This window comes from Aegilops tauschii, chromosome 6, assembly GCF_002575655.3.
Source record: "Aegilops tauschii subsp. strangulata cultivar AL8/78 chromosome 6, Aet v6.0, whole genome shotgun sequence".
NCBI lineage: Eukaryota > Viridiplantae > Streptophyta > Magnoliopsida > Poales > Poaceae > Aegilops > Aegilops tauschii.
This window is the reverse complement of record NC_053040.3, coordinates 21,022,079-21,094,167: the sequence shown is the minus strand read 5'-3', so window position 1 is coordinate 21,094,167 and position 72,089 is coordinate 21,022,079. Positions and strand designations below refer to the sequence as shown.

At 44.9% G+C, this 72,089-nt stretch overlaps 1 protein-coding gene across 1 annotated transcript; it reads right to left on the bottom strand.

Annotated features, from left to right (window-relative positions):
* Window positions 1-58,681: 58,681 nt before the first annotated feature.
* Window positions 58,682-62,732, bottom strand: LOC109763045 (uncharacterized). The gene is made up of 2 exons (XM_040393282.3): window positions 61,357-62,732; window positions 58,682-59,037 (listed from the first exon to the last, which is right to left on the bottom strand). Exons 1-2 carry the CDS (start codon window positions 62,618-62,620, stop codon window positions 59,000-59,002), a joined length of 1,302 nt encoding a protein of 433 aa, XP_040249216.1. The 5' UTR covers window positions 62,621-62,732; the 3' UTR covers window positions 58,682-58,999.
* Between the last annotated feature and the right edge of the window lie 9,357 nt (window positions 62,733-72,089).

Here is a 72,089-nt window from a genome sequence, read left to right as displayed (position 1 = left end):
TATATTCTTGATTTATGAATATCTCAAATTGTTGAACCCGTATTATTTTTGGAAATTGAAATGTTTTCCTAATTTTCCAAAAAACTTATAATTGAGCTGCCATGTAAGTCATCCCGCTAGTTCATCATCCATCAAACTACTTAGAGTTGCTAAGAGGCCAATGTTATCCGGATTTAGATGTCGAGAGGTATGATTTAGGCCCTGTTTGGTTCAACTTTTATCGACGGATTCCGCTGCCACGCAGCAGAATCTGAACCAAAGGGCGAACCCAGCAGAATCCGATTCCAGAAATCCGCTGCCAAAATCGGAACCAAAAGCGGAAGCAGCCCAGGATGTGCTTTCCAAAATCTGATTCCGCTGCGGGCCAAAATCTGAAAAAGCTGTATCAGCTGGTTTGCCAAATGACCTACATCTTTTTCACATCAGATTTTCCACAACTGTTTTTCCACAGCAGATTTTTCACAGCTGCTTTTAGAAATCCACAGCCGAACTAAACAGGGTCTTAGAGTTTAGATGACAAAATTAGAAGGCCAATAGTCGAGAGATCAAGAACAATTTTTTTCCATTAATGCAATAAACAACAAACATAACTACTAACGCAAGAAGAAGTTGGCATTTGCATTAAATAGCCAACGTGGCATCACCCGTATACTGGGGTGATGTCAGACTTCAGTGCTTCACTGATCATCTGATGTGTTATTTATCATGGGAAAGGAAATTTCCTAACTTTAAGTACCAAAACACAGTTCAAAGTATTGTGGTTGGACTTCTTTACTCTGTTGGAGGCAGAGTATAATACCACGCAAGTTCAAAATTGTTTTTTTTAAGATATAAGAGTGTGAGGGATTAATTTGAATGGAACAAAAAGGGAGAACTCATGACTGGAATCTGAATGGCTATTTTGAAATTTTACTCTGCCGGATCAGATTAACTTCATAACTTTTATTTGAATGGTAACGTGGATCTTAATTCAGATTCAGAAGAAACAGAGGGCGTGGCTGGTGCATGCCGTCTGACCGCCCGGCGCCACCTGACGCCCTAATCTGTAATGGGTCACAACTTCATTTATTAATCAATAGAAAATTCACTATTGCCATTGGCTCAAGTGGTTTTGTCTGAATTGTAATGTGGAGTTCCATTCAGAATCAGAAGGAAACAGAGAGCGTGTTTAACTCTGAAGCATCCTGCCAAGCTACAGATATTTGCTGTTTGTAGCAAAGCATTCAGCTGAACCTTGAGAATGTACGTCTCCTTTCCTATGTTCAGACAACGCGATCAGGCAGAATTTTGGTGGGAAACTCTGTCGCAAACCTCCAAGCTGAGTGCCTGACGAACACATCACAGAGAAGTGAAAGAGAGAGCGAAGTGGTTCGCAGTTTGGCATCCGCTACTCACTGCACTAGTATTTAAGTTCGGCTGATGTTTGTCCGCTGCAGCTGGTCTTTTGCTAGCCCGCGAGACGAGCTGAATTAATGTCAGCAATGTGGAGCTTATTGAACTGTTGTGACGGTTGCCAGTTGCTCTACAGAAATACAGTAGTCAAGAAGTAGGTACACAACAAGATCACAATTGCTTTTTTTTTTGGAAATGGAGGTATACCCCGGCCTCTGCATCATAATGATGCATGCGGCCCTTTTATTAAAATTTCAGAAAGTATCACCACAAAGGTCTTACAGCTCGCAAACGGAGCAAAGCAAAGCACATAAAACTGAAAAATACAATCGGACAAAGACAACCGGTATGCTGATAATGAGGACAAGCTCTCTAGACTCCTATCCTGTTATGTGAACACCATCCGAACCGGTTGAATATAGCCCGAGCCACCATCTCCCATTGGTTGCACCCAGTAACCAAAGGCTCCCTGAAGTCCATAGGAGTGAGTAAGGACCACGTACGGATCCAAGCTGTAGCTCTGAAGATAACCTGTAAAAAAGTTAAGTTGTGTTGTCTGGTAAATATCATATCATTTATGCAGTTCCATATAGCCCATAATAACGCACATATTCCAATCCGAATACGAGCTGCCGTGAACTGTTCAACCCCAGCTAACCACGTCCCAAACAAAGACGCAATATCTACGGGGGGATTGATATTAAAAGCTATATGAATCGTTCTCCAAAGTAACTTGGCAAGTGGGCATTCGATAAATAAATGTTGTATTGTCTCATCTTGAGCACAAAAACAACACCGCGAGTTACCTACCCATCGCCTCTTAAGTAAGTTGTCCTTTGTGAGTATTACTTGCTTGTGGACAAACCACATGAAAATTTTAATCCTCAAAGGAACCTTAATCTTCCATATATGAAGTGACCTTGAGATGGGGCCAGAATTAATCAGATCCGTATAAAATGATTTCACCGTAAATATCCCATTTTTAGTTAACTTCCATTGTGTGGAGTCCGGCACGTCGGAGAGTCGAACTTCAATCAATCTCCGAACCAAGTGCATCCAGGCTGTCCATCTCTCACCCACTAACGTACGTCTGAACTGGATGTTCAAGGGAATATTTTGAAGGACGATACCTACGTAATCTTCCTTACGTTGCACAATATTGTAAAGGGTAGGATATTGTAAGGCCAGAGGTGTCTCTCCTAGCCACGTATCCTCCCAAAATCTTGTTGACATCCCGTTGCCAATCAAGAATTTGACCCTACGAAAGAACATATCCTTCGTTCTCATAAGTCCCTTCCAGAACGGTGAATCAGTCGGTCTGATGGTAACCTGGGCTAGCGTTTTCGAGTGCAAATACTTATTGCGCAGGATTTGAGACCACATGCCCTCCGGCTCTGTCTCTAACCTGTACAACCATTTGCTCATAAGGCATTTATTCTTAATCTCCAAGTTCTCAATACCGAGGCCCCCTTGGTCTTTAGGTCGACAAAGGATATCCCATCGCGCGAGACGGTACTTCCTCTTGGCCTCATCAGACTGCCAAAAGAAACGAGATCTAAAGAAATCAAGTCGCTTTCGGACCCCTTTCGGAATTTCGAAGAACGAAAGTAAAAACATTGGCATGCTAGTCAATACGGAGTTAATCATAACTAGTCGACCTCCATATGACATCAGCTTGCCCTTCCAGCAGCTGAGTTTTTTTTCAATTCGTTCTTCAATACATTTCCATTCCTTATTGGATAGTTTTGTTGGGGAACGTAGCGGAAATTCAAAATTTTCTACGCATCACCAAGATCAATCTATGGAGTAATCTAGCAACGAGGGGAAGGGGAGTGCATCTACATACCATTGTAGACCGCTAAGCGGAAGCGTTGCAAGAACGCGGATGAAGGAGTCGTACTCGTAGCGATTCAGATCGCAGTTGGTTCCTATCTAAGCGCCGAACCACGGCGCCTCCGCGTTCAACACACGTGCAGCCCGGTGATGTCTCCCACTCCTTGATCCAGCAAGGAGAGAGGGAGAGGTTGGGGAAGACTCCGTCCAGCAGCAGCACAACGGCATAGTGGTGATGGAGGAGTGTGGCACTCCAGCAGGGCTTCGCCAAGCACTGCGAGAGACGAGAAGGGAGAGGGGTAGGGCTGCGCCAAGAGAGAGATGTTCTCATCTATATGGCAGCCCCAAAACCACCACTATATATAGGGAAGGGGGAGGGGCTGCGCCCCCATCTAGGGTTCCCCCCCAAGGGGTGCGGCCAGCCCTAGATGGGACTTGGGGGGGCGGCCAAGGGGGGAGAGAGGGGGGCACACCACTAGGTGGGCCTTAGGCCCATCTGAGCCTAGGGTTTCCCCCTTCCCCCCCTTCCTGCGCCCTGGGCCCCTTGTGGGAGGCGCACCAGCCCACCTAGGGGCTGGTCCCTTCCCACACTTGGCCCACTCAGCCCTCTGGGGCCGGTGGCCCCACCTGGTGGACCCCCGGGACCCTTCCGGTGGTCCCGGTACGTTACCGATAGCACCCGAAACTTTTTCGGTGACCAAAACAGGACTTCCCATATATAAATCTTTACCTCTGGACCATTCCGGAACTCCTCGTGACGTCCGGGATCTCATTCGGGACTCCGAACAACATTCGGTAACCATGTATATCTATTCCCTATAACCCTAGCGTCATCAAACCTTAAGTGTGTAGACCCTACGGGTTCGGGAACCCTGCAGACATGACCGAGACGTTCTCCGGCCAATAACCAACAGCGGGATCTGGATACCCATGTTGGCTCCCACATGTTCCACGATGATCTCATCGGATGAACCACGATGTCGGGGATTCAATCAATCCGATATACAATTCCCTTTGTCAATCGGTATGTTACTTGCCCGAGATTCGATCGTCGGTATCCCGATACCTTGTTCAATCTCGTTACCAAGTCTCTTTACTCGTTCCGTAACACATCATCCCGTGATCAACTCCTTGGTCACATTGTGCACATTATGATGATGTCCTACCGAGTGGGCCCAGAGATACCTCTCCGTTTACACAGAGTGACAAATCCCAGTCTCGATTCGTGCCAACCCAACAGACACTTTCGGAGATACCTGTAGTGCACCTTTATAGCCACCCAGTTACGTTGTGACGTTTGGTACACCCAAAGCATTCCTACGGTATACGGGAGTTGCACAATCTCATGGTCTAAGGAAATGATACTTGACATTAGAAAAGCTCTTAGCAAACGAACTACACGATCTTGTGCTAGGCTTAGGATTGGGTCTTGTCCATCACATCATTCTCCTAATGATGTGATCCCGTTATCAACGACATCCAATGTCCATGGTCAGGAAACCGTAACCATCTATTGATCAACGAGCTAGTCAACTAGAGGCTTACTAGGGACATGGTGTTGTCTATGTATCCACACATGTATCTGAGTTTCCTATCAATACAAGTCTAGCATGGATAATAAAGGATTATCATGAATAAGGAAATATAATAATAACCAATTTATTATTGCCTAGGGCATATTTCCAACAGTCTCCCACTTGCACTAGAGTCAATAATCTAGTTCACATCACCATGTGATTAACACTCACAGGTCACATCACCATGTGACCAACATCCAAAGAGTTTACTAGAGTCAACAATCTAGTTTACGTCACTATGTGATCAACACTCAATGAGTTCTGGTTTGATCATGGTATGCTTGTGAGAGAGGTTATTAGTCAACGGGTCTGAACCTTTCAGATCCGTGTGTGCTTTACGAATATCTATGTCATCTTGTGGATGCTACCACGCGCTACTTGGAGCCATTTCAAATAACTGCTCTACTATACAAATCCGGTTTACTACTCAGAGTCATTCGGATTAGTGTCAAAGTTTGCATCAACGTAACCCTTTACGACGAACTCCTTTTCACCTCCATAATCGAGAAAATTCCTTAGTCCACTAGATACTAAGGATAAGTTCGACCGCTGTCATGTGATCCATTTCCGGATCACTATTGTACCGCTTGACCAACTCATGGCAAGGCACACTTCATGTGCGGTACACAGCATAGCATACTGTAGAGCCTACGTCTAAAGCATAGGGGACGATCTTTGTCCTTTCTCTCTCTTCTGCCGTGGTCAGGTCTTGAGTCTCACTCAATACTCACACATTGTAACACAGCCAAGAACTCCTTCTTTGCTGATCTATTTTGAACTCCTTCAAAAACTTGTCACGGTATGTATTCATTTGAAAGTACTATTAAGCGTTTTTGATCTATCCTTATAGATCTTGATGCTCAATGTTCAAGTAGCTTAATCCAGGTTTTCCATTGGAAAACACTTTTTAAATAACCCTATATGCTTTCCAGAAATTCTACATCATTTCGGATCAACAATATGTCATTCACATATACTTATCAGAAATGTTGTAGCGCTCCCACTCACTTTATTGTAAATACAAGTTTCTAACAAACTTTGTATAAACCCAAAAACTTTGATCACTCCATCAAAGCGTATATTCTGACTCCGAGATGCTTGCTCTAGTCCATGGAAGGATCGCTGGAGCTAGCATACCTTTTAGCATCCTTAGGATCGACAAAACCTTTCTGATTGTATCACATACAACCTTTCCTTACGAAAACTGGTAAGGAAACTTGTTTTGACATCCATCTGCCAGATTTCATAAATGCAGCAAATGCTAACATGATTTTGACAGACTTAAGCATCGCTACGGATGAGAAAATCTCATCGTAGTCAACTCCTTGAACTTGTGAAAATACTCTTTGCCACAAGTCGAGCTTCATAGACGGTAACATTACCGTCCACGTCCGTCTTCTTCTTAAAGATCCATTTATCTCAATGGTTTGCCGATTATCGGGCAAGTTCACCAAAGTCCATGCTTTGTTCTGATACATGGATCCTATCTCGGATTTCATGGCTTCTAACCATTTGTCGAAATATGGGCCCACCATCGCTTCTCCATATCTCGTAGGTTCAGTATTGTCTAACAACATGATATCTAAGACAGGATTACCGTACCACTCAGGAGTAGTACATGTCCTTGTCTACCTACGAGGTTTGGTAGTGACTTGATCCGAAGTTTCATGATCACTATCATAAGCTTCCACTTCAATTGGTGTAGGTGCCACAGGAACAACTTCCTATGCCCTGCTATACACTAGTTGAAGTGACGGTTCAATAACCTAATCAAGTCTCCACCATCCTCCCACTCAATTCTTTCGAGAGAAACTTTTCCTCGAGAAAGGACCCGTTTCTAGAAGCAATTACTTTTACTTCCAGATCTGAAATAGGAGGTATACCCAATTGTTTTGGGTATTCTATGAAGATGCATTTATCCGCTTTGGGTTCGAGCTTATCAGCCTGAAACCTTTTCACATAAGCATCGCAGCCCCAAACTTTTAAGAAACAACAACTTAGGTTTCTCTAAATGGTGTCATCTCAACGGAATTGCGTGGTGCCCTATTTTAAAGTGAATGCAGTTGTCTCTAATGCCTAACCCATAAACGATGGTGGTAAAGAGACATCATAGTATGCACCATATCCAATAGGGTGCAGTTATGATGTTCGGAGACACCATCACATTGTGGTGTTCCAGGTGGTATTAATTGTGAAACACTTTCCATAATGTCTTAATTGTGTGCCAAACTCGCAACTTAGATATCTCTATGATCATATCATAGACATTTTATCCTCTTGTCACGACGATCTTCAACTTCACTCTGAAATTACTTGAACCTTTCAATAATTCAGACTTGTGTTTCATCAAGTAAATATTCTCAGCATCTACTTAAATCATCTGTGAAGTAAGAACATATCGATATCCACTGCGTGCCTCAGCACTCATTGGACTGCACACATCAAATGTATTACTTCCAACAAGTTGCTCTCTTGTTCCATCTTACTGAAAACGAGGCCTTTCAGTCATCTTGCCCATGTGGTATGATTTGCATGTCTCAAGTGATTCAAAATCAAGTGAGTCCAAACAATCCATCTGCATGGAGTTTCTTCATGCATATATACCAATAGACATGGTTCGCATGTCTCAATCTTTTCAAAAACGAGTGAGTCCAAAGATCCATCTACATGGAGCTAGATCGGATGTTCCACGATTTGAATCGCCGCGAGTACGACTCCATCAACCGCGTTCTTGTAACGCTTCCGCTTAGCGATCTTCAAGGGTATGAAGATGCACTCCCTCTCTCTCGTTGCTAGTATCTCCTAGATTGATCTTGGTGACACGTAGGAAAATTTTGAATTATTGCTATGTTACCCAACAGTGGTATCAGAGCTAGGTCTATGCGTAGATTGTATGCACGAGTAGAACACAAAGTAGTTGTAGGCGATGATTTGTTCAATTTTCTTGCCGTTACTAGTCTTATCTTGATTCGGCGGCATTGTGGGATGAAGCGGCCCGGACCGACCTTACACGTACACTTACGTGAGACAGGTTCCACCAACTGACATGCACTTGATGCATAAGGTGGCTAGCGGGTGTCTGTCTCTCCCACTTTAGTCGGATCGGATTCGATGAAGAGGGTCCTTATGAAGGGTAAATAGCAATTGGCATATCACCGTTGTGGCTTTTGCGTAGGTAAGAAATGTTCTTGCTAGAAACTCATAGCAGCCACGTAAAACATGCAACAAGAATTAGAGGACGTCTAACTTGTTTTTGCAGGGTATGCTATGTGATGTATGAGATTGATCATGTTCTTGTAATAGGAATCACGACTTGCATGTCAATGAGTATGACAACCGGCAGGAGCCATAGGAGTTGTCTTAATTTATTGTATGACCTGCGTGTCAATGAAAAATGCCATGTAATTACTTTACTTTATTGCTAAACGTTAGCCATAGTAGTACAAGTAATAGTTGGCGAGACAACTTCATGAAGACACGATGATGGAGATCATGATGACGGAGATCATGGTGTCATGCCGGTGACGAAGGTGATCATGCCGCGCCTCGAAGATGGAGATCAAAAGGCGCAAGATGATACTGGCCATATCATGTCACTTTATGATTTGCATGTGATGTTTGTCATGTTTACATCTTATTTGCTTAGAACGACGGTAGCATAAATAAGATGATCCCTCACTAAAATTTCAAGAGATGTGTTCCCCCTAACTGTGCACCGTTGCGAAGGTTCGTTGTTTCGAAGCACCACGTGATGATCGGGTGTGATAGATTCTAACGTTTGCATACAACGGGTGTAAGCCAGATTTACACATGCGAAACACTTAGGTTGACTTGACGAGCCTAGCATGTACAGACATGGCCTCGGAACACAAGAGACCGAAAGGTCAAACATGAGTCGTATAGTAGATACGATCAACATGGAGATGTTCACCGTTGATGACTAGTCCGTCTCATGTGATGATCGGACACGGTCTAGTCGATTCGGATCATGTAACACTTAGATGACTAGAGGGATGTCTATCTAAGTGGGAGTTCATTAAATAATCAGATGAACTTAATTATCATGAACATAGTCAAAAGGTCTTTGCAAATTATGTCATAGCTTACGCTTTGGTTCTAACGTTTAAGGTATGTTCCTAGAGAAACTTTAGTTGAAAGTTGATAGTAGAAATTATGCGGACTGGGTCCGTAAACTGAGGATTATCCTCATTGCTGCGCAGAAGGCTTATGCCCTTAATGCACCGCACGGTGTGCTGAACCTCGAGCGTCGTTTGTGGATGTTGCGAACATCTGACATACACATTTTGATGACTACGTGATAGTTCAGTGCGTAATGCTAATGGTTTAGAATTGAGGCGCCAAAGACGTTTTTGAAACATCGCAGAACATATGAGATGTTCCAAAGACTGAAATTGGGATTTCAGACTAGTGCCCACGTCAAGAGGTATGAGACCTCTGACAAGTTTCTTAAGCCTGCAAACTAAGGGAGAAAAGCTCAATCGTTGAGCATGTGCTCAGATTGTCTGAGTACTACAATCACTTGAATCAAGTGGGAGTTAATCTTCCAGATGAGATAGTGATGGTTCTCCATAGTCACTGCCATCAAGCTCTTAGAACTTCGTGATGAACTATAACATATCAGGGATAGACATGATGATCCTTGAGCAACTCGCGATGTTTGACACCGCGAAAGTAGAAATCAAGTAGGAGCATCAATTGTTCATGGTTAGTAAAACCACTAGTTTCAAGAAGGGCAAGGGAAAGAAGGGATACTTCATGAAACGGCAAATCAGTTGCTGCTCTAGTGAATAAACCCAAGGTTGAACCCAAACCCGAGACTAAGTGCTTCTGTAATGAGGGGAACGGTCACTGAAGCAGAACTACCCTAGACACTTGGTAGATGAGAAGGCTGGCAAGGTCAACAAAAGTATATTTGATATATGTGTTATTGATGTGTACCTTACTAGTACTCCTAGTAGCACATGGGTATTAGATACCGGTTCAGTTGCTAACATTGGTAACTCAAAATAAAAGGCTACGGAATAAACGGAGACTAGCTAAAGGTGAGATGACGATATGTGTTGGAAGTGTTTCCAAGGTTGATGTAATCAAACATCGTACGATCCCTCTACCATCGGGATTGGTATTAAACCTAAATAATTGTTATTTGGTGTTTGCGTTGAGCATAGACATGATTGGATTATGTTTATCGCAATACGGTTATTCATTTCAGGAGAATAATGGTTACTCTGTTTATTTGAATAATACCTTCAATGGTCTTGCACCTAAAATGAATGGTTTATTGAATCTCGATCGTAGTGATACACATGTTCATGCCAAAATATAAGATAGTAATGATAGTACCACATACTTGTGGCACTGCCATTTGAGTCATATTGGTATAAAACGCATGAAGAAGCTCCATGTTGATGGATCTTTGGACTCACTCGTTTTTGAAAAGATTGAGACATGCGAACCATGTCTATTGGTATATATGCATGAAGAAACTCCATACAGATGGATCGTTTGGACTCACTTGATTTGAATCACTTGAGACATGCAAATCATACCACATGGGCAAGATGACTGAAAGGCCTCGTTTTCAGTAAGATGGAACAAGAAAGCAACTTGTTGGAAGTAATACATTTGATGTGTGCAGTCCAATGAGTGCCGAGGTACGCAGTGGATATCGTTATGTTCTTACTTCATAGATGATTTGAGTAGATGCTAAGTATATTTACTTGATGAAACACAAGTCTGAATTATTGAAAGGTTTAAGTAATTTCAGAGTGAAGTTGAAGATCGTCATGACAAGAGGATAAAATGTCTATGATATGATCATAGAGATGAATATATGAGTTACGAGATTCGCACACAATTAAGACATTGTGGAAATTGTTTCACAACTAATACCGCCTGGAACACCATAGTGTGATGGTGTGTCCGAACATCATAACTGCACCCTATTGGATATGGTGCATACCATGATGTCTCTTATCGAATTACCACTATCGTTTATGGGTTAGGCATTAGAGACAACCGCATTCACTTTAAATAGGGCACCACGCAATTCCGTTGAGATGACACCGTATGAACTATGGTTTAGAGAAACCTAAGCTGTCGTTTCTTAAAAGTTTGGGGCTGCGACGCTTATGTGAAAAAGTTTCGGGCTGATAAGCTCGGGCCCAAAGCGGATAGATGCATTTTCATAGGACACTCAAAAACAGTTGGGTATACTGTAGGAGATATGCCCTAGAGGCAATAATAAATGATATTATTTATCTCCGAGTTCATAATTATGTTTATGTTCCATGCTATAACTGCTATGGTTCTCGAGTCTGCAATAACCACGAGGCTCGGAGGAAGACTCATATGCACGTGTGGAATAATAAACGGTAAAATGTATTTCTAGTCTGGCCTCTAAGACTAGCTCAAGTGTTGCATGATGGTTATGTTTTCCTGATCATGGGCATGTCTATGTCAGCAACCTTGAGGGCACAATGTTAAGAGAACATTTGTGTTGAATCGACCCGGCATGATGTTATGCTATGAGATTCATTCGTCACAAGTTTATTGGTACATAACACAGAGATGGTTAACGTTTGCATGATTCCTTAGACCATGAGAGTATCGAGTTTCTTCATGCTTGCTTCATGAACTTTGGGGTTTGTTAAACGTCATCCGTAAATGGGTGGCTATTACGGCGGCTTACGGGTTCATGGAAAAGTGTGTCAAGTAACTTGATAGCTCAAGATTGGGATTTGCTCCTCCGACGATGGAGAGATATCTCTGGGACCTCTCGGTGTTACGGTATCCATCATCGTCTGGCCAGACACTTTGTGATTTGATCACGGGGATGCCGGAATACGATAACGAGAAAAGAGAACAATACCGGTAACGAGGTAACTAGCATAGTGGACAAGTTGTTGATCCACGGGAATGCCAACATGTCTCACCTCGGGTATTTGTAACATATCGCGAAGCAACAGGAATAGCACACGGCAACTGGAGGTTCACTCGAATATTTATTCGTGTGGGTATAGGGGTCAATATGGGTGTCCACGGCTCCGATGTTGATCATTGATCGGAAGGGGTTCCGGGTCATGTCTATACTTCACCGAACCTATAGGGTCACACGCTTAAGGGTCATCTATCTGCTGTATACTAGACAGGGAGTCTGAGAGAAAATCACCGAAAAAGTTTCGGACACCGAAAAGTTTCGGACAGCGGAATCGTACCGCAGAGAGAGGTCATCGGATAAGTTTCGATGATACCGAAAAGTTGTTTCGGGATACACCATTAAGTCAAATTGGTTTCGGCACATGCCTGATAATTCTTGGAGGATGCCAGAATCATTCTGGAAGCTTTTTGGAATTTTCTGAGATAAAAACCGGAAATGTTCCGGAGCTGCCGGAGCCACTTCAGATGCGTTTCGCAGATGAAAATCACTAAAACCGGAATTGTTTCGGAACGCGTTGAAAATCATTTTAGTGGGTACTGGAAATGTTCTTAGCCCACATAAATATTTTCAGTTCGATCAGACGCTGAAAAATGTCGTCGTGAATAGTGAAAATCAGCTTTATGGTTACTTTATGGAAAGCCACCTTTTGGGGCTTTGCTCCAAAAGATCTTGGGGATGACATGGATGGATAGGAGCCATTTTTTGGGCCCCTCATGGGGGTGTGGCCGGCCACATGGGGTATCCCCCCTTGGGGACCCTCTTGTTCCTTGGTTTCACTCCTAGGTCCTTGTGGAAGGACTTCATTCATGTGCATTTTGGGTTTTTTGTGAAACTACCCTACCCCCTTGGGATTTCCTATAAATAGAGGTGGAGGGGCAGCCCTCCACACTCATCCCTTGCTCTCATACACATGCCATGCATTATCTGGCTTCTTCTCTCCCTCCGACGAAAAGAGTTTCGTAGAGCCGTAAGGCTGTCTGGGTTCCGGCAGGAACTAGTTCTGGACGGCGAAGCCCTGCCGGATAGATGACACCGTATGTGTGCAACTCTGTAGAGAGATCGTAGTTTCGGTCTTAGTTCGTGAGTGCCTCCCGAAGGGCTGTCCGTGTGACCGTCCGAGTTTCGAAGGTCCTCCCGAAGGGCTGTCCGAGTGACCGTTCGAGTTTCGAAGGTCCTCCCGAAGGGCTGTCCGCGACACCGTCCGGGGGGCTGTTCGACCGCCTCCTGGAGGGCTGTCTGAGGAGCAGATGAGGGTATACATCCTCGCGGTTGGGAGGTTGTAAATCCTAGCTGCGGGGATCTGCACCGCCGATCGTCATCGACTCTACTTCCCGCTGCGCTACGAGTCGGTAACGAAAAAGATCAAACCATGTATGCAATCTCCATAGTGGTCCTGGGCTGGTGCGTAGGTCGGAAATTTTTTGTTTTCTGCTGCGTTCCCCTACAGTGGCATCAAGAGCCGTGCTATGCGTAGATGCAGGTTTCGATCTAGAATACATGGAGATGTATGGGTATTGCATAATATAATTAGGTAGTAGATGAGATCTATTGCTGAAAATTATTTATGCGGGTGACAGATGAAATCTGTGACCCGAGGTTCTTGTTGCTTCCCTAGAATTTGCGTTTGCTCAATCTTGAGACAGCATGGTGGAATTTGACAAAGTTCTGGCAATCCGTGATCCTGATTGATCATGGAAGTGCTATCAGTTCTTTGTGTTCTGCCGTAGTCAAAAGAAAGATGAAATTCGTAGATGAAAGGGCATTGCAGATATGATCTGCACGGGGGTCATGCGTATGACGAAGTTTAGTACGGGGCTCGAGATTTAATTATCCCGTGTTTCATACACCCCGAGATGTTAATCTAGCAACCTGAATAATCATACTTGATGATAAAACGTTGGTAGCTGCGGTTTAAGTCAAAACCTTAGAAGCCACGTAAAATAAAATTTTGCATAAACCTATTAGAGGCGTCTAACTTGGCTTTGCAGGATGTGCATGTGATGTGGTATAGCAGTGCTCATACTAATTCGATTATGTATGAGATGACTATATAATGTAATTTGATTAACATGACCTGCGTGTCATGATTCGGCATGATGGCTGGAGCCATATGATTGCATTTAATGACCTGCGTGTCAACCTTGTTGTAATGCATTATTTTGTTAGCTATAGAGATAGCAATATTATCTGGTGCATCGACAAGGTGGTGGCAATCTTCGTGAAGGTGACCACCGACGCGAATGCCGAAGACGAAGAAATGAAATACTTCTCCGTCAGAAAGGGCTATACCATATCATGCTATTATGAATTGCCTGAGATGTTTATCCCTTATGATGCACCCTTCTTGATTGCGCGGTACTCGCTTTTATTAGGGTGATCTCTCACTTAAAATATCAAGTAGTTAGTGTTCTCCCAAGTGTAGCACCGTCACGGCACCTATCTTTTCGGGGTGCGCCATGGATGCATGGGTACGAACGATTAGAGAAGTGTGAGGCGGGTGAGGTCAGAGCTCGCAGCAAGATCACTTGGTTGTCTTGACGTTCATGGCAGGATCGTCCTGAGCTCGGAACACACGCATCGAAAGATGAGCAAGAGTCACATAGAGATGTGATCGGCAAGTTGGCCTACCGATTAAAATTCCCGTTATGAGATGATGATTCTATGGCGATGAATTGAAGTCTGGATCTTGTATCACTCAAAATTAATTGTGAGAGATATTGATTTGAGTGGGAGCGCACTGTTGAATTATCATGTTTAATTCTCAGTGCAATTAATTATGAACACTGTCTAAGTGTTTCTTGCAAAATAGTTGTAGAATAATGGCTCGCGTTTCCACCTTCCCTATTAAAATTGAATAACTGTTAAATATCTGGTTAAAACTTTACGATTGGTAACGTAATATGAGGATTGTCCTCAAAAGTGCCGAGAAGGACTTTGTCCTATCGCATGCTTTCCGTATCCTCCCGCTAAAGCTATGGATCATGTGACTCTCGTCCTTCGATCCAAAAGCTATAATTCCGTTTCAGTCAAGTGCAATATGTTTGCTTCCATGAAACCCAAACTTCGAAAGTTGGGATAGTTATATGATATTCATGGAACTGAAAATTATTTTCAGATACAAACAAAGCAATGTTTTGTTTGCAAGTATTAGTAAAAGTGTTTACTATGCATTTGACTGTTGGGAAAGGGATCCAGAAGAACGCCTGTCATATAATGAAAGGTGAATAAAACAACAACTTAAAGAGAAAGGAAGTGTCCAAAGGGTGTTAGTATGACTTACACGCCTAGGAAGTCCGGGGCTAACGCCACTCTTAAGTTGGGTGCTTCTTTTGCGAGTAGGAGAAATACTAAAAGTTAAAGTGTTAGAAGTAAAAAGGCAGAAAGAAAGATGACTAGAATATCCAGCTCATGTATGAATGTCATACAAGTTTTTGTTGTATAGTAGGCTGGTCAAAGATATAGTTCTTGGGAATTATGGTTAAACATGTTAATCACTAATTCTTGGGTATTGTGAGTTAATCACAAAGATACCCGCTCGATTGCATTCAATTGCGAATCACTGTAAGAGCTACTGTGGCCTAAAAAGACTAGCCGGAAATGAGGTTAAGGTATACACAGGGAACATAGTAAATGTTACTATACCTTCCATCGGTGTAATGTCGTCTGTATTTATTTTCATAATTCATTTAGAGTTTTACAAACTCTAGCCCATTGCATAAGGTATCTTGCAAGAAGGTTGTTCATAAGAGAACCTTTTATGTTCGATGTTATGAATAACACAAGGGCCATACTTTCATAATGAATGAGATGTATGTTATGAATATTGATAATAATACAATACCTCTGGGTTTACTTTCATAATTCATTTTAGAGTTTCATAAACTCTAGCCCATTGCACAATGTTTGTTGCAAAAGAGTTGTTCATAAAAACAACAATTGTTGTTAAGTATTATGAATAACATGAAGGGCCATGCTTCCATCCAAGATGGATGTATGTTATGAATATTGATGGTAATATAATACATCCATAACACTGACGCTAAATGTCGCAAGACTATGAGAATACCACACATGTGTGGCACTGTATTTGGTCACATTGGAGAAACCCGCATGGAAAAATTCCATTATGATGGATTTTGAAGTCGTTTGATTTTGAATCATCTGACACTTGCAACTTTCCTCCGAAAAGTGAAGTGACTAAAATACCGTTCACAGGCAATAAGGAACGAACAACAAACTTATTAGTGATCATACATTTGATGTGTGTAGTCCGATAAGTGTTGTTAGTGGTGGATTTATTTATCTTCAGAAATGACTCAAGTAGATATATGGATATTTACTTGATGAGACGTAAGTCTGGATCTTTTGAAATCATTCGAAAGGTTTTCAAAAATGAAGTAGAAGTTATTGTAACAAGAAAATTATGTTTCTACAATTTGATTGCACAAAGAAATATTTGAGTTACATGTTTAGCGAATCTCTGATGAGTTGTGAAAGGGGTTTCATAACTTGCACCTCCCGGAACACCACTGCAAGTGAAAAGTCCGTGGAGATGTAATCTAACCATTTATGACATGGTAAGGTCAAAGATGACATAAATAAATTTGCCATTATCCTTTTTAAAGTGATGCTTTAGAGACTGCGGCTTTTACACTGAAAAGAGCTACATCGGGTCTGTTGAAATGAAGCCATGGTATGGCACGCCCAACCATGTTATATCTTTTCTTAACATTTGGAATATGGGGCTTGTGTAAAAGGTTTCAAACCTATTCCAAATCAGACAAGTGCTACTTTGTAGGTTATACCAAAATGTTGGCTATTCCTCCCTCACTATACCGAGGCAAATAGTTTTGCCACGAAACGGTGTGCTTTTAAAGAGAATGGTTCTTTCAAAAAGGTGAGTGGGAGAATAGTGCAACTCGACGAGATAAACAGTATCTAAGTCATCAGATCAAAGGAAAGAGACCTTGGAAGTAATTCCAGAGTTTCCTACTGCGACTGATACGGAAGTCTCTACAATAAAATGTATGAACTTCGGTCGAACTTGCAGCTGAACCACGTAGGCAAGGCTCGTGCAAACCTCTCAGGTGCGCAAACGAGATATTGTTGTTAGACAACATTATACCTACGATACACAAGGAAGCGTTGATGGGCCCTGACTCCGGAATTTGCTAAATGCCAATACAACCCAAGTTAGTTTCCATATAAGTGATTCAAGATTAAAACCTTGATACACCTTTCGGAAGACTTAGAGTCTAACGAATATTTATGGAACTTAAAACTGATATGGATAAAAATGTTTTATCCATAAAGCTCGACTTGTTGAAATAACAAGTTCAAGAGTTGACTACGATGAGGTTGTTTTCATCGTAGCGATGCTTAAAGTCGGTTCGTGTTGAACTAGCAATTAATACATATTTCAATCATGAGATATGAAACATGGATGATAAAAGGATTTCCATCTGATGGAAATGAAAGCTAGGACTTGTATATGATACAGTCCAAAGTAATTTGTCGATCCAGAGGATGCTAGTAGGTATGCAAACTTCAGAGTTCCGCAATGGACAGAAGAGAGCAAAATGGAGTTGGAATCTTCGTGTTTTGATGAAATGGTCAAAGGGGTTTTGACTTCATCAATGGGTAACGAAGATGCTTGTAATTCAAGAAAGTAAGTGGGAGCGTAATAATATTTCTAAAAACCTTATGTGCTTGGCACATTGGTAATTGGAAATAAATTTCTTGACACGAATTAGGACTTCATTTGAAAATAGTTTTTCGATGAAGTGCTTAGGCTAAATAGCCTCAATATTAGGCATGATGATCTATGGAGATAGATTTACCTAATGGGGCTAAGCAATGAATACATATTGACAAGATGCTAAAACCTTTTAGCATTTAAAACGCCATGGAGTGATTCTTGCCAAAGTCACATGGAAGGAGTTTTTGCAAGACTCGGTGTCCCAAAACACTGATGAGTAAAATACATGATGCAGATTCCACACACTTTTGTGTTTGGATTAATCATGTATTCCATGGTATGTAAAACAACCAGATATGTCCGATACTCCCAAGGTGTTGCGAGTATGGATACTAAAGTGATCAAAGTACTGATCGTGGGACAACAGTGAAAGATGTCATTGAGTACTAGAGTAAGTACTGATGATGTGTTTTCCTGCAAGCGGAGATCATGAAGAGTTCGTTGTAAAATGTTACATCGATAGTCTTCATCTTTTCACCGTGCGATTTTCAATTTAAGTTAAGGGTTTTGTGTAACACACAATGTGGTGGCACAGTTAGTTGGAATTTGTTCAAACTAGTTACTGTGGCGAATTCTATAACAAGGGCTAAGTATGTTGACGCTTTAGAAGCGACAAAGAAGATGTTGAATCATATAGTTCATTCATGAACTTAGTATACACTACTGGAATCAGCTAATTTGCCATCTGCCAGCTCTTTGCCGTCTGCTAGCTGACGGCAAAGAAGCTCTTTGCCATCAGTTACCCAAAAGCAGACGGCAAAGAAAGGGCAGACGGCAAAGAAGCTCTTTGCCATCTGCCAGCTCTTTGCCGTCTGCCAGCAGACGGCAAAGAATATTTGCAGAGTGAGGTGGCCCCCACCCCCCGCCCATTTGGGAAAAACTTAACGGGCCACTTCTTTGCCGTCCGCTAGCAGACGGCAAAGAGGCAAAAAAGCGGACGGCAAAGGGGGGCGGACGGCAAAGAGCCTACTACCTAACGGCCCGTACCCCCCGCCCGTTACTCACTTCTTCCCTCTCCCTCGCCGTTTCTCTCCTCCCACGCCGCCGCCGCCCGCCGCGCGCCGCCGCCGCCCCGTCGCCCCCGCCGCCCCGGCTCGCCGCCGCCCCGGGGCCCCGTCGCCCTCACCGCCCCGGCCCCCCGCCGCCCCGGCCCCCCGCCGCCCCGCGCCCCACCGCCCGGGCCCGGGCCCCCGCCGCCCTAGGCCCGCCCCCCGCCGCCCCAGGCCCGGCCCCCCGCCACCCCAGGCCGCCTCCTCCACCGCCCCGCCCCCCTCCTCCACCGGCCTCCTCCACCCCCCAGGTGAGCCCCCCATTTTTCAGTTTTTTTTTTCAGTTTTTTTCTTTTTTTTCCTTTTTAGTTTTAGTTTTAGTTTAGATTTAGTTTTAGTTGTAGTTTTAGGTTTAGGTTTAGTTTAGTTTGAGGAAAGAAGAAGAAGAAGAGAAAAAGAGGAGAGGAGGAGAAGAAGAAGAGGAAAAAGGAAAGGAAGAAGAAGAAGAGGAGGAGGAGAAGAAAAAAGAAGAAGAGGAAGAAGAAGAAGAAGAGAAAAAGAGGAGAGGACGAGAAGAAGAAGAGGAAAAAGGAAAGGAAGAAGAAGAAGAGGAGGAGGAGAAGAAAAAAGAAGAAGAGGAAGAAGAAGAAGAAGAGAAAAAGAGGAGAGGAGGAGAAGAAGAAGAGGAAAAAGGAAAGGAAGAAGAAGAAGAGGAGGAGGAGAAGAAAAAAGAAGAAGAGGAAGAAGAAGAAGAAAAAAGAGGAGAGGAGGAGAAGAAGAAGAGGAAAAAGGAAAGGAAGAAGAAGAAGAGGAGGAGGAGAAGAAAAAAGAAGAAGAGGAAGAAGAAGAAGAAGAAAGAGGAGAGGAGGAGAAGAAGAAGAGGAAAAAGGAAAGGAAGAAGAAGAAGAGGAGGAGGAGAAGGCCTAGCACTCTCCCGGAGATCAAGGCCCGCCAGTCGAGCTCCGCACCTGAGATAAGGCCTCGTGAACGGCCAGTGCAACTCGCCATCAAGGTTAGTGGTACGTACTCAGTTATCTTTCTCCATTACATTGTGTGCGCTTCCATCAATGATTACAAATGGTCATGTGAGTGGTGTTGCAGGCTGCTATACAGACTGAGAGAGATAGAACGGAGAAACTTCTAGCGGAGGCGGCGGAGAGGCAGCGGGAGATGGAGGAGAGGACGAGAAAGATGATGGAGGAGGAGAGGGCACGGAATGACATGCAGGCAAGGGCCATGTACGAGCTCCTTGTGGTAAGTTTCTTCTGCAGATTACTTGCTAGTCTTAACATTTGAGTCTCATTACTAACTAGTATGACTCTGTTATGAAAACCAAATGTGCAGTCTGTGTGCGAGAAGTCCGGTCAGCCCGCTCCGCCGATGCCAGTGATTGCTCCTGGGAGCACGGTGAGTTTAGTTTGAATGGACATTACTTGGTAGTCTTAACATTTGAGTGTCGTAATGCTAATGAGACATTGGATCTTTGGTGTAGCTTAACTCCAGAAACGCATCGCACGATCCTTCCCCAGGTAGCGGCACTAGCCACCCCGCTCCTACACCTCCCTGATCACGGTAAGTTTCTCTAGTGTTTTGCTTAACAAATGCATAAAGACCTAGACCTAGCTTTATTTCCTCCATTATGCTTACCATAATGACCTAGAGTTAGCTTATTTTCCTCCAAAATGACCCATTTTACCTAGGTTAGCTTATAAATGAAGCAGTTCATCCAAGTTAGCTAAAAAATGACCCATTTTACCTAGATTAGCTCCTAAATGATCCATTTTACCTACGTTAGCTTTAAAATGGCCCATTTCACCTAATTTAACTCCAAAATGACCCATCTTACCTAGGTTATCTCATAACGATCCATTTCAACTAATTTAGCTCATAAACGATCCATTTGACCTAAGTGAGCTAAAAAAAGATCCATTTCACCTAAATTAGCTCTTAAATGATCCATTTCACCTAAGTTAGCTCAAAAAGATCCATTTCAACTAAATTAGCTCAAAAATGATCCATTTCAACAAAGTTAGCTCAAAAACGATCCATTTCAACTAAGTTAGCTCAAAAACGATCCATTTGACCTAAGTGAGCTAAAAAACGATCCATTTCACCTTAGTTACCTAAAACACGATCCATTTGACCTAAGTGAGCTAAAAAACGATCCATTTCTAACTTTCTTATTTTGCCATTTTGCAGATTTCATTATGTGCTGGATGGAGTGCTTGTTCTACTCTTCTTGTTCTTGTCTTCTCATTCTTGTCTTCTCATTCTAGTCACCTTAGCTATGGAGTGCTTCTTTATGTATGGATGGAACTTCTTTATGTATGAAATGATGGATGGAACTTGTTTATGTATGAAATGATGGATGGATCAACTTGTTTATGTATGAAATGATGTATGAACTTGTTTATGTGATGAATGCCTGTGAAATATATCTATGTCATATATATTTTCTGTGCAAATTGTGGGATTTAATAAAAAACAGAAAAAACAGACAATATGCAGGCTCTTTGCCGTCTGCCACCGACGGCAAAGACTTTGCCATCAGTGGCAGACGGCAAAGAACCTGCCATCTAGTGACGTGTAGATGACATCATAAGGCGGACGGCAAAGACCAGAGAAATTTTGCCGTCTGCGGCGGACGGCAAAGGTCTGCCGTTAGCCACTTAACGGACTGACAGCACAATTATTGCCGTCCGCACTATTTGCCGTCCGCCGCAGATGGCAAAGAGCCTTTGTTGTCCGCCGCCAGGAAGCAGACGGCAAAGCAGCTGTTTACCGTAGCCTTCTTTGCCGGAGCCTTTTGCCGTCCGCGGCAGACGGCAAAGGTCTTTGCCGTCCGCCTTTCGAGCCTTTGCCGTCCGCCATGGCAGACGGCAAAGTAGCTGTTTCCTGTAGTGATAGTTCCAAGATGGCTTTTGACAATGGGACACTACTTCAGGTAGTTGCTCCATAACTCAGTCTGAGGAATCTAGGTTTGACCTGTGATTCACATACATACAAAGCCAAGTCCACACAAAATATGAATTTTGTGAAAACGTGAAAACGCGAGGACATGCAAAGATACACACGGAACTGAAGTCGTCAGATCCGTTGGACATCAGGCTATACCACAAGCGAAGCATATTTACACCGGTGTGCCACAGGTGTAAAGTGCATTAGCATTAACTAGATTATTGACTCTAGTGCAAGTGGGAGTCTGTAGGAGATATTCCCTAGAGGCAATAATAAATGATATTATTTATCTCCGAGTTCATAATTATGTTTATGTTCCATGCTATAGCTGCTATGGTTCTCGAGTCTGCAATAACCACGAGGCTCGGAGGAAGACTCATATGCACGTGTGGAATAATAAACGGTAAAATGTATTCAAGTGTTGCATGATGGTTATGTTTTCCTGATCATGGGCATGTCTATGTCAGCAACCTTGAGGGCACAATGTTAAGAGAACATTTGTGTTGAATCGACCCGGCATGATGTTATGCTATGAGATTCATTCGTCACAAGTTTATTGGTACATAACATAGAGATGGTTAACGTTTGCATGATTCCTTAGACCATGAGAGTATCGAGTTTCTTCATGCTTGCTTCATGAACTTTGGGGTTTGTTAAACGTCATCCGTAAATGGGTGGCTATTACGGCGGCTTACGGGTTCATGGAAAAGTGTGTCAAGTAACTTGATAGCTCAAGATTGGGATTTGCTCCTCCGACGATGGAGAGATATCTCTGGGCCCTCTCGGTGTTACGGTATCCATCATCGTTTGGCCAGACACTTTGTGATTTGATCACGGGGATGCCGGAACACGATAACGAGAAAATAGAACAATACCGGTAACGAGGTAGCTAGCATAGTGGACAAGTTGTTGATCCACAGGAATGCCAACATGTCTCACCTCGGGTATTTGTAACATATCGCGAAGCAACAGGAATAGCACACGACAACTGGAGGTTCACTCGAATATTTATTCGTGTGGGTATAGGGGTCAATATGGGTGTGCACGGCTCCGATGTTGATCATTGATCGGAAGGGGTTCCGGGTCATGTCTATACTTCACCGAACCTATAGGGTCACACGCTTAAGGGTCATCTATCTGCTGAATACTAGACAGGGAGTCTGAGAGAAAATCACCGAAAAAGTTTCGGACACCGAAAAGTTTCGGATAGCGGAATCGTACCGCAGAGAGAGGTCATCGGATAAGTTTCGATGATACCGAAAAGTTGTTTCGGGATACACCATTAAGTCAAATTGGTTTCGGCACATGCCTGATAATTCTTGGAGGATGCCAGAATCATTCTGGAAGCTTTTTGGAATTTTCTGAGATAAAAACCGGAAATGTTCCGGAGCTGCCGGAGCCACTTCAGATGCGTTTCGCAGATGACAATCACTAAAACCGGAATTGTTTCGGAACGCGTTGAAAATCATTTTAGTGAGTACTGGAAATGTTCTTAGCCCACATAAATATTTTCAGTTCGATCAGACGCTGAAAAATGTCGTCGTGAATAGTGAAAATCAGCTTTATGGTTACTTTATGGAAAGCCACCTTTTGGGGCTTTGCTCCAAAAGATCTTGGGGATGACATGGATGGATAGGAGCCATTTTTTGTGCCCCTCATGGGGGTGTGGCCGTCCACATGGGGTATCCCCCCTTGGGGACCCTCTTGTTCCTTGGTTTCACTCCTAGGTCCTTGTGGAAGGACTTCATTCATGTGCATTTTGGGTTTTTTGTGAAACTACCCTACCCCCTTGGGATTTCCTATAAATAGAGGTGGAGGGGCAGCCCTCCACACTCATCCCTTGCTCTCATACACATGCCATGCATTATCTGGCTTCTTCTCTCCCTCCGACGAAAAGAGTTTCGTAGAGCCGTAAGGCTGTCTGGGTTCCGGCAGGAACTAGTTCTGGACGGCGAAGCCCTGCCGGATAGATGACACCGTATGTGTGCAACTCTGTAGAGAGATCGTAGTTTCGGTCTTAGTTCGTGAGTGCCTCCCGAAGGGCTGTCCGTGTGACCGTCCGAGTTTCGAAGGTCCTCCCGAAGGGCTGTCCGAGTGACCGTTCGAGTTTCGAAGGTCCTCCCGAAGGGCTGTCCGCGACACCGTCCGGGGGGCTGTTCGACCGCCTCCTGGAGGGCTGTCTGAGGAGCAGATGAGGGTATACATCCTCGCGGTTGGGAGGTTGTAAATCCTAGCTGCGGGGATCTGCACTGCCGATCGTCATCGACTCTACTTCCCGCTGCGCTACGAGTCGGTAACGAAAAAGATCAAACCATGTATGCAATCTCCATAGTGGTCCTGGGCTGGTGCGTAGGTCGGAAAATTTTTGTTTTCTGCTGCGTTCCCCTACATATACCTCCTGTCTCAGATCCGGAAGCAAAAGGGATTGTTTCTAGAATCGGGTCCTTTCTCGAGGAAAAGTTTCTCTCGAAAGAATTGAGTTGGAGGATGGTGGAGACTTGATGAGGTTATTGAACCGTCACTTCAACTAGTGTGTAGCAGGGCACAGGAAGTTGTTCCTGTGGCACCTACACCAATTTAAGTGGAAGCTTATGATAGTGATCATGAAACTTCGGATCAAGTCACTACCAAACCTCGTAGGACGACAAGGATGCGTACTACTTCAGAGTGGTACGTAATCCTGTCTTGGAAGTCATGTTGCTAGACAACAATGAACCTACGAGCTATGGAGAAGCGATGGTGGGCCCAGATTCCAACGAATGGCTCGAGGCCATAAAATCCGAGAGAGGATCCATGTATAAAAAATAAAGTATAGACTTTGGAAGAACTACTTGATGGTCGTAAGGCTGTTGGGTGCAGATGGATTTTAAAAGGAAGACGGACAATGATGGTAAGTCTCACCATTAAGAAAGCTCGACTTGTCGTTAAGATGTTTTCAGACAAGTTCAAGGAGTTGACTGCAATGAGACTTTCTCACTCGTAGCGATGCTAAGAGTCTGTTGGAATTATATTAGCAGTTACTGCATTATTTATGAAATCTTGCAGATAGGATGTCAAAACATTGTTTCCTCGATGATTTTCTCGAGGAAAGGTTGTATGTGATACAACCAGAAGGTTTTGTCAATCCTGAAATATGCTAACAGGTATGCAAAGCTCCAGCAATCTTTCTAAGGACTGGAGTAAGCATCTCGGAGATGGAATGTACGCTTTGATGAGATGATCAAAGATTTTGGGTTTTTACAAAGTTTATGAGAAACTTGTATTTCCAAAGAAGTGAGTGGGAGCACTATAGAATTTTTGATGAGTATATGTTGTTAACATATTGTTGATCAGAAATGATGTAGAATTTCTGGAAAGCATACAGGGTTATTTGAAAAGTGTTTTTCAATGGAAAACCTGGATTAAGCTACTTGAACATTGAGCATCAAGATCTATAAGGATAGATCAAAAACGCTTAATAGTACTTTCAAATAAATACATACCGTGACAAGATTTTGAAGGAGTTCAAAATAGATCAGCAAAGAAGGAGTTCTTGGCTGTATTACAAGGTGTGAGTATTGAGTAAGACTCAAGACCTGACCACGGCAGAAGAGAGAGAAAGGACGAAGGTCGTCCCCTATGCTTTAGACGTAGGCTCTACAGTATGCTATGCTGTGTACCGCACCTGAAGTGTGCCTTGCCATGAGTTAGTCAAGCGGTACAATAGTGATCCGGGAATGGATCACATGACAGCGTTCGAACTTATCCTTAGTATCTAGTGGACTAAGGAATTTTCTCGATTATGGAGGTGGTAAAAGAGTTCGCCGTAAAGGGTTACATCGATGCAAACTATGACACTTATCCGGATGACTCTGAGTAGTAAACCGGATTCGTATAGTAGAGTAGTTATTTGGAATAGCTCCAAGTAGCACGTGGTAGCTGCATCTACAAGATGACATAGAGATTTGTAAAGCACACACGGATCTGAAAGGTTCAGACCCGTTGACTAATAACCTCTCTCACAAGCGAGATATGGACAAACCCCATGTGTGTTGGATTCATTACAATCACATAGTGATGTGAACTAGATTATTGACTCTAGTGCAAGTGGGAGACTGTTGGAAATATGCCCTAGAGGCAATAATAAAATGGTTATTATTGTATTTCCTTGTTCATGATAATTGTCTATTCTTCATGCTATAATTGTATTAACTGGAAACTGTAATACATGTGTGAATACATAGACCACAACATGTCCCTAGTAAGCCTCTAGTTCACTAGCTCGTTGATCAATAGATGCTTATGGTTTCCTGACCATGGACATTGGATGTCATTGATAACGGGATCACATCATTAGGAGAATGATGTGATGGACAAGACCCAATCCTAAGCATAGCACAAGATCGTGTAGTTCGTTTGCTAAGAGCTTTTCTAATGTCAAGTATCATTTCCTTAGACCATGAGATTGTGCAACTCCTGGATACCGTAGGAATGATTTGGGTGTACCAAACATCACAACGTAATTGGGTGGCTATAAAGGTGCATTACAGGTATCTCCGAAAGTGGCTGTTGGGTTGGCACGAATCAAGACTGGGATTTGTCACTCCGTATGACGGAGAGGTATCTCTCGGCCCACTTGGTAATGCATCATCATAATGAGCTCATTGTGACTAAGGAGTTAGCCACGGGATCATGCGTTACGGAACGAGTAAAGAGACTTGCCGGTAACGAGATTGAACGAGGTATTGGGATACCGACGATCGAATCTCGGGCAAGTAACATACCGATAGACAAAGGGAATTGTATACGGGATTGATTGAATCCCCGACATCGTGGTTCATCCGATGAGATCATCGTGGAACATGCGGGAGCCAATATGGGTATCTAGATCCCGCTATTTGGTTATTGGCCGGAGAGGTGTCTTGGTCATGGCTGCATGGTTCCCGAACCCGTAGGGTCTACACACTTAAGGTTCGGTGACACTAGAGTTGTTATGGGAAATAGTATGTGGTTACCGAAGGTTGTTCGGAGTCCCGGATGACATCCCGGACGTGACGAGGAACTCCGGAGTGGTCCGGAGGTGAAGATCGATATATTGGACGAAGGGTATAGGAGTCAGGAATTGTTTTGGGAGTACCAGATGACGACCAGCGTGACCGAAAGGTGTTTCGGAGGCCCCGGCAAGTGTTGGGGGGCCTTATGGGCCAAGGGGAGGGGGCACACCAGCCCACTAAGGGGATGTGGGCCCCTCCCAACCCCTCTCACGTAACGTGGATAGGTGGGGGCGCCTCCCCTAGGGCAGCCACCCCTCCCGGCTTGGGGGGCAAGTTTCCCAGGGATGGGGGCGCCCAAACCCATCTAGGGTTTTCCCTGTGGCCGCCGCCCCTCCCCTAGGGAACCCTAGGGCGCCTCCTCCACCCCCTTCCCCCTATATATAGTGAGGGAGAGAGGGCAGCCGCACCCCTTGCCTGGCGCAGCCCTCTCCTCCTCCAACTCCTCCTCCTCCTCCACAGTGCTTAGCGAAGCTCTGCCGGAGAACCACGAGCTCCATCGCCACCACGCCGTCGTGCTGCTGGAGTTCTCCCTCAACTTCTCCTCTCCCCTTGCTGGATCAAGAAGGAGGAGACGTCCCCGGGCTGTACGTGTATTGAACGCGGAGGCACCGTCCGTTCGGCGCTAGATCGGATCTTCCGCGATTTGAATCGCCGCGAGTACGACTCCATCAACCGCGTTCTTGTAACGCATCCACTTAGCCATCTTCAAGGGTATGAAGATGCACTCCCTCTCTCTCATTGCTAGTATCTCCTAGATTAACTTGGTGACACATAGGAAAATTTTGAATTATTGCTACGTTACCCAACAAGTGTGTCCACGTACCCTCGTAGACCGAAAGCGGAAGCGTTTAGTAACACGGTTGATGTAGTCGAACGTCTTCGTGATCCAACCAATCCACGTACCGAACGCACGGCACCTCCGCGATCTGCACACATTCAGCTCGATGACGTCCCTCGAACTCTTGATCCAGTTGAGGCTGAAGGAGAGTTTTGTCCGCACGATGGCATGGTGATGGTGATGATGAAGTTACTGGCGCAGGGCTTCGCCTAAGCAGTACGACAATATGACCGAGGTGTAAAATTTTGGAGGGGGGCACCGCACACGGCTAAAGATCAACTTGTGTGTCTATGGGGTGCCCCCTCCCCGTATATAAAGGAGGGAGGGAGGAGGAGGCCGGCCAGGGGAAGCGCGCCCAAGGGGGGGAGTCCTACTCCAAGTAGGATTCACCCCCCCTTTCCTACTTCCACAAGGAGAAGGGGGAAGGAGGAGGAGGAGAGAAGGAAGGAGGGGGGTGCTGCCCCTCCCCTTGTCCGATTCGGATTGGGGCAAGGGGGCGCGCGCCACCTCCTGGCCGGCCCTCTCTCTTCTCCACTAAGGCCCATGAGGCCCAATAGCTTCCCGGGCGGTTCCGGTAACCCCTCCGATACTCTGGTTTTACCCGAAACTATCCTGAACACTTCCGTTGTCCGAATAACATGGTCTAATATATCAATCTTTATGTATCGAACATTTCGAGACTCCTCGTCAGGTCCGTGATCTCATCCGGGACTCGGAACCATCTTCGGTACATCAAATCACATAACTCATAATACAAATCATCATCGAAAGTCAAGCGTGCGGACCCTACTGGTTCGAGAACTATGTAGACATGACCGAGACACCTCTCTGGTTAATAACCAATAGCGGAACCTGGATGCTCATATTGGCTCCTATATATTCTACAAAGATCTTTATCGGTCAAACCGCATAACAATATACATTGTTCCCTTTGCAATCGGTATGTTACTTGCCCGAGATTCGATCGCCGGTATCATCATACCTAGTTCAATCTCGTTACCGGCAAGTCTCTTTACTCATTCCGTAATGCATCATCCCGTAACTAACTCATTAGTCACATTGCTTGCAAGGCTTATAGTGATGTGAATTACCGAGAGGGCCCACAGATACCTCTCCGACAATCGGAGTGAAAATCCTAATCTCGATCTATGCCAACTCAACAAACACCATCGGAGAGACCTGTAGAGCATCTTTATAATCACCCAGTTACGTTGTGACGTTTGATAGAACACTAAGTGTTCCTCCGGTATTCGGGAGTTGCATAATCTCATAGTCATAGGAACATGTATAAGTTATGAAGAAAGCAATAACAGTAAACTAAACGATCATAGTGCTAAGCTAACGGATGGGTCTTGTCCGTCACATCATTCTCTGATGATGTGATCCCATTCATAAAATGACAACATATGTCTATGGCTAGGAAACTTAACCATCTTTGATTAACGAGCTAGTCTTAGTAGAGGCATACTAGGGACACTCTGTTTGTCTATGTATTCACACATGTACTAAGTTTCCGGTTAATACAATTCTAGCATGAATAATAAATGTTTATCATGATATAAGGAAATATAAATAACAACTTTATTATTTCCTCTAGGGCATATTTCCTTCAGTCTCCCACTTGCACTAGAGTCAATAATCTAGATTACATAGTGATGATTCTAACACCCATGGAGTCTTGGTGCTGATCATGTTTTGCTCGTGAGAGAGGCTTAGTCAGCGGGTCTGCAATATTCAGATCTGTATGTATCTTGCAAATCTCTATGCCTCCCTCATTGACTTGATCGCGGATGGAATTGAAGCGTCTCTTGATGTGCTTGGTTCTCTTGTGAAATCTGGATTCCTTTGCCAAGGCAATTGCACCCGTATTGTCACAAAAGATTTTCATTGGACCCAATGCACTAGGTATGACATCTAGATCGGATATGAACTCCTTCATCCAGACTCCTTCATTTGCTACTTCCGAAGCAGCTATGTACTCCGCTTCACATGTAGATCCCACCACGACGCTCTGTTTAGAACTGCACCAACTGACAGGTCCACCATTCAATATAAATACTTATCCATTTTGTGACTTAGATTTTCTGGATCAGTGTCAAAGCTTGCATCGACGTAACCATTTACGACGAGCTCTTTATCACCTCCATAAACAAGAAACGTATCCTTAGTCCTTTTCAGGTATTTCAGGATGTTCTTGACCGCTGTCCAGTGATCCACTCCTGGATTACTTTGGTACCTCCCTATTAACTAATAGCAAGGCACACATCAGGTCTGGTACACAGCATTGCATACATGATAGAACCTATGGCTGAAGCATAGGGAATGACTTTTGTTTTCTCTCTATCTTCTGCAGTGGTCGGGCACTGAGTCTGACTCAATTTCACACCTTGTAACACAGGGAAGAACCCTTTCTTTGCTTGATCCATTTTGAACTTCTTCAAAACTTTATCAAGGTATGTGCTTTGTGAAAGTCCAATTAAGCGTCTTGATCTATCTCTATAGATCTTGATGCCCAATATATAGGCAGCTTAAACCGAGGTCTTTCATTGAAAAATTCTTATTCAAGTATCCTTTTATGTTATCCAGAAATTCCGTATCATTTCCGACCAACAATATATCATCCACATATAATATCAGAAATGCTACAGAGCTCCCACTCACTTTCTTGTAAATACAGGCTTCTCCAAAAGTCTGTATAAAACCATATGCTTTGATCACACTATCAAAGCGTATATTCCAACTCCGAGAGGCTTGCACCAGTCCATAAATGGATCGCTGGAGCTTGCACACTTTGTTAGCACCTTTTGGATCGATAAAATCTTCTGGTTGCATCAGATACAACTCTTCTTTAAGATATCCATTAAGGAATGCAGTTTTGACATCCATTTGCCAAATTTGATAATCATAAAATGCGGCAATTGCTAACATGATTCAGACAGACTTAAGCATTGCTACGGGTGAGAAAGTCTCATCGTAGTCAACTCCTTGAACTTGTCGAAAACCTTTCGCAACAAGTCGATCTTTGTAGACAGTAACATTACTATCAGCGGCAGTCTTCTTCTTGAAGATCCATTTATTCTCTATGGCTTGCCGATCATCGGGCAAGTCAACCAAAGTCCAAACTTTGTTCTCATACATGGATCCCATCTCAGATTTCATGGCCTCAAGCCATGTCGCGGAATCTGGGCTCATCATCGCTTCCTCATAGTTTGTAGGTTCGTCATGGTCAAGTAACATGACTTCCAGAACAGGATTACCGTACCACTCTGGTGCAGATCTTACTCTGGTTGACCTACGAGGTTCGGTAGTAACTTGATTAGTAGTTTCATGATCATCATCATTAGCTTCCTCACTAATTGGTGTAGGAATCACTGGAACTGATTTCTGTGATGAACTACTTTCCAATAAGGGAGCAGGTATAGTTACCTCATCAAGTTCTACTTTCCTCCCACTCACTTCTTTCGAGAGAAACTCTTTCTCTAGAAAGGATCCATTCTTAGCAACGAATATCTTGCCTTCGGATCTGTGATAGAAGGTGTACCTGAGGGAGTCCTGGACTAAGGGATCCTCGAATGTCTGACCTATTAGACATGGGTTGGACTAATGGGTTGTGAAGATACAAGACCGAAGACTCTCTCCCGTGTCCGGATGGGTCTCTCCTTGGCATGGAAGGCAAGCCTGGCAACCAAATATGAAGATTCCTTTCTCTATAACCGACTTGATGTAACCCTATATCCCTCCGGTGTCTATATAAACCGGAGGGCTAGGTCCGTAGAGGCCAATCATCATAATCATAGTCATACAGGCTAGACTTCTAGGGTTTTAGCCATTACGATCTCGTGGTAGATCAACTCTTGTAATACTCATATTCATCACGATCAATCAAGCAGGAAGTAGGGTATTACCTCCATAGAGATCCGCCGGTTGTGACACCGACGTTGGTGCTTTCATCGAGAGTTCCACTGTGCCGTCGTTAAAAGGTTCTGATGGCCCCTTCAATCATCTACAACAACGTTGTCCAAGGAGAAATCTTCCTTCCCGGACAGATCTTCGTATTCGGCGGCTTCGCACTACGGGCCAACTCGCTTAGCCATCTGGAGCAGATCGACAGCTACGCCCTGGCCGTCTGGTCTGATTTGGGAGCTTGAACTACGTCGCGGATATCCGTGGAGACTTGATCTTTGACGGATTCGAGACCGTGGCAGCCGATCCCTGCCACCACGATGAACATGATGTAAATCCGTCATCAGACCATACGCAGGAGGTAGCACCTGTAACTGCACTGGCCTTAGATCCGGAGCAGATCGCGCCATCCAAATACAGGAAGCTCAACCCCGCCACGGATGCGGCAGTCTCAGCGGCGTCAGAGCCGCACACAGACCCAACCTCGAGTGGAATCCGTGTCACCGGAGCCTCGGACTCGTTTCCGGCTACAGGTTCTGAACCATGTGTGTCCACGTGCGTCGAGCTCGATCAGTCTTCGATCGTCGAATTCAGCTCCGCGGACATTTTCTGGCACTCGCCTCTGGGCGACATGTTAAACTCGTTAAGAGCGCTCTGCTTAGTGGGGCGCTCACAACCGAATTATATCCGGTTCGAACTGGAGCCTGATGACGGAGAATTTCACTTCCCACCCACCGCCAACTTCATAGCCACTGTCGAAGACTTAACCGACACGCTCGATTACGGCTCCGAAGACATCGACGGTATGGACGACGATGCCGATGAGGAGCAGGGCCAAAACCCATTGTTTACCGGACGCTGGATGGCCACCTCTTCTTACGACGTGTACATGGTGGATACACCTAAAAGAACTAACAACGATGACAAAGAAGATCCAGTTGAGGATGAACCTCCTGTGATACAGCCAAAACGCCGGCGTCAGCGGCGCCGCTCTAAGTCGCGTCGTGGAAAAGACAGCAATACTGGCACGGGAGAAAACAATACTCCGGACGATGCCGAAGATAATGAAGACCCCATTGAGATAACTTCCGAACAGAAGGAACGGGAAAACGGGCAAGTTAGCCCTGACGAACAGGCCATAAACGAAGACTCAGAGGACAGTAATTATCTTCCACTCTCCGAGGATGAGGTAAGCCTTGGCAACGAGGATTTTCTCGTGCCTGAGGAACCTCTCGAGCAGGAGCGCTTTAAGCGCCAGCTAATAGCCACTACAAGGAGCCTGAAAAAGAAGCAGCAGTAGCTGCAAGCTGACCAAGATCTGCTCAACAATAGATGGACCGATGTCCTAGCAGCCGAAGAATACGGCCTAAAGCGCCCAGCCAAAAGTTACCTGAAGCGCAAATTGCTACCTCAGTTCGATGATGAGGCACTAGAGCCCGTACCATCATCGCACAATGCGGCTGACCGACCACCATGTGGTCGGGACAAAGCGGCAACTCAAGCCGAACACCAGCCCGCCCCACCTCACCGTAAAGGCAGAGATAAAACAGCTCGGGGACATACCTACGACTTGCGGCACAAACTGGACAATAGAGCAGGACATACTAGATCGATCTACGGATCGCGAGGACATGCCCCGACACATGACGATGGCTACCTATTCGGACGTGACAAGGGGCCAAAAACCGCAGATGGACTCCATCGGAACAATGTCGCAATGTGGCCCAATATAGAGGCGCCGCACACCCTCTTTGCTTCACAGATGAAGTAATGTAGCACGAATTCCCAAAAGGGTTTAAACCCGTGAATATCGAATCATATGATGGGACAACTGATCCCGCAGTATGGATCGAGGATTTCCTTCTCCACATCCATATGGCCCGCGGAGATGACCTTCATGCCATCAAATACCTCCACTAAAACTCAAAGGGCCAACTCGGCACTGGCTAAACAGTCTGCCTAAAAACTCTATTGGCAGTTGGGAGGATTTGGAAGACGCCTTCCGCGACAACTTCCAAGGTACATATGTCCGGCCACCAGATGCCGATGACTTAAGTCACATCGTCCAGCGGCCCGGAGAGTCAGCCAGAAAGCTTTGGAATAGGTTCTTAGTTAAAAAGAACAAAATCATCGACTGTCCGGACGTGGAAGCCCTAGCGGCCTTCAAACACTGCGTCCGGGACGAATGGCTCGCCCGCCACCTCGGCCAAGAAAAACCAAAATCCATGTCAGCCCTTACCGCTCTGATGACCCGCTTTTGCACGGGAGAAGACAGCTAGGTCGCTCATAGAAGCAACAGCGCCAGCGATCCGGGCACTTCCGATGTCCGAGACGGCAATGGCAAGCCACGACACAGTAAACACAAACGTCGCAATGATAATGAAAGAATGCACGACACAACGGTCAATGCCGGATTCAGTGGCCCCAAACCCGGTCGACGGAAAAAGCCATTCAAGGCAAACAGAGATGGACCATCCAATCTAGATAAGATATTGGATCGGCCCTGCCAGATTCATGGCAACCCCGATAAACCAGCCTATCACACCAACAGAAGTTGTTGGGTTTTCAAAGAGGCCGGCAAGCTCAAAGCCGAACACAAGGGGAAGAGGCCGCCCGCTGATAGCGACGACAAAGAGACTCACCAACCTAATACCGGGGGTCAGAAGCAATTTCCCCCCGAAGTAAAAACAGTGAACATGGTATACGTGACACACACCTCTATAGGGGAGCGTGAGAAGCGCTCCCTCCGGACTGAGGATCATACTATGGTTACTTCAGCCGAAGTACAAAGCGATCTTATTAAACCACATACCTTGTCGGCCATTAAGCCTCCGGTCTCCATTCAGCAGGACCGACCAATTTCGGAGCGGGATTAGCAGTTCGGCTTCCGTCGTCCGCCTCATACACCTGCGAAATCCGTACCGTGCATACATAACTATGCATGATACGTCTCCAACGTATCTATAATTTTTGATTGTTCCATGCTATATTATATTCTGTTTTGGACATTAATGGGCTTTATTATACACTTTTATATTATTTTTGGGACTAACCTATTAACCGGAGGCCCAGCCCAGAATTGCTGTTTTTTTGCCTATTTCAGAGTTCTGCAGAAAAAGAATATCAAACGGAGTCCAAACGGAATGAAACCTTCGGGAACGTGATTTTCGGAACGAACGTGATCCAGAGGACTTGGACCCTACGTCAAGACATCAACCAGGAGGGCACGAGGTAGGGGGGCGCGCCTACCCCCCTGGGCGCGCCCTCCACACTCGTGGGCCCCACGTTGCTCCACCGACGTACTTCTTCCTCCTATATATACCTACGTACCCCCAAACTACCAGATACGGAGCCAAAAACCTAATTCCACCGCCGCAACCTTCTGTACCCGTGAGATTCCATCTTGGGGCCTTTTTCGGAGCTCCGCCGGAGGGGGTATCGATCACGGAGGGCTTCTACATCAACACCATAGCCTCTCCGATGATGTGTGAGTAGTTTACCTCAGACCTTCGGGTCCATGGTTATTAGCTAGATGGCTTCTTCTCTCTTTTTTGGATCTCAATACAATGTTCTCCCCCTCTCTTGTGGAGATCTATTCAATGTAATCTTATTTTGCGGTGTGTTTGTTGAGACCGATGAATTGTGGGTTTATGATCAAGTTTATCTATGAACAATATTTGAATCTTCTCTGAATTCTTTTATGTATGATTGGTTATCTTTGCAAGTCTCTTCGAATTATCAGTTTGGTTTGGCCTACTAGATTGATCTTTCTTGCAATGGGAGAAGTGCTTAGCTTTGGGTTCAATCTTGTGGTGTCCTTTCCCAGTGACAGTAGGGGCAGCAAGGAACGTATTGTATTGTTGCCATCGAAGATAACAAGATGGGGTTTATATCATATTGCATGAGTTTATCCCTCTACATCATGTCATCTTGCTTAAAGCGTTACTCTGTTCTTTTGAACTTAATACTCTAGATGCATGCTGGATAGCGGTCGATGTTTGGAGTAATAGTAGTAGATGCACGCAGGAGTCGGTCTACTTGTCTCGGACGTGATGCCTATATACATGATCATACCTAGATATTCTCATAACTATGCTCAATTCTGTCAATTGCTCAACAGTAATTTGTTCATCCACCGTAATACTTATGCTCTTGAGAGAAGCCACTAGTGAATCCTATGGCCCCCGGGTCTATTTTCCATCATATTAATCTCCTGACAACAAGCTATTTCTGGCGTCGCTTTTATTTTGCTTTCTTTACTTCGCATCTTTATCATAAAAATACCAAAAATATTATCTTATCATATCTATCAGATCTCACTCTCGTAAGTGACCGTGAAGGGATTAACAACCCCTTTATTGCGTTGGTTGCGAGGATTTATTTGTTTGTGTAGGTGCGAGGGACTTGTGCGTGGCCTCCTACTGGATTGATACCTTGGTTCTCAAAAACTGAGGAAAATACTTACGCTACTTTGCTGCATCACCCTTTCCTCTTCAAGGGAAAACCAACGCAGTGCTCAAGAGGTAGCAATGCACTTAAAATACCCTGGGCATCCGTGGAAGCACAATACGGACGGGACTACAAGTACTCCCTGTTGGGGGACGCAGTAATTTCAAAAAAATTCCTACGCATACGCAGATCATGGTGATGCATAGCAAAGAGAGGGGAGAGTGTTGTCCACGTACCCTCGTAGACCGAAAGCGGAAGCGTTATGACAATGCGGTTGATGTAGTCGTACGTCTTCACGATCTGACCGATCCAAGTACCGAACACACGGCACCTCCGAGTTCTGCACACGTTCAGCTCGATGACGTCCCACGAACTCCGATCCAGCAGAGCTTCACGGGAGAGTTCCGTCAGCACGACGGCGTGATGACTGTGATGATGTTGCTACCGACGCAGGGCTTCGCCTAAGCACTGCTACGATATGACCGAGGTGGATTAGGGTGGAGGGGGGCACCGCACACGGCTTGGAACAATCAACTTGTGTGTCTATGCGGTTCCCCTTGGCCACGTATTTAAAGGATGGAGGGAGGAGGAGGCCGGCCCTCATAGGGCGCGCCCAAGTGTGGAGTCCTACTAGGACTCCCTAGTCCTAGTAGGATTCCTCCTTCCACATGGAATAGGAAAAAGGGAAGGGAGAAGGAGAAGGAAGGAAGGCCCCCCCCCTCCTCCCTAGTCCAATTCGGACCAGTCCATGGGGAGGGGTGCGGCTACCCTTTGAGGCGTTTCTCTCCTTTCCCGTATGGCCCATTAAGGCCCAATACGAATTCCCGTAACTCTCCGGTACTCCGAAAAATACCCGAATCACTCAGAACCTTTCCGATGTCCGAATATAGTCGTCCAATATATCGACCTTTACGTCTCGACCATTTCGAGACTCCTCGTCATGTCCCTGATCTCATCCGGGACTCCGAACTACCTTCGGTACATCAAAACACATAAACTCATAATACAAATCATCACTGAACGTTAAGCGTGCGGACCCTACGGGTTCGAGAACTATGTAGACATGACCGAGACACGTCTCCGGTCAATAACCAATAGCGGAACCTGGATGCTCATATTGGCTCCTACATATTCTACGAAGATCTTTATCGGTCAAACCGCATAACAACATACGTTGTTCCCTTTGTCATCGGTATGTTACTTGCCCGAGATTCGATCGTCGGTATCTCAATACCTAGTTCAATCTTGTTACCGGCAAGTCTCTTTACTCGTTCCGTAATGCATCATCCCGCAACTAACTCATTAGTCACATTGCTTGCAGGCTTATAGTGGTGTGCATTACCGAGAGGGCCCAGAGATACCTCTCCGACAATCGGAGTGACAAATCCTAATCTCGATCTATACCAACTCAACAAGTACCATTGGAGACACCTGTAGAGCACCTTTATAATCACCCAGTTACGTTGTGACGTTTGGTAGCACACAAAGTGTTCCTCCGGTATTCGGGAGTTGCATAATCTCATAGTCATAGGAACATGTATAAGTCATGAAGAAAGCAATAGCAACATACTAAACGATCAGGTGCTAAGATAACGGAGTGGGTCAAGTCAATCACATCATTCCCTAATGATGTGATCTCGTTAATCAAATGACAACTCATATCTATGGCTAGGAAACTTAACCATCTTTGATTCAACGAGCTAGTCAAGTAGAGGCATACTAGTGACACTCTGTTTGTCTATGTATTCACACATGTACTAAGTTTCCGGTTAATACAATTCTAGCATGAATATAAACATTTATCATGATATAAGGAAATATAAATAACAACTTTATTATTGCCTCTAGGGCATATTTCCTTTAGTCTCCCACTTGCACTAGAGTCAATAATCTAGTTCACATCGCCATGTGATTTAACACGAATAGTTCACATCACTATGTGATTAACACCCATAGTTCACATCGCCATGTGACCAACACTCAAAGGGTTTATTAGAGTCAGTAATCTAGTTCACATCGCTATGTGATTAACACCCAAAGAGTACTAAGGTGTGATCATGTTTTGCTTGTGAGAGAAGTTTAGTCAACGGGTCTGCCAAAATTCAGATCCGTACGTATTTTGCAAATTTCTATGTCTACAATGCTCTGCACGGAGCTACTTTAGCTAATTGCTCCCACTTTCAATATGTATCCAGATTGAGACTTAGAGTCTTCTGGATCAGTGTCAAAACTTGCATCGATGTAACCCTTTACGACGAACCTTTTGTCACCTCCATAATCGAGAAACATATCCTTATTCTACTTAGGATAATTTTGACCGCTGTTCAGTGATCTACTCCTAGATCACTATTGTACTCCCTTGCCAAACTTAGTGTAGGGTATACAATAGATCTGGTACACAACATGGCAAACTTTATAGAACCTATGGCTGAGGCATAGGGAATGACTTTCATTCTCTTTCTATCTTCTGCCGTGGTCGGGCTTTGAGTCTTACTCAATTTCACACCTTGTAACACAGGCAAGAACTCTTTCTTTGACTATTCCATTTTGAACTACTTCAAAATCTAGTCAAGATATGTACTCATTGAAAAAACTTATCAAGCGTCTTGAACTATCTCTATAGATCTTGATGCTCAATATGTAAGCAGCTTCACCGAGGTCTTTCTTTGAAAAACTCCTTTCAAATACTCCTTTATGCTTTCCAGAAAATTCTACATTATTTCCGATCAATAATATGTCATTCACATATGCTTATCAGAAATGCTGTAGTGCTCCCACTCACTTTAAATACAGGCTTCACCGCAAGTCTGTATAAAACTATATGCTATGATCAACTCATCAAAGCGTATATTCCAACTCCGAGATGCTTGCACTAGTCCATAGATGGATCGCTGCAGCTTGCACTTTTTGTTAGCACCTTTAGGATCGACAAAACCTTCTGGTTGCATCATATACAACTCTTCTTTAAGAAATCCATTAAGGAATGTAGTTTTGACATCCATTTGCCAGATTTCATAAAATGTGGCAATTTGCTAACATGATTCGGACAGACTTAAGCATCGCTACGAGTGAGAAAATCTCATCGTTAGTCAACACCTTGAACATTGTCAAAAACCTTTTTCGACAAGTCTAGCTTTGTAGATAGTAACACTACTATCAGCGTCTGTCTTCCTCTTGAAGATCCATTTATTTTCTATGGCTTGCCGATCATCGGGCAAGTCAACCAAAGTCCACACTTTGTTCTCATAAATGGATCCCATCTCAGATTTCATGGCCTCAAGCCATTTCGCGGAATCTAGGCTCATCATCGCTTCCTCATAGTTCGTAGGTTTGTCATGGTCAAGTAACATGACCTCCAGAACAGGATTACTATACCACTCTGGTGCGGATCTCACTCTGGTTGACCTACGAGGTTCGGCAGTAACTCGATCTGAAGTTACATGATCATCATCATTAGCTTCCTCACTAATTGGTGTAGCAGTCACAGGAACAGATTTTTGTGATGAACTACTTTCCAATAAGGGAGCAGGTACAGCTACCTCATCCAGTTCTACTTTCCTCCCACTCACTTCTTTCGAGAGAAACTCCTTCTCTAGAAAGGATCCATTCTTAGCAACGAATGTCTTGCCTTCGGATCTGTGATAGAAGGTGTACCCAACTGTCTCCTTAGGGTATCCTATGAAGACACATTTCTCCGATTTGGGTTTGAGCTTATCAGGATGAAACTTTTTCACATAAGCATCGCAACCCCAAACTTTGAGAAATGACAACTTTGGTTTCTTGCCAAACCACAGTTCATATGGTGTCGTCTCAACAGATTTAGATGGTGCCCTATTTAACGTGAATGCAGCTGTCCCTAATGCATAACCCCAAAACGATAGTGGTAAATCGGTAAGAGACATCATACATTGCACCATATCTAATAAAGTACGGTTATGATGTTCGGACACACCATTACGCTGTGGTGTTCCAGATGGCGTGAGTTGCGAAACTATTCCGTATTGTTTCAAATGGAGACCAAAATCGTAACTCAAATATTCTCCTCCACGATCATATCGTAGAAACTTTATTTTCTTGTTACGATGATTTTCCACTTCACTCTGAAATATATGAACTTTTCAAATGTTTCATACTTATCTTTTATCAAGTAGATATACCCATATCTGCTCAAATCATCTGTGAAGGTCAGAAAATAACGATACCCGCCGCGAGCCTCAACACTCGTCGGATCGCATACATCAGTATGTATTATTTCCAATAAGTCAGTTGCTCGCTCCATTGTTCCGGAGAACGGAGTCTTAGTCATCTTGCCCATAAGGCATGGTTCGCAATCATCAAGTGATTCATAATCAAGTGATTCCAAAATCCCATCAGCATGGAGTTTCTTCATGCGCTTTACACCAATATGACATAAACGGCAGTGCCACAAGTAAGTTGCACTATCATTATTAACTTTGCATCTTTTGGCTTCAATATTATGAATATGTGTATCACTACGATCGAGATCCAACAAACCATTTTCATTGGGTGTATGACCATAGAAGGTTTTATTCATGTAAACAGAACAACAATTATTCTCTAACTTAAATGAATAACCGTATTGCAATAACCATGATCAAATCATATTCATGCTTGATGCAAACACCAAATAACATTTATTTAGGTTTAACACTAACCCCGAAAGTATAGGGAGTGTACGATGATGATCTTATCAATCTTGGAGCCACTTCCAACACACATCGTCACTTCACCCTTAACTAGTCTCTGTTCATTCTGCAACTCCCAATTAGAGTTACTAATCTTAGCAACTGAACTAGTATCAAATACTGAGGGGTTGCTATAAACACTAGTAAAGTACACATCAATAACATATATATCAAATATACCTTTGTTCACTTTGCCATCCTTCTTATCCGCCAAATACTTGGGCAGTTCCGCTTCCAGTGGCCAGTCCCTTTGCAGTAGAAGCACTCAGTCTTAGGCTTAGGTCCAGACTTGGGTTTCTTCTCCTGAGCAGCAACTTGTTTGCCATTCTTCTTGAAGTTCCCCTTCTTCTTCCCTTTACCCTTTTTCTTGAAACTGGTGGTCTTGTTGACCATCAACACTTGATGATCCTTCTTGATTTCTACCTTCGTAGCCTTTAGTATCGCGAAGAGCTCGGGAATCGTTTTCGTTATCCCTTGCATATTATAGTTCTTCACGAAGTTCTAGTAACTTTGTGATAGTGACTAGAGAACTCTGTCAATCACTATCTTATCTGGAAGATTAACTCCCACTTGATTCAAGTGATTGTAGTACACAGACATTCTGAGCACATGCTCACTATCTGTGCAATTCTCCTCCATCTTGTAGGCAAAGTACTTGTCAAAGGTCTCATACCTTTCGACATGGGCATGAGTCTGAAATACTAATTTCATCTCTTGAAACATCTCATATGCTCTGTGGCATTCCAAAAATGTCTTTGAAGCCCCGATTCTAAGCCGTAAAGCATGGTGCACTAAACTATCAAGTAGTCATCATATCGAGCTTGCCAAACGTTCATAACGTCTACATTTTGCTCCTGCAACCGGTCTGTCACCTAGCGGTGCATCAAGGACATAATTCTTCTGTGCAACAATGAGGATAATAATCAGATCACGGATCCAATCCGCATCATTGCTACTAACATCTTTCAACTTAGTTTTCTCTAGGAACATATCAAAAATAAGACAGGGGAGCTAAACGCGAGCTATTGATCTACAACATAGATATGCTAATACTACCAGGACTAAGTTCATGATAAATTAAAGTTCAATTTAATCATATTACTTAAGAACTCCCACTTAGATAGACATCCCTCTAATCATCTAAGTGATCACCTGATCCATATCAACTAAACCATGTCCGATCATCACGTGAGATGGAGTAGTTTTCAATGGAAAACATCACTATGTTGATCATATGTACTATATGATTCACGCTCGACCTTTCGGTCTCAGTGTTCCGAGGCCATACATGCATATGCTAGGCTCGTCAACTTTAACCCGAGTATTTCTGCGTGTGCAAAACTGGCTTGCACCCGTTGTATATGAACGTAGAGCTTATCACACCCGATCATCACGTGGTGTCTCGGCACGACGAACTTTGGCAACGGTGCATACTCAGGGAGAACACTTGTACCTTGAAATTTAGTGAGAGGTCATCTTATAATGCTACCGTCAATCAAAGCATAATAAGATGCATAAAAGATAAACATCACATGCAATCAAAATATGTGACATGATATGGCCATGATCATCTTGCACCTTTGATCTTCATCTCCAAAGTACCGTTATGATCTCTATCGTCACCGGCATGACACCATGATCTCCATCATCTTGATCTCTATTAACGTGTCGTTACATGGTCGTCTCGCCAACTATTGCTATCGCATAGCGATAAAGTAAAGCAATTATTTGGCGCTTGCGTCTTATGCAATAAAGAGACAACCATAAGGCTTCTGCCAGTTGCCGATAACATCAACAAAACATGATCATCTCATACTACAACTTATATCTCATCACGTCTTGACCATATCACATCACAACAAGCCCTGCGAAATCAAGTTAGACGTCCTCTACTTTGTTGTTGCAAGTTTTACGTGGCTGCTACGGGCTTAGCAAGAACCGCTCTTACCTACGCATGAAAACCACAACAATATTTCGTCAAGTATGTGTTGTTTTAACCTTCACAAGGACCGGGCGTAGCCACACTCGATTCAACTAAAGTTGGAGAAACTGACACCCGCCAGCCACCTGTGTGCGAAGCACGTCGGTAGAACTAGTCTCGCGTGAGCATATGCGTAATGTCGATCCGGGCCGCTTCATCCAACAATACCGCCGAATCAAAGTATGACATGCTGGTAAGCAGTATGACTTATATCGCCCACAACTCACTTGTGTTCTACTCGTGCAAATAACATCTACGCATAAACCTAGCTCGGATGCCACTGTTGGGGAACATAGTAATTTCAAAAAATTTCCTACGCACACGCAAGATCATGGTGATGCATAGCAACGAGAGGGGAGTGTGTTGTCCACGTACCCTCGTAGACCGAAAGCGGAAGCATTATGACAACGCGGTTGATGTAGTCGTACGTCTTCACGATCCGACCGATCCAAGTACCGAACACACGGCACCTCCGAGTTCTGCACACGTTCAGCTCGATGACGTCCCACGAACTCCGATCCAGCAGAGCTTCACGGGAGAGTTCCGTCAGCACGACGGCGTGATGACTGTGATGATGTTGCTACCAACGCAGGGCTTCGCCTAAGCACTACTACGATATGACCGAGGTGGATTAGGGTGGAGGGGGGCACCGCACACGGCTTGGAACAATCAACTTGTGTGTCTATGGGGTGCCCCCTGGCCACGTATATAAAGGATGGAGGGAGGAGGAGGCCGGCCCTCATAGGGCGCGCCCAAGTGTGGAGTCCTACTAGGACTCCCTAGTCCTAGTAGGATTCCTCCTCCCACATGGAATAGGAAAAAGGTAAGGGAGAAGGAGAAGGAAGAAAGGGGGCGCCTCCGCTCCCTAGTCCAATTCGGACCAGTCCATGGGGAGGGGTGCGGCTACCCTTTGAGGCCTTTCTCTCCTTTCCCGTATGGCCCATTAAGGCCCAATACGAATTCCCGTAACTCTCTGGTACTCCGAAAAATACCCGAATCACTCAGAACCTTTCCGATGTCCGAATATAGTCGTCCAATATATTGATCTTTACGTCTCAACCATTTCGAGACTCCTCGTCATGTCCCAGATCTCATCCGGGACTCCGAACTACCGTCCGTACATCAAAACACATAAACTCGTAATACAAATCGTCACCGAACATTAAGCATGCGGACCGTACGGGTTTGAGAACTATGTAGACATGACCGAGACACGTCTCCGGTCAATAACCAATAGTAGAACCTGGATGCTCATATTGGCTCCTACATATTCTACGAAGATATTTATCGGTCAAACCGCATAACAACATACGTTGTTCTCTTTGTCATCGGTATGTTACTTGCCCGAGATTCGATCGTCGGTATCTCAATACCTAGTTCAATCTCGTTACCGGCAAGTCTCTTTACTCGTTCTGTAATGCATCATCCTGCAACTAACTCATTAGTCACATTGCTTGCAAGGCTTATAGTGATGTGCATTACCGAGAGGGCCCAGAGATACCTCTCCGACAATCGCAGTAACAAATCCTAATCTCGATCTATGCCAACTCAACAAGTACCATTGGAGACACCTGTTACGTTGTGACGTTTGGTAGCACACAAAGTTTTCCTCCGGTATTCGGGAGTTGCATAATCTCATAGTCATAGGAACATGTATAAGTCATGAAGAAAGCAATAGCAACATACTAAACGATCAAGTGCTAAGCTAACGGAATGGGTCAAGTCAATCACATCATTCTCTAATGATGTGATCCCGTTAATCAAATGACAACTCATGTCTATGGCTAGGAAACTTAACCATCTTTGATTCAACGAGCTAGTCAAGTAGAGGCATACTAGTGACACTCTGTTTGTCTATGTATTCACACATGTATTTTATGTATTCACACATGTACTCCCACCACCTCCTTCCTTTTTCTTTTCTAACTACTCTTTCTTTTTCATTATCCTTTACCACAGGTGGCTCAAAGGCTGGTCATCTCATTGACTCTATCGGAGTTCGGGTTCGTACATTCACCCAAAGGCTACTCCTCTTAAGGAGCCACTTCACCGAGGAAAGGTGGCGTAGACGTGCGACAGGAGGTCCACAACAACTTTTTGTAGACCGCACTCTCTATTTTCGAGCCTGTAGAGTGCCTTTTTCCTCAACCGTCGACCCCAGGCATGTCAAATAGCCGGGGTTGTGGCGTTATTATTTGTAAAATGACGATCGGCATATCACTCAGGTTCCAGTGAACATAATCCGTATCCAGTATTCACTTTTCTCTAAAGAGCTAAATTCTTCCGGTTGTTTCACACTTGCACCTCGGCACAATCGCCAGGGGCTCGGTATGGGAACAAATTGAGTTGCCGACAAAGTCCGAACAACTTTATAGCACACTTCAGCATCACGAGTTTGGCCTTATGCACCAGCTCCGAATCATGTCTTTGGTTAATAGTTGGGTTGCCCGGCTCCTGTGCTTACTACCTTACGTTCCGCTATATCGGCTAGGGTAGTAAAGGGAGAACTACTGCGATTGTGTCCTGGTTCATCCGGATGAGCACCTCAGTAGAGAAAGCCGAAAACTGACTGTCATGATATGGCGAGAGCTGGTCAACCACTCGACGACTTACTAGAATCTTTCGTGATTCTTTCCGTACTACACGAAGGGCCATTCTTAAGGTCACACAGGTAACGCACCGTATTCGGATAACCGCGTACATACCAGGGGCTATATCGTAGACCCATAAAACTCCTATGGCTAAGTGAAAGTGTTAACGCCCTATAGTCCGATTGCCTAGTTCGCCGCATTGACACCTCCTTCATGGACCAAGACATTGGGTTAAGAGTGATCAAGTGCTTTTCCGAGCACCCCCGTATTTTCTACGAGGGGGCTGAAGCCGGCGACTGGAAAACTTTTAGATTATACAAAAACGGCCGCACAGGAGGGACCAAAGCTTTTTAGCGACTATCATAATATTGTCATAATATTGTCTATTACAATTCCAATACATTTCATTCGAATATTATGTCTTTCGAGCACTGACCCTTTATCAAGCGGGCACCCTCTAAGACGTCCTCGAAATAATGCTCTGGTGCGTGATGGTCCTTGCACTTGGGTGGACTCTTCGCTGCAACATCGCTGGCCTTCATCTTCGCCCACTATCTCTTGACGCGGGCAAAGGTCATCCGTGCACCTTCAATGCACGTCGATCGCTTAACGGCGTCGATACACGACATCGCATCAACAAGTCGCTGCACCAAACCGAAATAACTATCCGGAATTGGCTCGGGCAGCCACAGCCGGACCATGACGTCCTTCATGGCAGATCCGGACATCTTGTGGAGCTCTGCCCACTGGGCCATCTGTTTGTTCAGCAACAGCGGACGCTTCAGCATGCTAAACTGCGACCAGAACAGCTTTTCGGTTTCGCGTCCTTCTTGCGCTTGGAGAAACTGCATCGCATCGGAGGCACTCTTCGGCAGGGCCAACAATGCGTCTGGAGAACTCCACACTTGATTAAGCGGGGCATAATTCGGATCGCCGAACTTAGTTTGTAATAAAAAGGGCTTACCAGCCGCGATCTCCCCAGCTTGTCGGACCTCCTCCCGAGCCGCTCTAGACTCGGACCGCGCCTCTTTCGCCTCCCGTAAGGCCTTGTCAAGATCAGCCGTTCTGGCTTTATTATCCTTCTTGTGAAATTCGCAGCGGCTAGCGGCATCCTTTAGCTCGAGCGTCATCGTGGATATTTTCTCCTCGTATTGGCGTCGAGCATCCTATTCGGCCTTTAACTCGACAGATGCCTTTTAGGCAGCCGCATTACTAATCCTGGCCTGCTCCTTGGCCCGGGCTAGCTCAGCCCGAAGGATCTCAACTGCGGCGGCACCATCTGCAGTCATACATATCTCAGTATACTATTCTTTGCGTCATGCTTATATTGTAAGCACGTGCATATAATGACTGCCCCAAAAACATACCTTGCGCCTCGTCAAGCCGCTTGTTGATAAGCGTGATGTCATCATCCGCCTCATCAATCTTCCATTGCAGATCTGCAATCTCTGTAGTTTGGGCAGTAGCCAGGGAGGTAACAACCTGTGTTCCAATTAGTCATATTATTTCTTGGGCATCTTTTTGATCCACTGATCGCCTCCCTTGGGAAGCCAATCAGAGTCTCAGGGGCTACTATCTACACGCAGGTGCAGTTTGTGAATAAAACACAATCAAAAATATTACAGTACAAACCTTGAAGCCTCTTAGCAGGCTCGTGAAGGCCTCATTCAATCCGCTTTTCGCGGACAGGACCTTGTCAACCACCGTACCCATCAAGGTACGATGTTCCTCTGAGACGGACGCCTGTCGCAGCATGTTCGTCAATATATCCGGCGCTTCTGGATCTCCGGAAGCTGCTGTAGGGGTACGGCCTCCCTTTGAAGGGATCCGTTTATTCGTCCCTGGAGTTGTCTCCGGCTGTAAGCCGGACAGTCCGGGGCCTTTATTGTTGGCCCCCAGATCCTGGGCTACCGAAGTATCACCTTTGGGTAGTGTCTTTGTCATCCCTCGCACCACTTGTTGATCAGGAGAGACCCTCCGGGACGACACCTCGAAGTCGTCCGCCCTATTGGGCGAGGAGACCGGTGGAGGTGTCTCGCTTTCCATCATCTCCGGGAGAAGATCCCCCGAGGAAGAGGATTGTTGAAGAAGACTGTGTGCCGAGCTACAAAAACATATATTCTAGATGTTACCTTGGTCACAGGAAAGGAACGGGATATGTTTAAAAGACCCTTGTTCACTTACGATTTGGCTAAAGGCTTGTCTTCACTGTGGGACTGCGCGACAACGTCGTCCTCCAAGCCCGAGCCGCGCGACAGGGGCATCTTGCCTCACTTAGGAGACTTTTCCTCCCAACTTGAGGAGGCGGCCCTTTTCTTGCCATCGGGAGAAGAGATGTTGGCTTCTCCTTCACTTTTGTCTTCGGACGATGGAATTTTGATTTCCCCGGACACAGTGTCTGATATACCTTTGGGATGGAGGCCGCCTTTGGTCCTCTCGCTCTCCGCCTTGTTCTCCTTCACAGGCATCTGGTATGTTGTCGGGGCCAGCATCCTCGTTAGTACGGGATCCGCTGAGTCTTCGGGAAGGGGGGCCGAACACTTAATTCGCTCTGCTTTCTTTATCCAGCCCTGGAAGAAGATAGTTTGCTCAGTATCGTATTATGGCATGCATAGCTAAAAATTGTTCGGGAGTCGAGCGCTTACCGAGGTATCCAGATGGTTGCAGTCAAGGCCGATGTCCTCGGTGGTGTCTGGCCACTGTTTTCGTTTCCCGAAAAACAACTTCCACACTCCTTTGTGCGTAGTGCCGAAGAAGTGTTGGAGGGTCCATGGTCCTTCTGGATTAAACTCCCACATACGGAGAGGCCGTCGCTGGCACGGCAGGGCCCGGCGGACCAGCATTACTTGAATCACGTTGATAAGATCGATGTCCTTCTCAAGGAGGCTCCGAATGCGGCTCTGTAGAGTCTGCACTTCGTCAATACATCCCCAGTCTAGCCCGTTATTAATCCATGATGCAAGCTGTAACGGAGGGCCAGATCAAAACGCAGGTATAGCTGCCCACTTGGTACCGCGGGGTTCAGTGATGTAAAACCACTCCCGCTGCCATAGGTTGGGAGTTTCGGTGAAGGAGCCTTTTGGCCAGAGAGCATTAGGAATAACCTGTCCTTGAGTAGGAAGCCTGTGGGGGATCTCCGCGGTCAGGTATCTGGCCGCACGAAGCTTCGCAATGTCCTCCTCTGTAACAAAGGAAGCCACCCATCGGCCCCGTGGGCTGGGTCCGGACATGATTGGGGAGCTTGAAGCAATGAAGTCGAACCTTGGGTGCTAGAACTTGGGGTTGTAAGGGCTCAGGAAAGGGTTGGCGTAAAATAAGACAACCCTTGGCTCCTTTATAAAGGCAACAGATATCGAACGCCTCCTCCTAAGCCTAAAAATCTGCCTATTCCAAAGGAATCATCCCAATGGAACAGTTGGGTTACCCACGCTCGTATTGATGAGAACCCCGCAATAAGGGGACACGATCTCTGCTTTGACAAGACATGCCAATAAAAACCACACCTCGAAACGTGGAACGGCAGGACAAGAAACGGTTCGAAATAATGACCGGGCAAACGTGATGTCACATTACAAAAAAGTTGTCGGCAGATTGGACTCGTGAAATATTATACTCTCTGCGGTTGTGTGTGGTACTTGTGTTGCAGATCCGGACACATTCGTTGCATCCGCAAACTATCTTGGCGTGTTCGGGAAGGGGAACCCGCCTTGCAATGCCGAAGACAATCTGCACGCCGGACACCTCATCATTGAAGCCTGGTTCAGGGGCTACTGAGGGAGTCCTGGACTAAGGGGTCCTTGGACGTCCGACCTATTAGACATGGGCCGGACTAATGGGTTGTGAAGATACAAGACCGAAGACTCTCTCCCATGTCTGGATGGGACTCTCCTTGGCGTGGAAGGCAAGCTTGGCGACCAAATATGAAGATTCCTTTCTCTGTAACCGACCTAATGTCTATATAAACCAGAGTGCTAGGTCCGTAGAGGCCAATCATCATAATCATAGTCAAACAGGCTAGACTTCTAGGGTTTTAGCCATTACGATCTCTGTGGTAGATCAACTCTCGTAATACTCATATTCATCAAGATCAATCAAGCAGGAAGTAGGGTATTACCTCCATAGAGAGGGCCCGAACCTGGGTAAACATTGTATCCCCTGTCTCCTGTTACCATCAACCTTAGACGCGCAGTTCGGGACCCCCTACCCGAGATCCGCCGGTTTTGGCACCGACAATACCCAATAGTCTCCATTGGGTATCCCATGAAGACACATTTCTCCGATTTGGGTTTGAGCTTATCAGGTTGAAGCTTTCTCACATAAGCATCGCAACAACTTTAAGAAACGACAACTTGGGTTTCTTGCCAAACCACAGTTCATATGGTGTCGTCTCAACGGATTTAGATGGTGCCCTGTTTAACGTGATTGCAGCCGTCTCTAAAGGATAACCCCAAAACGATAGCGGTAATCAGTAAGAGACATCATAGATCGCACCATATCTAGTGAAGTGCGGTTACGACGTTCAGACACACCATTACACTGTGGTGTTCCTGGTGGCGTGAGTTGCGAAACTATTCCTCATTGTTTCAAATGAAGACCAAGCTCGTAACTCAAATATTCACCTGCACGATCAGATCGTAGAAACTTTATTTTCTTGTTACGATGATTTTCCACTTCACTCTGAAATTCTTTGAACTTTTCAAATGTTTCAGACTTATGTTTCGTCAAGTCGATATACCCATATCTGCTCAAATCATCTGTGAAGGTCAAAAAATAACGATACCCGCCGTGAGCATCAACACTTATCGGACCGCATACATCAATATGTATTATTTCCAACAAGTCTATTGCTCGCTCCATTGTTCCGAAGAACAGAGTCTTAGTCATCTTGCCCATGAGGCACGGTTCGCAAGCATCAAGTGATTCATAATCAAGTGATTCCAAAAGTCCATCAGCATGGAGTTTCTTCATGCGCTTTACACCAATATGACCTAAACAGCAGTGCCACAAATAAGTTGTACTATCATTATTAAACATGTATCTTTTGGCTTCAATAATATGAATATGTGTATCACTACTATCGAGATTCAACAAAAATAGACCACTCATCAAGGGTGCATGACCATAAAAGATATTACTCACATAAATAGAACAACCATTATTCTCTGATTTAAATGAATAACCGTCTCGCATCAAACAAGATCCAGATATAATGTTCATGCTCAACACTGGCACCAAATAACAATTATTTAGGTCTAAAACTAATCCCGAAGGTAGATGTAGAGGCAGCATGCCAACTGCGATCACATCGACTTTGGAACCATTTCCCCTGCGCGTCGTCACCTCGCCCTTAGCCAATCTTCGCTTAATCCTTAGCCCCTGTTTTGAGTTGCCAATATGAGCAACAGAATCAATCAAATACCCAGGCACTACTACAAGCATTAATAAGGGACACATCAATAACATGTATATGAAATATACCTTTCACTTTGCCATCATTTTTATCCACCAAATACTTGGGGCAGTTCCGCTTCCAGTGACCAGTCCCTTTGCAGTAGAAGCACTTGGTCTCAGGCTTCGGTCCAGACTTGGGCTTCTTCACCCGAGCAGCAACTTGCTTGCCGTTCTTCTTGAAGTTCCCCTTCTTCCCTTTGCCCTTTTTCTTGAAACTAATGGTCTTGTTAACCATCAACACTTGATTCTCCTTCTTGATTTCTACCTCCGCAGCCTTTAGCATTGCGAAGAGATCGAGAATTGTCTTGTTCATCCCTTGCATATTATAGTTCATCGCGAAGCTTTTGTAGCTTGGTGGCAGTGATTGAAGAACTCTGTCAATGACACTATCATCAGGAAGATTAACTCCCAGTTGAGTCAAGTGGTTGTGGTACCCAGACATTCTGAGTATATGTTCACTGACAGAACTATTCTCCTCCATTTTGCAGCTATAGAACTTATTGGAGACTTCATATCTCTCAATCTAGGAATTTGCTTGAAATATTAACTTCAACTCCTGGAACATCTCATATGCTCCATGACGTTCAAAACGTCGTTGAAGTCCCGGTTCTAAGACGTAAAGCATGGCACACTGAAGTATCGAGTAGTCATCAGCTTTGCTCTACCAGACATTCACAACGTCCGGAGTTGCTCCTGCAGCGGTTCTTGCACCTAGCGGTGCTTCCATGACGTAATTCTTCTGTGCAGCAATGAGGATAATCCTCAAGTTACGGACCCAGTCCGTGTAGTTTCTACCATCATCTTTCAACTTAGCTTTCTCTAGGAACGCATTAAAATTCAACGGGACAATAGCACGGGCCATTTATCTACAACAATATAGACATGCAAAATACTATCAGGTACTAAGTTCATGATAAATTAAAGTTCATTTAATCATATTACTTAAGAACTCCCACTTAGATAGACATCCCTCTAATCATCTAAGTGATCACGTGATCCAAATCAACTAAACCATGTCCGATCATCACGTGAGATGTAGTAGTTTTCAATGGTGAACATTCACGCTCGACCTTTCGGTCTCAGTGTTCCGAGGCCATATCTGCATATGCTAGGCTCGTCAAGTTTAACCCGAGTATTCCGCGTGTGCAAAACTGGCTTGCACCCGTTGTATGTGAACGTAGAGCTTATCACACCCGATCATCATGTGGTGTCTCGGCACGACGAACTGTAGCAACGGTGCATACTCAAGGAGAACACTTGTACCTTCAAATTTAGTGAGAGATCATCTTATAATGCTACCGCCGTACTAAGCACAATAAGATGTATAAAAAGATAAACATCACATGCAATCAAATAAGTGATATGATATGGCCATCATCATCTTGTGCCTTTGATCTCCATCTCCAAAGCACCGTCATGATCACCATCGTCACCGGCTTGACACCTTGATCTCCATCGAAGCATCGTTGTCGTCTCGCCACTATTTCTTCTACGACTATCGCTACCGCTTAGTGATAAAGTAAAGTAATTACATGGCGATAGTATTTCATACAATAAAGCGACAACCATATGGCTCCTGCCAGTTGCCGATAACTGTTACAAAACATGATCATCTCATACAACAATTTATATATCATCACGTCTTGACCATATCACATCACAGCAAGCCCTGCAAAAACAAGTTAGACGTCCTCTACTTTGTTGTTGCAAGTTTTACGTGGCTGCTACGGGCTTCTAGCAAGAACCGTTCTTACCAACGCATCAAAACCACAACGATTTTTCATCAAGTGTGTTGTTTTAACCTTCAACAAGGACCGGGCTTAGTCACACTCGATTCAGCTAAAGTTGGAGAAACAAACACCCACTAGCCACCTGTGTGCGAAGCATGACGGTAGAACCAGTCTGATGAACGCGGTCATGTAATGTCGATTTGGGCTGCTTCATCCAACAATACCGCCGAATCAAAGTATGACATGCTAGTAAGCAGTATGAATATTATCGCCCACAACTCTTTGTGTTCTACTCGTGCATATAACATCTACGCATAGAGCTGGCTCGGATGGCACTGTTGGGGAACGTAGTATTTCAAAAAAATTCCTACGATCACGCAAGATCTATCTAGGAGAAGCATAGCAACGAGCGGGGAGAGTGTGTCCACGTACCCTCGTAGACCGAAAGCGGAAGCGTTTAGTAACGTGGTTGATGTAGTCGAACGTTTTCGCGATCCAACCGATCCAAGTACCGAAAGCACGGCACCTCCGCGATCTGCACACGTTCAGCTCGGTGACGTCTCTCGAACTCTTGATCCAATTGAGGCTAAAGGAGAGTTTCGTCGGCACGACGGTGTGGTGACGGTGATGATGAAGTTACCGGCGCAGGGCTTCGCCTAAGCACTACGACAATATGACCGAGGTGTAAAACTGTGGAGGGAGGCACCGCACACGGCTAAAGATTAACTTGTGTGTCTATGGGGTGCCCCCCTTCCCCGTATATAAAGGAGGGAGGGAGGAGGACGCCGGCCAGGGGAGGCGCGCCCAAGGGGGGGAGTCCTACTCCAAGTAGGATTCGCCCCCCTCCCCTACCTACTTCCACAAGGAGAAGGGGGGAAGGAGGAGGAGGAGAGAAGGAAGGAGGGGGACGCCGCCCCCTCCCCTTGTCCAACTCGGATTGGGGCAAGGGGGGCGCGCGCCACCTCCTGGCCGGCCCTCTCTCTTCTCCACTAAGGCCCATGAGGCCCAATAGCTTTCCGGGGGGTTCTGGTAACCCCTCCGATACTCCGATTTTACCCGAAACTATTCGGAACACTTTTGGTGTCCGAATAGCATGGTCCAATATATCAATCTCTATGTCTCGACCATTTCGAGACTCCTCGTCACGTTCGTGATCTTATCTGGAACTCCGAACAACCTTCGGTACATCAAATCACATAACTCATAATACAAATCGTCATCGAACGTTAAGCGTGCGGACCCTACGGGTTCGAGAACTATGAAGACATGACCGAGACACCTCTCCGGTCAATAACCAATAGTGGAACCTGGATGCTCATATTAGCTCCTACATATTCTACGAACATCTTCATCGGTCAAACCGCATAACAATATACGTTGTTCCCTTTGTCATCGGTATGTTACTTGCCTGAGATTCGGTCATCGGTATCATCATACCTAGTTCAATCTCGTTGCCGGCAAGTCTCTTTACTCGTTCCGTAATGCATCATCCCGTAACTAACTCATTAGTCACATTACTTGCAAGGCTTATAGTGATGTGAATTACCGAGAGGGCCCAGAGATACCTCTCCGACAATCGAGTGACAAATCCTAATCTCGATCTATGCCAACTCAACAAACACCACCGGAGACACCTGTAGAGCATATTTATAATCACCCAATTATGTTGTGACGTTTGATAGCACACTATGTGTTCCTCCGGTATTCGGGAGTTGCATAATCTCATAATCATAGAAACATGTATAAGTCATGAAGAAAGCAATAGCAATAAACTAAACGATCATAGTGCTAAGCTAATGGATGGGTCTTGTCCATCACATCATTCTCTAATGATGTGATCCCATTCATCAAATGACAACACATGTCTATGGCTAGGAAACTTAACCATCTTTTATTAACGAGCTAGTCTTAGTGGAGGCATACGAGGGACACTCTGTTTGTCTATGTATTCACACATGTACTAAGTTTCCGGTTAATACAGTTCTAGCTTGATAATAAACGTTTATCATGGTATAAATATAAGTAACAACTTTATTATTGCCTCTAGAGCATATTTCCTTCAAATTTTGCTTATTCTCTTCGACAACAGAACAAATCCCTCCTTCATAGCCAAAATAAAATAAAATCACACACACTGTTTCCAACCGCCATTGCAGTCTCAACTCTCAAACGTGTAAGAGTGCCTTTGTCCTTAGACTCTGAGACATTGCAGTGATTCTGAAACTTGGACATTTTTTAAGGGCCTTTGTCGTTAGATTCAACACATCTCTTAGTTAGCCTACTGAGAAAATAAACACATGCTTTCGAGACACACAAGATAAATCCCAGTTTCATTGCTAGATCCGACAAACAAGCTCACCAATCATTGCCGGATGAACGCACACAAGATAAACTCTGGATGACCGTATTACAACCAAACAGAACCAAATACACCCTGCTACAGAACAACTTATGGTTAATTGTTGAGTTTGTATCACCACATCCCAAATCCTCAACACTGCCTGACCTCCAGCATCCCGCATCAGCTGTTTCGAGTGTTGGATATCTTGGGTTTAGCAACAACAGAAGGTTGTTGACTTGGATATGTAGTTACTGTCACTGACTTGCTCATGTTGTTGTTTGAATGATAACTACTGTTTTTGCATTTGATGTGATTTCCATGTCCTGTGGATGTGGCATACTCATGCTGGTGCCTGGCATCTTCGCTTAGTGTGATGTTCATGGTCTGACTCTGCTGGTGTTAACGCTAGGCAAGATTTATGCTTTGTTCACTGCTTGATGCCATCGTCACTCATATTTACATTTTCTGTTAAAAAGGATCGGAACTAAACACCGTGATCCTATATCCCTGTCCCGTGGACCCACCTGTCATATGTCTTCTAATTATAATTGAGCAGATTTTTTTAACAGAAAGCCTCCACTTCTGTAGTTTAAATTTTGAAGCTGATAAAGTTGTAAAATAACAGGATAAGTAGGAGATTAGCCACTAAAATAATACTATAAAATATATATTATCTGCTTATGCACATCTCACACACTACACTTTGGTTCAAGTAAAAATAAAATAATACTAACATTTCCTGTGTTTTCATCCAAAAGGCTGGCGAGTTCCATTCCACGCTTGTAATTTGGCTGGCCCACAACAAGATGAAAACCTTTTGACTTATTACAGAGCGTTAATCAACTTACTGATTGTCAAGAAACTAAACATCGATAATTCTCTTGCTCTCACTACATTACCCTGAAGACGCATCGATATCGTCAGAAGATGGCACACAAGGTAAACTCTAGGACTGCTCTGTTCTACTCCCTCCATTTCTAAATATAAGACTTTTTAGAAATTTCAATGCGGACAACATACGGATATATATAGACATTTTTTAGAGTGTAAATTCACTCATTTTGCTTCGTATGTAGTCTATATTGGAATCTCTAAAATATCTTATATTTAGGAACTGAGGGAGTAGATGACTATGACAGTCAACCTGTGGTCAACTCTCGAGTTGCAGCACAGTCTCACCACCATCTCAAATCTGCAGCACTGCCTGGCTTCCAGGCTCCAGCGTTCGCATCAGCACCATTCAGACCATAGCGACTATGTGCTTGAGCTTGCAGCGCATCCTTGTTCCAGCGTCCTCGGTGACACGTGGCCAATATATCAAAACTAGGCGTATTCAGTTTGTGGATATTCAGAGCTTGTTGTGGGCAAAGAGGGAACAAACGATAGTTCTTAGTATCAAATAACTACAGCTGAGTACTGTTTTTGCATTCGATGTGATTTCATTGTCCTCTGCCTGTGGCTTACACCTGCTGGTATCTTCGGTCAATGTGATATTCATGGTCGGACTCCTCTGATGCTAAGATTAGGCAACATTTATGCTTTGTTTCACTGGTTACGAGTTCCGTCGCTACCTCTCATCGAGCTCGGCTCAAATAACTGATTTACAAGAACATCTAAGGATGTACACGTAGGCATCTGGTGATGTCTGGACTACAAAAATTCAGTAAACTGCTGTGACGGTTTGCGTGTTGCTCTACAGACATACAGTAGGTGAGTACACACATAAAAAATGCCAGCCAAGTTTGCTTCTCTTAATAAAATCACCGCCAAAAACCCAAAGGGAATGAAAAAGGACCATTTTTCTCAGCATCAAGTTTGCTTCTTCTCTTCGAAACAGAGCGTTGGTAGGTTCTTCAGGAGAGACAAGATAGCGTTGGCAGGCGAACGTCTTCAGGAACCACCACCATTGCATCAAACATGCAAGAGTGCAACAGAAGCACGCCATATGTTTTACTTCAAGCGAATGAGGAGACTGGGAGCACTTGTGACTGAAATTTGATCATCTCGAAGGGACTTGATCCAGTAATTAACAAGTTCCAAGCCACACACTCGCAGTTGAAGCAAATAGCGGGTACAATGATTGGCAGCCATACAACACGATGGCAATCACATTGACTGGTTACATATACTCTTAGTTAACCTACTGAGAAACTATGCGCCGTTAATGCTTGCTACCTAATCCGACCGTTCCAAAAAACTACCACAATTCGGAGACCTAACAAGAAGCTACCAGTTTTGTGCTAATCCGCCCCAAAAAACTACCACGGCCTTTAGAGCCAAAAGCACCCAACTAATGACCAACCTCTAGGCTCTAGTCAACTGTCGCCATCTCCAATCCTCGACACACCGGGCATGACCGCCATCATCAGCATTTATGGGCTCTTCAGGTCGCAGTGCCTCCACACCTTGTTCCAGTGAATCTGAATGGAATTCAGGCATCGGTGTGGCTGGCACGTCCGGTGCCCTGTGATCTGGTTTAGTGTACGCTGATTTGAGTGTACATTTGTTTCAGTGTTCAAGTATATTTGCTTATTTCTCAAAAGAAGAACTTCCAGCAAATTATTTGCAGAAGTTCAAAATTTTAGGCTTTGTATGAGGTGTAAAAACTTTTCGTGCCCTTACAAAGTTTCAGGACCATTGTATGCAGAGGACATATCCGACAATCGTTCTATGACCATATCACACTCTCGTTACATTTTCTTTTAAAGAGGATCATAACTGTTCTTTTAAAAAAGGATCAGAACTGACCACCATGCCCCTATTTTACTGTTCACATGGTTTCTAATTTTTATTGAACGAACAAAAATTGAACAGATGACCTCCTCGTACAAATTCAGTCAATTTTGAAGCTGAAAGTTCAGATGCATGAATATCTTAAACCAGTGTCCAAATGAAATTAAACTTTCCCAGATTTGCTCAGAAGTTTCTGGATACTTTTGAAATTTCTGTCAAAATTTAGTCCAATTTTGAAGCCAAAAGTTAGGAAACGTGAATTTCTCAAATCAATGATTGAAATGGGCCGAAACTTTCCCATATTATTCATGTATGTATTATTCAACTTCTGGAATTATTTCAAAAATTCCTATGAACTCTGAAATTTACATCACAATTTGCAGCTGAAAATTGGAATTGATTATTCTCCCAATCTGCTCAAAATTTCCCAGATTGCTCACGTATATAAGATCAATTTTATGGAATCTTGCCAGATTTTGCTGGGCATTTCACTTTTTGAGAACAGTTTTGAAGAAACCATTTGGCCCTGTTTGTGCCAAAGGTACCACATAATGCCAAAGGTACGTACGCTGCTGATGACCAACATGTGGTTAATTTTCCGAGTGACAGCACAACCTCATTTAGAACCATATCCAGTCCACACACCGGCCTGACCGCAAACAGTTTTATCATCATGATGGTGATCTCTTTTGGGCTCTTGATTGAGCTGGCAGTGCCTTGGCACCTTGTTCCAACATCCCCTTCTCAACACCTGTCTGAATTTGATATCTCAAAATTATGTGCATATTCAAGTTGTTGATATTAAGGGAGAAACATTAGGCAACAGTGGGCAAATTCTTTATGGGAAAAGCACGGGAAGAAACTGAATAGCTAAGATGAGGTACTAGGGCACAAATCAAAACACAAACAATGCTATGACATTGACCTCTGGCAGAATTAGAGAGATATAACAGCAAATACTTCCTTCATGTTCAGTCTGCAACCCATCAAAATCCACAACCAACCATGTCGAATTGGCTAAAGCATGATAGAAAAGCCAAGCTAAGATAACTGTGACAGCATAAAGCAAACTACCACCATCATGGAGCTCTCAGAGGTCTTAGTAGAGACAATTGACAGAATCTGTCCAAAACAACATAGGCATAATAAAACCATCTCTCTTACTACTGTCTTCCAAATAAGAGCAAAACATACATGCTACTGTCATCGACCTTGGTTATGATTAAAATGAAAAAACTACCGACTGACATTCAAATAAATTGCAATCTGATGCGGCACAATTAGAAAAACCGCAGAACAGCAGATAGATAATCATGCGATTCACTTCTTTGTACACATAGCAACTTAGTTTCATATCACCTATTATGCATTTGCAGGACGAAATTGGCGTTTCTCCTTCATTACAGATACCTGACTTCATTCCACACACTATGTTTTTGCAACAGCAGGCACATGTATTAGCAGGAATACAACAACATCACAATCACTTTGATCTAATACAGAGTCTCAGTTACTTACTAATTGCACAGGAACTTAATGCCAATGATGCTCTCGCCACCTTATGCGGCATAGACACCCCCATTGTTTGTCAGATCAAGCCACACAAGGCAAGGTAAACAACAGGTCAAATATATATGACCATATTACGACCCAAAGCACCCTACTGCAGACCACAACCCTATCGCCAAGTTGCAGCACAACCTTAATTGGCACCATCTCCAACCCTCAACACACAGCCTTACCTCCACCATCCGCATCATCATCATGATGGGCATCTATGCATAACCTTGTTCCAGCACCTCCTCCTCAATACCTGTACAATATCTCAAAATTATGCACAACCAAAATGTATACATTCAGAAGCTTGTTTGCAGGAAAAGAACAAAAGGTGGTTCTTTATATTGGGTAACGACTGGCAAATTGCTCAAGAGGAAACACATGAAGAAGTTAGCAGAATAGTTGTGGTAAAACACTAGGGCTTAAAACAAACGACACACATGCTGCATGGTCCAGTTAGTAATAATGACCTCAAAACACTCACTTTGTTTGTTTACAATCATACTTTGCAGCACAAGAGTAAATACACAGCAACATAAAAGCATGCAATAATTCAGAAATGAATCATAGAGAACTGAAAATTTCAGAAGAGAAATGTAGCTTCCTGCTGCAAGACTTCATAAATTACCTAGTAATTTACCACAACTTTCCAAGTCAAGTCAACGAAAAAAACTCAGGTCTTAATTAGTAGCCACAATTTACAAACTAATTGCATTTGGCATGTGCCTTGGAGGAAAGGTGAGAAGTTCAAAATTTTAAACACTGAAAAAACACGGTGCCTCTAATTTATCTCAAGAAGTTCATTTCAAAATATTTGAGCAATTTTTTGCCAGGACAGTACTCCTTGCGAAATTGTTCAACCTCACCCCTTCAGAATATACACAGGAGATGTGTTAGTGGTAGCAATTGTTCGGGTTTTTATTAGCAACCATACCAGCGATGCCTCCTTATATATCTTATCCGGAGTTAACACCATGCGATAAATTTATAGACAGGCCCGGCCCTAAGGGTGGCGAATGGGGCGGCCGCCCCGGGCCCCTGACGCCAAAGGGGGCCCCAGCAGGTGTGTTTTCCATACTGGGTCTGGCTGTCTACGTTTCAAAGTAGTAGAAGCGTCACAGGGCCCTGAATAGCGCACAACAGGCATACCAAATGGTTCGCTAGATAAGGTCAACGTAGGCAATACACGTACTATCGCCACGTCAAGATCCTCTCCTGATGCGCTTGAATTGATCTTGAGGACCTCCGGTGACGGTGCCAAGATTTGCCATCGCTGGCCTCCGCGTGGTATGCTTCGCCAACAAATCTGATCCTACAGGGAACAGGTCCAAGATCCGCTGTGCAACAACTACATGCTCACGGATCTAGACTACAACTCAACCCCAACGTATTCAGTTTAGGAAGATATGCTATTGGGACTATCATGACCAAGTTTGGCATGAGAAACTAATGATCTGTTAGATTTTAATTGAATTGATCTATACTTTTGTAACATTGCAGTGGTGTTCCCACACTGATTTTTTATTTAGATTTTAGCATCGCACATCATCTAAGATGTTTATGCATCCGGCAGCCAGGAAAGGAAAAATGGGAGGAAACGAGCAGATGAGTTAATAGAATTATGAAGAGGGTCTACTGATGATTTTTTAAGAGTAATACGAGCAGCTGAAGAAATCCAGACGACTTGATCATAGATTTCTTGGAGGAACAACTAATGTTAATCCAAAAGACAAGGGCAATTAACAATACGAGTCATTATGAGAACATATGTGATTCAACTACTACAGAATTTGCTAGTCTTGACACGGAACCAATTTTACTCTAGATGTGTATGATCCTAGAAACTGGAATTATCTTGATAGCAAAGCAATGGACATAAGATTGGAGAAGGGCCTATAAGAGAACTATAAATAGTGTTAGAAGAATTTTTTTCAAGTTAATATGTAAAAAAAAAATGAAAGCTTTCAATGCACTTTAAGTATTTATTGATAACATTTAACATACATGTATATTATATTTTGATCTTTGTATTAAGGGGCCCCATGTTCAAATTTCGCCATGGGCCAGTGAAATCTCAGGAACAGCCCTGTTTATAGATGGAAAAATGAGGAAAACGTAACTTCATTCCTCATTAAATCTATCAAAAGAGAAAAAAACGACTCCCACTGCCTGGAATGAATGTTTCTAAGGTCAAATAATCAAAGGTGAAAAGAATTTGACTTGTATACCTTCTTAGTTAGCTTGACCATAAGAACATTAATCTGAAATAATCATTGTGATCTAGTGGCTTTTATGAATTCACCATGCCTCCAAAATGGTGCTCATAGTGTTCAAGATTGTTCCTCTTGTCTTGTTACCTTACAGTGGCATCCAAAACAGACTAAAAAATAACTTACAATCCATTCTTCATGTTCCTGAGCCTCATTAGCTTTGCCACAAACACAAAAGAAGTAACATCTATGAACGTGTAAACAAGAATTAGCAATTACAATAGCCAACAATCAAGCATCTACAAGCTGTGGGACAACAATGAAGGGTAATAAATAACTAAAAGAAACAGAGACAGAGAGTTTACCGCTTGATATTGTCGGTGACGACAACGATGGTGGGTAGTTGCTATATGCGAAGCCATGCACTATCGAAGCACACACCCTCTCAAGTTGTAATGTTTTGATGTCCAACATGTATAAGCCTGGCTCAAGTGATGAGTTTCCCAAGTGATTCAGGACCAAGTACTTCCCCATTGAACCGTTGCCCATGTACTCACAGCCCAATGAGGGTGAGATTATCTTCTCCTTCTGCCACTGGCTAGAACTCCCACCATTGTTTCTCCAAATAGTATAAATGTGATCAAATGGGCCGTACTCATATCCACGGATAAGCATCCCAGGCTTGCCTTCTCCTGCTTCGATCATAGTTATATCATTACTGGATGCATGTTTGGCTTCGGATGGGGGGTCGGCAAAGGAGAACTCCATACTCCGGGTGTCGAGCACCAAAATTTTCATTTCATACTCCCAGTCTGGAATCCAGTAAAAGCAGCCATACACGTATTGGCGCCAGCGCCAGCAGAAGAGTCTCTCCTCTAGCGACCATAACAAGCCATCTAACAAATCGATCCAACTACGGGATGCAGCGGCTCGCCATTGTCTGGTGCTGGAAGAAAATACAAAGGAGATGATGTTAGCTTCGCAGTACACCATACCCATCACTCTGAATGATGTCTCTTCCTCAGCTGCTGCCTCGTCATCATGGCCATCCCCCCGGGGAACGAGGAAAGTCTCCGAGAGACCCGGGTTCGCAACCATAGCAGCTAGGTCGTCAGGGATTGGTGGAACCAGGATGTATCGCCGGTGCAAGGGGTCGCAGACCACCATTTCTCCACCCAAAAAACCTCGTCCGGCGCTGACTAGCAGGAAGCGGCCGTCGCGGATGTCCCGGAGGACCCAGCAGTCAGAAGTGGCTGGGGCGGGGACAAAAGAGAAGGAGAAGTCGGCGGCGAGGGCAACGGCGCTGGCCGCCGACGCAGAGGGGTGAGGCGGCACGGCGGGGTGGAACTCGAAGCCGCTATGCGGACTGAGCGAACTGAGGAAGCCGAGGAGGGGCGGGGCGTGGAGCTTGCGGAACCGCCGAAGGAAGGATCGATCGGCAACGACGCGGCGGAAGGAGACGCAGGCGGCGGAGGCTCGGACGAGATCGGCAGGGGTGGGCAGGTGGAGGAAGATTTCACGCAGGAGCTCGTCGGGGATCGGCAGAGAGGCCATCTCCCAGGGGGCATGCGGCGGCGGAAGGAGAGGAGGAGGGGACTGGTGGCGGTGGTCCGCCGCGTTGCCGTCCATGGCACCGCCGGTGGTGAGAAACCCTAGCTCGGTGGTCTCGATTTGGTTTTAGCACGGGATTGTGGGATCTGGGAAAGGAGCAGTTATGACTGGAATTTGGACACTGTGAAGGGCGTTTTGGAAAATGTACATCGTGATTGCTTTCTGCACATAATCTGCACATCGGGCGTCCATAATCTGCGGGGAGAGCTCAGCTGGTGAGATTAACTTCACCGTGATTGCTGTCAAAAGAAAAACTTCACTATGTGATGATGACTATAAAAAAGATCACCATCTCAAATAATAAAACTGTAATGGATCAGAAATTTTTTGTATCAAAACGTCATAGTTATTTTTGAGCGTTGGAGCCGGTGGTTTTAGCTTAATTCATGAGTGGCCTTAATTGTGGCGAGGATAGTATGTAAACATATCTGGAAAAAATATTATAGTATGTAAACATGTCCCCCCCCCCCCCCTCACACACACGGGCGACTCGGGCGTTAAACCTAGCCGCCGCCCAACATAGACCCTCTTCCGCCGCCGCCAGAAGCGCCGTCGGGCTAGCATCCATGGCGTCGGTGGCGGCGGGCCTCTCGTTGTCTCCCCTCCTATGGTTTGGGCGGTGCGGGCCACTCGGCAGCAGAGTGGTGTTCAGGTGGCACGGTCCGTCGGGCAGGCGACCGTTTTTGTCGATGCATCCTGTGCGAGCTTGGAGGTGTCTGTGGTGGCTGCGCAAGGAGGTGTCTACGGTGGCTCTGTCCGTCGGACATGTGAGGACCACAGGCCTCGGGACCTGACTTGGGTTTCTGGGGGTCTGGGCGGGTGGGTCCTTGCTGCGCGCGGCGCAGGACCGAGGTGTGGTGCTAACCTTCTTTTTAGGTACGTGGCAGCCGGTGGGCTGGCTGAGTTTTGGGTTCCGGCGGGTTTGCTACCGGCGAAAGTCGTACTCCGTTTGCTGCCGGAGTCGTCGATGGCGGCACCTCACGGCGTCATTCCCTTACTGAAGGCATCAACGTCGTAGATTTCACCTCCATTCCTGGCCTTCTCCGGGGGAAACCCTAGATCCGGTCTTCTGGATCGGAGGACGGCAGTTCTAGCAGGTGTGCTCGGGGCTGCTTTCCCTCTTGGGGGCATGGTGTTGGAGGTGGATCCGGCTAGAGGGTCTGTGGCTCATGACGGTGGTGGACGGAGGTTCATGGAAGGGTGTATGTATGTTGTGTTGGCGGCTATGCTCTTGTGGCAACGATGATGGGGTGATTGACATCAGAGACATGGCGTTGGTTGGGTAGTCGCCTCTTCTTCAGCGTGCATGTGCGACTGCCTCGGTTGTTTGTTGCTATGAAGTTGAAGCTGCGGTGGCAGGGCTGAGTGGCGTACAATGATAGGCGACCGGTGGTCCGTTCGGTGATCTTTGGTGGCGTCAACTTGCCTAGTTTTTCTTCGTTTCTCCATCGGATTCGGAGCTTTACTATGTTGTCGCGAGTGGATGGCGATCCCCCATGAAAGTGTAGTGCTGATCAGCAGCGAATTGCACTGTTGTTGCCTTTTTATTTGTTTTCCTTTGATCTTCGGATCTTCCCATGTTGTTCTTCCATTGCTTCATGCTAAATCTGAATCAAGCCAGCCATTCCTAGGTATGCATCGTGGAGAGCGTGAGATGGGCGCGTGAGACCTGGTCAGGCAGGTGCGGTAGTCACCGTTTTGCAACAGCCTCTGTGATAACCCACAATTGTAGGGGATCGTTTGTAGCCTTTTTCGATAAGTAAGAGTTTCGAACACAACAAGGAGCTAAAGGTAGAACAAATATTCCCTCAAGTTTTATCGACCACCGATACAACTCTATGCACATTTAAAGCTTGCTTTACCTAGAACAAGAATAAAACTAGAAGTACTTTACTAAAATAAAACTATGAATAAATTATAAGATAATAAAGTTAGTAGTGTAGAGAAAGCTTTTTGTAACACAAGAGAAATATTTGTCCCTAAGTAATCGATAACTAGACCGGTAATCATTATTGCAATTTTATATGAGGGAGAGGCATGAGCTAACATACTTTTCGTACTTGGATCATATGCACTTATGATTGGAACTCTAGCAAGCATTCGCAACTACTAAAGATCATTAAGGTAAAACCCAACCATAGCCTTAAGTATCAAGTCCTCTTTACTCCCATACGCAACAACCCCCTTACTCGGGTATGTGTCTCTGTCACTCACCCCACTCATTATAAGAGAATCATGAACGTAATGCAACATCCTACAGCGGGGATCCCTCACGTTTGCGCGACACGGAGGGCACCGTAGGACAACACCAAAATAAAATATACAACTCATACCAACCACGATCATCGATTAGCCTATAGGACAAAACAAATATACTCAAACATCATAGGATAACCACATATCATTGGATAATAATATATAGTGTCGAGCACCATGATTAAGTAAAGAATTAGAACGGGAGTAGAGATGTTACACCACTGCATAGAGGGGGATAAAGTTGGTGTTGACGATAGCAAGATTGTTCATGTAGATCGTCGTTACGATCCTTGCCCCGGCGGCACTCCGGCGCCACCGGGAGAGAGGGGGACAGAGCCCTCCTCCTTCTTCTTCTTCTTTCTTGGCCTCCTCCCTGGATGGGAGGAGGGTTTCCCCTCTGGTCCATGGCCTACATGGCGGCGGAGGGGCGAGAGCCCCTCCGAGATTGAATATGTCTCTCTGCTTCTCTTCTGTTTCGCGACCCCCAAATCTAGCATTTCACTGTTATGACTGGAATCTGGGAAACGAGTAGTTATGACTGGAATTTGGACACTGTGAAAGGCATTTTGGAAAATGTACATTGTGATTGCTTTGCTTGCACATAATCTGCACATCGGGCGCCCATAATCTGCTGGGAGAGCTCTGCTGCTCAGATTAACTTCATCATGATTGCTGTCAAAAGAAAAACTTCACTGTGTGATGATGACTATAAAAAAACCACCATCTCGAACAAATAAAACTGTAATGGATCAGACTTTTTTTGTGTCAACACGTGATAGATATTTTTGAAGCGTTGGAGCCGGTGGTTTTAGCTTAATTCATGAGTGGCCTTAATTGTGGTGACGATAGTATGTAAACATATCCATGAAAAAAAAGATAGTATGTAAACACGTAATAGTACCAATTTGTTAAAAAGATGTAAGATCTCACACACAAGCACGGCCCCTCCCTCCTCCCCCCCCCCCCCCCCCCCCCCCCCACTGCTAGGAGAAAGCCTACTAGTAGCGCTTGAAATACATATAGCAGTAGCGCTGGGACATGCACCACATGTTGGATTAGTAGTACTTTGATCAAGTTTGGATTAGTAGTACTTTCGACATGCACCACATGTTGCCTCCACTTGAGTCTAATCCACGTTCATTTCACCCACTGATATATATAATAACTCATCATGCTCATATAACAACTTAGCATCATGCATCATCACAATATTAAATAACTCATCATTGGTATCATAATAAGAAGTCCTACTCATCATCATCATACAATTTGTACTCGTTATCATGATAACAAGTCATACTCATCATCATCATAGTCATCTAACCAACCCTACTTAATTGTTCTTAGCACATCCTCATGAGTATTAGCTAGGATCTAACTACCCACTCTAAGGTAGAATAGCATAAAACAAGATAGGGCCTCACTCTCCATTATGGAGAATGGAGATCATGCTGTCTCCAATTCTTGCTCCTCGCACAATGTTGCTTCCAAGTAGCTCCCTACGACTAACCATACATTTTTTCCAATCTTTGATTGTCATGTCTTTATCGGTTTTAGAAATCCGGTATGAATAGCAGTGATGCGTAGGCCTATCTGGCCGTATGCTCATAACATCAAGGCAACCTTTCGGAAACATCAGATGAGGCACACAATCCTTTGGGATTTTCTGTTGAAAAACATAGTAATAACTTCGTAGTTAGCAATGTAGTTTAGTTTTAGAAAAATTTATGCAACAGATGCACGGATGTCGTAATAGTAAAAAATCTTACCATGCAATCTCCATGGATGTTACCGTAGTTCAACACGTGCACTAGTGGCACGTATTGACCATAATGTGCAGGAGTTTGATAATAGATATTGTAATTCTCAAGATCATTAATAAATGAGATAAGATGATGTTTCTTCTGATAAGTTAATTCTGCGGCATCAGTGTAGTAGGTTCTGTCTACCATCTTCCGTATATTTTTTAAAGTATGAAAATAAGTTGTTAATGGAAATAAGATGTCAACTATTCTGAAATAAACAATATAAATTACTTAATAAATATGTTTGATAAACTCACATAGCGGTAGAATTGGAAGCGTATCAACAAGAACCCAAATGTCCATATTTTCTTTATCGATGTTAGGATCACCAAGATCCAAGGTGACAAGCATACCCTCATGGAAATCATACGTCTTGCAAAGTGCTTCCCAATTCGGGCAACCAAGATGGGATACGCTCTCAGAATTGTATAGATTTACAGCAAAATTATAACCATGATGGGTCCTTAGATGACCTATCTTTGTCTCCATGTTTTCATGATCATCGAAATCCAGATGCTCCAAGACATAGTGTCTTGCATGGCATGGGATAAGCTAGTCGAATTGTAAAAGACAGAAATTACACTTTGAAGAAGCAGAAGTCATGCTTAATTACGAAAAACACTTGTCGTCGTTGCGTACCGCTTCAACATCGAAGGTCTCCTGGAGCTTAATACTGAAGCGCCGACCTTCTACCAGGTGAGGCCTGTCGCACAGACCCCGGTCGTCGCCGCACCAGTCGCACTCCGGGAGACTATCGTCGTCGGACGACATTTCCTATGTTCATAATTCAAAGATTAAACTTCTAAAATTATATATATATATATATATATATATATATATATATATATATATATATATATATATATACTACAAAAACTAAATTAGATCATTATTATTCATCACGGATTGACTATCGGTCTGTCAAGTAGTTTCTTCAAAACTCTCAGCTCACGTGGTGTATATATTCGACAGTCGCGATTCTTCATCTCTGATATTTGCGACCGTTGATGATGGTCGTTCTTCTCTTCATTCCCGTGCATTACCAAAAGGTCTATCATGAGAAGGAAGAGGAAGAACGACCCCCACGACAACAGTCGGCATTCTACTTGTTTCATATATGGTGGAGTCCCGACAGACTTAAAGTCAACCCGAAATGTCGTTTAATTATCTTTCTAGAAAATCTGGGCCACTCGATATTTCCTACATATTCTAGCACAAGTCATGCCAAAATTCACGGCGGCATGACCTTTGCTAAAAAAGGACATATCGAGCGCTTGAAATTTGTCGGAATGAAAATTAATCAACACTCTGGCAAAACATAGGCCACCGTGAGGTGTTACCTACAGCTATCGAGAGAGGTGTGGAAGAGAGGAGGAGGAGGAGGAGGAGGGAGGAGGGAGGGCTTCGGGCGGCTGGGGGAGGGAGGAGAGAGGAGGGAAGTGGGAGGAGGGAGGAGGGAGCAGGGCGGTCGGAGGAGGTGGGAGGAGAGAGGAGGGTCGTCAGAGGAGGAGGGAGGAGAGAGGAGGGCCGCCGGAGGGAGGAGAGAGGAGGGCGGCGAGAGGAGGAGGGAGGGAGGGAGGCAGATACCTTGGGGGAGACGGCGGCGGCGGCGCGCGGCGGTCAGAGAGCGAGTGAGAGTGTGGGGGAGAGTGAGGACGCGCGGGGTGTGGATATGGTGGCCTTAGTAGTAGCGCTGGTTGATAAAGCCCGCTAATGCTAAGCTCCATAGCAATAGTGCTCTAAAGGGACCAGCGCTACTGCTATTGAGAACAAGCGCTACTACTAAGGCTAAGCATGTAAAAGAAGCTTCAAAAAAAGCATTGGTCATCAATGATCTTTTTATGTAGAATCTAAATTGTCAGTGGGAATCCTCCCCGGTTTAGGAACCGGCGAAGATTCCTATTGCAGCCACAAATCCTACACATAGAGTTCAATGAAAATCAATTGGTTGTGATAGTTTGAGAAGCACCATATTTAAGGTGGTAAACATTCTGTTCGCGGAGCGAGATGGGACTAAACTTGGGTCTTACGAGGGGACTGAATTTAGCAGTAGTGTTGATTGGTGGAAAGCGCTATTGCTAAGTACAATAGCACTAGCGTGTTTTGCGTCTGAGCTCTACTAGTATACCTAGCCTGCCGGCAACGGTCTGGCCATTATAGTAGTAGCTTGTTTTCTAGATACCGCGCTACTGCTATGTGCATAGTAGCAGCGCTCTTTCCACTCAAGCGCTAATGTTCATTAGCAGCAACGTTTCCTCCTAAAAAGCGCTACTAGTAAGATGTTGTGTATAATGTTTTCCCTAGTAGTGCCCCCCGAGCGGGCTTTTTGTTGTCTCCCCTCCTGTGGTGCGGCCCGCTCGACTACAGAGTGGCATTTGGGTGGCGCGGCGGGCAGGTAGGCTACGCGCGGGTGCATGCGGCGCGCGCGGATGGGCCAGTCGGTCAGCATCATGACGGTTGTCAGATCCGGGGAGGCGAGTGCGCAGGGTGCCCAGGTGTCGCTCCCATCATGGATCTGCAGCGTCCTTATCGCGGAAGGAGCACAGTTGGCGCCCCTAACTCGGATCTGCTAGGCGGTGGCCTGGTGGCTTCTATGGGAAGCCCAGCGGGCAGGCGACCGTTTTTGTCGATGCATCCAGTGCGAGCTTGGAGGTGTCTGCGGTGGCTTGGTCAATCGGATGCGTGAGATCCGCAGGCCTCGGGAACCGGCCTGATTTTCAGGGGGTCTGCGGCGGGTGGGTGGCAGCCGCTGGGCTGGCCGAGTTTTGGGTTTAAGTGGGTTGGCCGCTGGCGAAAGTCGTACTCCGGTTATGGCCGGAGTCGTCGATGGCGGCGCCTCACGGCGTCGTTCCCTTGCTGAAGGCATCGACGTCGCAGTTCTCACCTCCTTACCTGACTTTATCCGATGAAAACACTAGATCCAGTCTTCCGGGTAGGACGACGGCGATGCCAGTAGATGTGCTCGGCACTGCTGTCCCTCTAGGGGGCATCGTCTTGGAGGTGGATCCGGCCAAAGGGTCCCGTGCATCATGACGGTGGTGGACGGCGGCTCGCGGAAGGGTGTCTGTCAGGCTGTGCGAGTGGTATACTCATGTGGCAACGATGGCGGGGTGATTGACATCGGAGACATGGCATTGGTTGGGTAGTCGGATCTTCTCCGGCGTGCCCATGAGATTGCCTCGGTTGTTTGTTTACGTGAAGTCGAAGCTGCGGTGGTGGGGCCGGGTGGCGTACGATCATAGGAAACCGGTGGTCCGTTCGATGATCTTCTGTGGCGTCAACTTGCCTACTTCTTCTTCGATTCTCCATCGGAGTCGGTGCTGCATTGTGTTGTCGCGAGTGGATGGTGATCCGCCATGAAGGAGCTGATCTGCAACGAATAGCGCTGTTGTTGCCTTTTTATTTTTCTTTGATCTTCAGACTGTCCCATGTTGTTCTTCTATTGCTTCGAGCTAAATCTGAATCAAGCCAACAATTTCCAGGCCTGCATCATGGAGAGCAGGAGGTTGGCGCGTGAGAACCGGTCAGGTAGGTGAGGTAGTAGTCGTTTTCCAACAGCCCCCACAGCGGAAATGGGGTCCTCGACGACATTGAGGCTGGACCGGAATTCGAAGGAGACGCTGGTTGGGAGCCCTTTTGTGAAAATGTCGGCGAACTACGACGTAGAGGGGAACATGATGCACACATATATCTCCAAAGTCCACACGATCACGGACAATATGGAAATCTATATCCACATGCTTTGTGCGCTGACGCGGGACGGGGTTGGAGGAGAGGTATGTAACCAAGATGTTGTCGTAGTAGATGATCGTGGCACGTGTGGGAATCTTTGCAAAAGCTACCAGAGTCAACATGATTCGGCGAGGGTGTAGGCCATAGCTCGGTACTCCGCCACTGCACTAGACCTGGACACCGTAGCATCGCGCTTAGAAGCCCAGGAGATGAGATTGTTGCTGAGGTAAATGCAGTATCCTGACATCAAGCAGTGGGTGTCAAGCCAACAAGCAAATGGCTCCAGCTCTGGGAGGAAATGGCTCATCACTGTCTGGTCCTAGAAGAGAAGACAAAGGAAACCATCTTAGTTGAACATTGCTCCATCCAGACTACCATGAATGATGTCTCTTCTGCAGCCCATGCCTCCTTGTCATCGGGGGGCAAGAGGAAGGTCTCACAAAATCGGTGCGGTTTTCTACCGGGTACGTCCTCCACCAAAGCAGCTAGGTCATCAGGGATCGGAGGAAGCAGGAGGTACCGGCGGTACAAAGGGTCGCACACCCCCATCTCCAGGAAGAGAACGTCATAGTCACACTAGCGGTGCCTATCGAGGAGGATGCGACTGTCACACATGTCATAGACGCTCCAGTCGCGGGCGAGCCGGAGAGGAAGTAAAATGAGAAGTCTGCGGAAAGGGTGGTGGCTCTGGCGGCCACCGCAGAGGGGTGAGGCCTGATCGTTGGGTGGGAGGACTTTGCATTGGAATTCGAGAAAGCCGAGTAAGGGCGGGTGGTGGAGCTTGCGGTACCGCCGGTAGAAGGAACGTCGGCGGTGGTCCGACTAAAGAAGACGCATGCGACGGAGGCGTAGGCGGATGAAGATTTCCAGACTTGCGGCTGGCAATGGCGCCGGCTTCGAGAAGAGGAATGGAAAGTTGGAATGGAAGGGGAAAGCGCTGATGTGTACTGCTTCCTAAATGGGCTAACAGACTATTTTTTAAGAATGGGCTACAGGCTTAGGCCTGGCCCATATGAGAACAATGTTCCATCCTTGACATTCTTTTTTCCTTTCCTAAAAAAACTAATAATACTAGTATTTTTTACAAGAAAAAGGATAAGTAGGGTGACCTAAAATTATTCAAAAACTAGGAAATGTGTCGTGCATTGCAACGTATGAAAAAAATAATTCCATCACGTGATCATGTAATTTGTGTCGAAGACATGATTACCCCCCCCCCCCCCCCCCCCCCCCCGCCCCCCTCCCCCCTCGATTTTAGATATACAATTGAGCCAGAAGATGTTAGGTATTTATATGCAGTCACTAATATGCATACTGAAGGAGGTCAAACTGGACAGTCACAAACATGCATATTATAATAATTACATAGATGATTGAGAAAACTAACTTCACGTAGTAAAACAGTTTAATCTGTTGTGATCTAATTATGGTGATTATAAATTCAGCTAGATAAAGAAATGTTAAACATAGTGCCAGTAAATTTTCGAAATATAGCAGACAAACTTCATATAGTGGACGTGGCATCGCTGCGGCGGGTTTTAGGGGTTCCATATGGTTATGCTTTCAACTCCATGGATTGATAAATGTCAACAATTGCTGGTAATGTCAGTTAATTATCTTGTATTGTGCGAAAGAGATTTAAATTGTTAGCAACATTCTTGTACCGCGAACAATATGTCAATATTACAAAATCG

Excerpts from the sequence above, each read along its gene's own strand:
- LOC109763045 (XM_040393282.3), bottom strand. The coding sequence starts at position 62,620 with ATGGACGGCAACGCGGCGGACCACCGCCACCAGTCCCCTCCTCCTCTC. Across the intron at positions 59,038-61,356 it reads GTCACCGACAATATCAAGCG|GTATTGAGGAGGAGGTGCTG; the intron begins GTAAACTCTCTG and ends GATATTGTACAG.